Below are 72,089 nucleotides of genomic sequence, written 5' to 3'. Positions count from 1 at the left end.
AAAGTTAAATTTTCCATTTCTGGTAACTTTGATCCTTCATTCATTCGAAATACATTATACCACGATCATAGTATATAACAAAATACTTTGGATAGGTTAATAATTACCTGTACCTTGGGCAGAAAGTGCTCATACATATGCACTATGCCTCATAGAATGTTAATTTAATAATAATAGAAGAAGAATGTTTTTAAGATATGTAAGATATTATTATGGGATAGTTGTTGCTATGTACATGTTTATGGATACCGAGTCAGCAAGTTTGTGTGCTTGACAGTGTTAAGGAAAATATATTATAAAGTATATCAACTAATAAACCATTTTTTTACACTGTTTATCGACGTTATCATTCTGATAGAAAAGGTGAGAATAAATAGTCTATAATTATTAAAGATTATTACCACTTGAGATTTGTATATCTTACTTAGCCGAACCAGGTTGACGACTACTCTTAGTAAGTCGTTATAAAAATTTTGGTGCCTTCACACCGGGAATTATAAAAATTTTGGTTTACCTCACCCGGGATATACTGTAAATTCTCATCCCGAAGCATAGTAGGAGTGAATTTACTTTTGCAATTTAGTTAATGAATACAAATTTGACCGTATTGAGAAGTGGTAGAATAATTGTAAGAAAAATGGACAACGAAACAATGGAAAAGGAATCCCATAATAGTGACAATGGTGAACATAATGTAGCACCAGAAATGACATCATCAGAAGATCGAATCTTGCTAGTCTTATGATGGAGTTTGTTTACGTAACGAAAGCCAGATATAATAATATTGGGATTCGAACCTTGGATCTCTCTTGGAGTCTTCCTTAACATCATTCATTTGTCAAAGACTGATAGATCCAATAAGGAACTGGTAATTAAACAAATATTCTCACTCCTACGGTCCTAGGATTCGAGCGTTAAACATCAGAGGCATAAGCCGTTTACCCACCATCGCTGTTGCGTCAGCTCCAAGATATGCTGCTCGCTGCCTGTAAGAGAATACAAAGTGGGACAGCAATGCATGATCTACGCCAGATGGATAGTGAGAGACGAAAGTAATGTTTGAACTTCTCTGTTGATGGGTACCTTACCTTCTGATAAACACTTTATGCCGCATACACTTTAACTCATACACATTGAAGCGCTAAAAGAAAATATGACTTATTAAACACATTTGGTTAGCACTATCATCATTTTCGAAATGATAACAAGAATTGTAAATAACTTTGTATTATTTTGCACTATGTGGGTTACACTACATATAATTTAGAACAATACTAATATTTTTATATTAGTATAACATTTCACTCAAAAAAAGAAAAAATTTGGCCCAAAGGTTTCGGAACGGCACGGACCTTGTACGACGATTCCGGCAGACGTAACGACGAACATCCATACACGTTCATGAAGAAGATTTCGTTACATTGCCACTTGACGATGATAACTCGATGGTTTCATTTCTGGAATACACGACGAATCAAAGGGGAGTTTCTTCATTGATATTAACTGTGATGGTGTTCATTACAATAATATGATAAAGGACATTATTGATATCACACTATCACCACTATTAAATATACAAACTTGGTGCAGCACTATTAGAAAGGTATTCAATTCAATTTATTAATTCCGCATGAGAGCTAGTTCAATCCGTCCATGTCGTTTTTCAGAAGTCGACGCTCTCTTCTCTTCTTCGCACGGCGCACCGTTGCCAGGTCCCAGCGCAAGAATACACTGACAAAACTAAAATATAGTTCGTAAAGAACATTGAGTTTTTGCTTTGTTATATTGCTAATTATATATAATGAATGGTTCATAGGTTAATAAGAATCACATTACAACACTGATAGTTCCAATAAGTTGTGGAACTGATGATTATTGATAATTTTCACATTGTCACGTAAAGATCTGTCATCGTTATGAGGGCTCACTGCGTGGGCGGACAGCACGAGGGTAACAGAATTTTTGTTCCAAATATGGACTGACGGGAGGAAGTAAGAGTGTCTGGAAAAGTGAGGTACCTTTTGGGAGAGAAATTCCTGAGCATTGTTCTCTTCCAACTGTTCGCTGGCTGCTTTCATTTCTAAGAATTGGAGCTGGGGAAATACGAGGGTTGATTTAAAAATTCATGCCAATCCATAGCGTTACAACTGGCGGCCAACGGACTGTCCACTGAAGGTATTATAGAAGTGGGCAAGAACCCTGGAATCCAAGTCTTCATAATCACACTGCAACACTACAGTAATCACAGTACTCCATTAGTCTGTAGAGGGTTAATGTCATTTGAAGTTCGTTCACACTGAAGAAGAACAGTTCGTAAGTTCACTCGGACGCACATGATCGCGAAATTCGAAGAATAACGAACGCGAGGGCCATTTACGATAACGCGAGGGCCATTTCGTAAATGTCTTTTGAGTCCCTTTTATTTTCATTATTAGTTTATATCTTTTTTTTTTGAAATGTAAACACAAAGATAATTTCAATATTTGAATATAAATCGATAGTTATTTGTAGTTCAAGATACTATTCAACATCGTATTTCATAATGTTTTTCAAAACTCAAATCAAATTACACAAACACATTAATATATTCAGTACACTATAGTCAATAAAACATATTCAATAAAGTTTTATATTTAATAACGTGTTAAGTTTGGTAAGGTATCGTATTCAATGCCATATTTAAGAATACACAATAAAATATAAGTAACACGAACTAACAATATACCAATAAATTTAAAATTGTAAAATTGATTTAATATTTTGCAATAATACTTCTTAATTTCTAAAATAAGACACATAATATCACTCAAAATAGTATATATCACTAAATAATTCAACTTATCATAATATTATTTTCCACGAAAATGAGATATTCCTTCCTACTATATGTGTAGAAAATTTATTACAATGAAAACATCAACATTATTCATAAAATTCAAAAATGTACTTTCATTGACATACTAACACAAAACATTTATCAAGAATATTCGAAATAATTCAACACAACTAAAACATATGATATGGTGCAAACAAATTCATATTTTATTAAAATTACATGGTAAAAGCACATAAGTAAATATAACACTAAAAATATTTCATTTACTATGAAATGAAATAAACTAGGCATATGCGAGCTCGTCACGCTCGAAGTATATAAAATATACTGCCTGCATAACATTAACAAGACCCTAACCCATTTGTTTATTAATATGTTTCCATCCCCGAAGCAAAGTGAAAAGATAGAACGTTTGGTTAAAATTCAAAAATAATACAGAGGGGACTAATAAGAAAATTGCCTACTCCGGGCATTACATAATATGAGTAACCCATAATAGTGGAGGGACCTTTGCTTCAATATCTTCAAGTTAAGACTTGAAATGTTTTCGTATTCAACGAAAAGATTAATACAAAGTAAATGCAACAATAGTTGCTAACAATTAGTAGGTACACAACTTACTTGATACTCATTTATAGTAAGATGTTTCGTTGTATTTTTTTTTCTTTAACTAAACAATGCGTCATGAAGGTGGGTACAGGTGTAAAACACTACTACAATAACTTACCACACCAAACTTCAAGTATCCTCAGCTGATTTGTAATCCCAGAGGCATACTGATTGGTTAAAACAAATAAATTGAGATAACATATCGTAAGTATACATTACTATTAATTGACGCATGGATGTTGTTTAAAAGTTGAAATCTTTACTGCATTAATTTAAAATGTGCTTATTCAGGTTTATTACCGAATGGTTTCTCACCAGAATATTTAAATTTGTGATTCGACAAATTTTTAATTTTGTAAAATTGCAACACTGTGACGGAATATTCTGTAAAGATTTCCAACATCTTCAATTTAAATTTATTTCATTTCACTATATTTTTCATGATTCAAAAATTAAAGTTTCGTTGTGACTGGGTTAACGAAAAAATATGCGATTACAAGTAATTTCGTATCACGTATGTATGAAATATCAAGATTTTAAAAATGGTATCTCTCCTTCAACATTTTCAATATATTATAAAATAATATATGAAACAAAAAAATTAACATTCAAGATTTTCCTAAATGTATTGGCTATAGCCATTCACGTGATACACACAATAAAATCTTATTTATTTTACTTGAGCATTCAAAATTTTGTAAAACACTAACAGTGTTGAAAAATATTTATGGTATGAAAAATAATTACAAACAACAAAAGAAATTTTGTACAAAAGAACTTTTGCAATGGATATGACCAAAATTTATTTTTCATTGCAAGGTCAAAATATGGAAAATGGGCAATCCGGCTATGTATTAATGTCGTTTACCCAATTCCTTTTCGTATTGGATTTAGTACAACATCGTAGAGTAAAATTCTCATGCATTCAAGAATTTTGAGTTTAACTTCCATACTCGGCATGCACCAATTTTTGTTAGTACAAGAACGCAACATTCTGTAAGCAGTAGATTTATGTACTACCTTACTGTGAGAATCAGCTGTTACCTTGTGACTGGTTTGTACACTCGAAACATTTATGCATTGAGTGTCGTTGCGAATATTGACAGCAAAGAATTTACACTTTCTACGTAGGCGTAATACCTTACTTACTTTACACACATCTTTGCAAGTTTTCAGGTTATTTTTCATTTTGGCACGGTGAAAAAATCGTTGCTTACCTTGTTTACTTTCCAAGCAAAAATTTCTGTTTCTAAATTTCTCGGTAGCATTTCGAGTTGAATACAAAGTATTGGTTGGTGGGTAGTCAATCTGAACGTTTTGACTTAGTTCAATACATTTTTCCTTACCTTTTCTAAATCTAAATTTCATAGATTTATAAGTTGCACGATGTATGCCAAGCGAACATGGAATGGTTTCATTTCTGTTAAAACCTACAATTACGAATATGCATACTGTACCTTTCAGCAACACTAAAGATATATTACCACTGGAAAAATAATGCAACTCACCAATCTGAATTGGTTGTCTAATGCAGTTTACTGTGGGAAAACTCGTAACATGCCGTGTGTACACCACAAAAATTACAGGACTTGTAGACAAACATTTTTTTCGAACAAGTAGCCTTGAGCTGGAGGGGGGAAACAGCTGATCCACCCACTTCCTATCACATAAGGGACAAGTGCAGACATTAATCTCGTCTGAAAATACTACAACAGTATCACCTTTTATTTCCCTAGTGGTGGTTACGTTAACCACGCTCGTACTACTATTGGAGGTAGCCTCCATGAAGTCAACCTGTACGGTGTCAACATTTACACTGACATTTTCATTACTTATTTCATTTCCCTGAACGAAGACATTACTACTCTGTAGAACAGACATATTTTCCAATTGGCTTTTGATGCTTTGTAATTGTACGGAATTATTATCCAACAACTGAAACAATTCATTCCACTTAATGTTTTCACTTTCATTAATTTGAACAAAATGTGACTCTTGGACTTCAGATAACCTACCTTTCTTGACAGGGTTTGAATAAAAATCAATATCATCGGCAACATTTTCCAATTTTCTCTTACAACTTTTAGTTCTAACCTCAGAAGGACAACTATGACGAACATGTGCTAACGGGTACACGTTAAATTCATCTGCGAATTTAACTTTTTTCGGAATTCTATTTTCCTTATCGGTTTGACCCACATTACATGACATAGTATGTAAATTGACATCCTTGCTATGCTTTTTGAGGATAGGTTTGATACTGCTAACCACACTTTCAGGAGAATTTTCAACATTGCTTGAAAATAATTCTTTCTCCTTTTCATTGAACGTACTACCATGATCACTAAGAGAACTAACGTCATTGGAATACTTTTTCTGTAGCCGTTGAACTATTATTTCAATAACCTTATTCTTGACATTGACGTCATCACATTGAAATTTCAACTTTTTTGCTACATACTGAAAATATACATTTTTGCCGCGAGCACACTTCTCTTTCAATCTTTCGTATTCCTTACTTCTACGTATACCACGTACACGGAGATTGACCTCCTTTTCTACGTTTTTCCTATATTCGCAATTAAAATTAAATACGTGTTTACAAATTGCTGTTTTCGCTACTCTATTGAGACTATGAGTTTCTACATCAAGGCCTAAAACATTTTGAAACTCTTCTAAGCAAAATGGAACAGTACTATACTTATATTCATTTATTACATTAGCGTACTGTAATTCTATCTGTGCTCTTACATTCATTAAATTCAGCGCTAGCATTTTGTACGTGGATTTATGAATTATATATTCTAAAATGAACACAACAATATAAGAATGTAAGTAACACTACATGTGAAAGAATGCAAGGATATATTTCTTTCGCAGAACATTAATTGCTAGATTCACAATTTGCATTTTCAGTAATTGTTTCGCATTCTTGTATGCATAAACCAGGACCTACCTGCGTTCGTACAGCAGTGTTTGGCTGATTTAACAGCTCATGAGAATTACTTTCAACCTTTTCGCGTAATTCAACCACATCTGCTCTTAAACTTTCAAATAGTTCAGTCAACTCTTTTTGATTTGCATTTAGTATTTGGTTAGTTGCAGCCAAATCTGCGGACAATTGTTTCACCGCTTCAAGCAGTGTTTCCATTTCATTGAGCGTTGACATTGTAAAATATTATACTTAAAAATACAACATGCAAATTAGTGGCATTGAATACGAACAGTGAAGTTCAAAAATCTGCTTTCTTCCCACTAAAACATCTGTCTTAGTTCGGTGCGCCATTTATGATGGAGTTTGTTTACGTAACGAAAGCCAGATATAATATTGGGATTCGAACCTTGGATCTCTCTTGGAGTCTTCCTTAACATCATTCATTTGTCAAAGACTGATAGATCCAATAAGGAACTGGTAAGTAAACAAATATTCTCACTCCTACGGTCCTAGGATTCGAGCGTTAAACATCAGAGGCATAAGCCGTTTACCCACCATCGCTGTTGCGTCAGCTCCAAGATATGCTGCTCGCTGCCTGTAAGAGAATACAAAGTGGGACAGCAATGCATGATCTACGCCAGATGGATAGTGAGAGACGAAAGTAATGTTTGAACTTCTCTGTTGATGGGTACCTTACCTTCTGATAAACACTTTATGCCGCATACACTTTAACTCATACACATTGAAGCGCTAAAAGAAAATATGACTTATTAAACACATTTGGTTAGCACTATCATCATTTTCGAAATGATAACAAGAATTGTAAATAACTTTGTATTATTTTGCACTATGTGGGTTACACTACATATAATTTAGAACAATACTAATATTTTTATATTAGTATAACATTTCACTCAAAAAAAGAAAAAATTTGGCCCAAAGGTTTCGGAACGGCACGGACCGCGTACGACGATTCCGGCAGACGTAACGACGAACATCCATACACGTTCATGAAGAAGATTTCGTTACATTGCCACTTGACGATGATAACTCGATGGTTTCATTTCTGGAATACACGACGAATCAAAGGGGAGTTTCTTCATTGATATTAACTGTGATGGTGTTCATTACAATAATATGATAAAGGACATTATTGATATCACACTATCACCACTATTAAATATACAAACTTGGTGCAGCACTATTAGAAAGGTATTCAATTCAATTTATTAATTCCGCATGAGAGCTAGTTCAATCCGTCCATGTCGTTTTTCAAAAGTCGACGCTCTCTTCTCTTCTTCGCACGGCGCACCGTTGCCAGGTCCCAGCGCAAGAATACACTGACAAAACTAAAATATAGTTCGTAAAGAACATTGAGTTTTTGCTTTGTTATATTGCTAATTATATATAATGAATGGTTCATAGGTTAATAAGAATCACATTACAACACTGATAGTTCCAATAAGTTGTGGAACTGATGATTATTGATAATTTTCACATTGTCACGTAAAGATCTGTCATCGTTATGAGGGCTCACTGCGTGGGCGGACAGCACGAGGGTAACAGAATTTTTGTTCCAAATATGGACTGACGGGAGGAAGTAAGAGTGTCTGGAAAAGTGAGGTACCTTTTGGGAGAGAAATTCCTGAGCATTGTTCTCTTCCAACTGTTCGCTGGCTGCTTTCATTTCTAAGAATTGGAGCTGGGGAAATACGAGGGTTGATGTTTAACGCTCGAATCCTAGGACCGTAGGAGTGAGAATATTTGTTTACTTACCAGTTCCTTATTGGATCTATCAGTCTTTGACAAATGAATGATGTTAAGGAAGACTTCAAGAGAGATCCAAGGTTCGAATCCCAATATTATTATATCTGGCTTTTGTTACGTAAACAAACTCCTTCATAGTCTTACAGCAGCAATTGATGCAGATGTCTACTGAATTAAAGCAGACGATGAAGCATAACTCTGAAGAATCTAACAAGCAATATGAAGAATTAAGTAGACGAATGGAACAGAAGTTCGACGAATCTAACAAGCAATATGAAGAATCAAGTAGACGAATGGAACAGAAGTTCGACGAATCTAACAAGCAATATGAAGAATTAAGTAGACGAATGGAACAGAAGTTCGACGAATCTAACAAGCAATATGAAGAATTAAGTAGACGGATAGAACAGAAATCAGACGAAACGAAACAGACAATTGTCCAGGTGGTGAATGATATCTCCTCACAGTTTGAGGAAAAGTTAAAAAGAATATCCGAGGATTGTCAGGAGAAGCACAATCACCAAAGCCAAGAAATCAGTGCTATAAAAAAGGATTTAGAAGTAACAGAATCTTCCGTGCAACAACAAAAGATCCAGGTCATCAGTAATGCTAACAATATACGTGCGAATACACAATTGTTAGTTACGTTACAGGAAGAAATTAGAATGCTACAGGTTAAGGACAACACTTACCACAATAACCTGTGTGATGATCGCTTGGAGTTTCCACACTCACCAGAGATGAACCCACCTTCGCCGGTATCTGATGAGGATATCATTTTAGAAGAAAAGCATCCGAAGAGTACAGATGGACGAAACATAGGTGGTGCAACGACACATCACGTCATGAATAGGAACTGTCACCTAATGGGTACATGCAATGATAAAAGGAAGGTAAAATTAAGTGTTAAGATGAGTGAAATACGAGCCATGAGTAAATTCAGTGGTAAGTGTAATGAGAATGCTACTTCTTTCTTAGAGAAATTCCAGGACGAGTGCAATATTATGTGTATAGATAGATCACAATATATGAAATTAATCCCTCATGTATTACTCCCACCTTGTTCATTATGGTTTAAAGCAGTACGTGATCACATCACTACATATGAGGAATTTAAAGCGGCATTGATCACGAATTATGAAAATGACTTTTTGCTGGCAAATAGAGATGCCACCATCAGAAATCAACACTTCAATCCTCGATTGCATAAATCTGTTGTAGAGTTTGTTGTAAATACATACAACGAATTAAAGGTTGTTAATCCATTGCAATCGGAATCGAGAATAATAGCATCGATTCGAAATTTGCTTCCATTTAAGTTACAACAGATCTTATTTTCCACACAGTGTATGAGTTTCAACCATTTATTGATGCTTGTCCAATGCTATGAAACTCAATATCATGCTATGAATCAACAAGCAGGAATGGGTAAAAGTAAGAATAATTCAGATCATTTTGTGCCTGTTCGGAATTTAAATATCCGAAGTGTGAATAATACGGAACATAACCTAAGCCGAGTAAATTCTAGCAATCCAAATGAGCAAAATAGGCAAAGTTATGTAGGGAATCCGCCTAACCTAATTAATCGTAGCAATCCATATGTTAGATCCTATAATCAAAATAGGTTTAAAAATAGACGGAATGTATGGAGAAATTCCAGGAATACAGCGAACTACGTGGATAGACGTAATGGGAGATCAAGAGATGGCACTTCGCATCAGGATCCAGGTATTGAAGTAATTTCTGTACAGAACAGTAATAGGGGACATAATAATGATTGTTCTGTACAATGTTCTTTATTGGAACCATACACCAGTATGAATTTAAACTAATTGCGGCTGATGTGGTAGGGGTTAAACCCATATCAGCTGTAGATTCTCATGAACATTTACCTAGAAATTTAAGCGATAATTCTTATGAATATTTATCTTCCAATTTACATGTTCATGTTAATGATGAAAATGATCTTTCACACGACGTCCCTGTAAATAATTATTCGGAAATAGCAATTAATAGATGTCAGTACCAATTTATACCTGTTGTAAATCGTTGTTGGTTGGAAGATGATACTGTCAATGATGGTTTTAATATTGAAGAAAATTTTGTATTTTTAAAATCATATAGTACAGCTAAAATACCTATTAAAGTCAATGGGTTAAGTACTGAAGCTCTACTTGACACAGGAGCAAATGCCTCTCTATTATCGTATTCATTGTGGAAAGCAATTACTAGTAATTATTCGAATCCTAAACTACAAAAGGCTGAGAACCTTATCATAGTTGATTTTACCGGTAAACATAAAAAGAGAGTAGCTGGAATTACTCGTGTGACAATAACTATTCAAGATTTTGAAATATCAGTCCCTATTCTGGTAATAAAAGAACTTAGCGAGAAATTAATTATGGGTTTAGATTTATTATCTCAAATACGTGTCATGCTTAATTTTAAAAACCAAACGTTGACTATACCGGGTATACCTCAGGAAATTGTTCAGAAACTGCTTCCTAAATTAGATAATCTTGCTTGTCAATATAATGATATTTCTCCTGTAGTGAATAATGTTTCTGTTAGTGCAGAAAGTGATAAATTAAATGATCAACGGATGGAAAACACACAAAATTTGGTGGATTTAAAGGACGATGTATTGTTTTCTGAGCGTGTTAAATCACTCGAAAGCAGCCTTGATTTTGCTGATAATACAGTAAAAGCTGACTTTAAGGATATCTTATATAAGCATAGAAATGTCTTTTCAGAACGTCCTGGGCGTTGCAAGGATTTTGTTTATGTAAAAATAGACTTATTTTCTTCCTTTTGGTTATTCAAACGTATGTTATGTTTAATTTTTGATTTTTTGTTCAATTTTATTTTCTTTGATTTTCATTAGCCAACGATAAGTTTTCAGTGATTTGAATTCTTTCTTATTAATGTGAAGTATTATAATTTAATTCATGATTGATTAAACACATAAATTGTTTTCATTATATTAATTTTTGTTGAAACTTTATTGTTAAAAATAAGTATTAACTAAATTAAAGATTTGTCATAAATGTGTATATATATATGAAATGTAATGAAGATATATACGAGATGCGATCAAAATATAATGAACATATGTAATTTAAGAACACTATTGTAAACGAACCAGTGGTTCTTGAACATAAAAGCCAAACTCACTTATGACTTTTATGTTCAGTCCATTTGTCGGGCGACATTTTTATATAACAAAATACTTTGGATAGGTTAATAATTACCTGTACCTTGGGCAGAAAGTGCTCATACATATGCACTATGCCTCATAGAATGTTAATTTAATAATAATAGAAGAAGAATGTTTTTAAGATATGTAAGATATTATTATGGGATAGTTGTTGCTATGTACATGTTTATGGATACCGAGTCAGCAAGTTTGTGTGCTTGACAGTGTTAAGGAAAATATATTATAAAGTATATCAACTAATAAACCATTTTTTTACACTGTTTATCGACGTTATCATTCTGATAGAAAAGGTGAGAATAAATAGTCTATAATTATTAAAGATTATTACCACTTGAGATTTGTATATCTTACGTAGCCGAACCAGGTTGACGACTACTCTTAGTAAGTCGTTATAAGTATTTGACGCTAAGATACAAATGAGGCGCATTGCACCGACTATGCCATTTGAGTTATTAGAGATCTTTAAAATGTTGATGTTGGTGATACTGTATTGTCCTTTGTTACACTGAATAACGTATGTGGCATTGTGGTTTTATTTAATATCTAAATTAGAAATAGGTAATACCTTACATAGTGCAATTTGAAAAAAAAAATACAATTTTATTTTGCGTTGGCAACACTTGTTTGTGTAGTGGTATTGCAGAATATCTGGAAGAATTTTCCCTTCAATATTTCACATAACATGGTACAAATTTTCAGCATTTTTAAATATATATATATAGGCGCGGATCCAAGGGAAGGGCTATAGGGGCTATATCCCCCGTTAACGCTCAGGTATACAGAATAAAATGAGCTTCAATCCTGCTTTACACTGAATAAAGAGGTAAAGTATGATTTAGCCCTTCCCTTGATCATATCCTGGATCCGCGACTGTATATATAAGAGAGAGAGAGAGAAGATTATATACAACAGCAGTGGATTTTGTTTCGGGAGAGGCTTGAGGAACGGGTAAGAAACATTTGTGTTGTACGTGCAATGTGATAAAATGATTAGAAATTTATTTCAGGAGGGACTTGAGCCCGACACCTACTCCCCAATTACTCCACTGTACATCAGTCAACCATTCCCATATCATCTCACACAACAACGAAAAAATTTTGAGTAAAGGCAAAATAGCTGTCAATATTCGAGACGAGACCGAGACTTTCGAGACTGACCAAGGTCTCGTCTCGGTCTCGTCTCAATTTATAGAGGTCTGTCTCGGTCTCGGTATGTAAAAGCCCGTCTCGGTCTCGGTCTCGTCTCGGCATATAAAAGTCCGTCTCGGTCTCGGTACCACCCCTACTCGTTGTGCGTTGAGATATATATAACCTGCACAGCAGTTCTGTCAGGTTGATGAAATAAACATGTGCTTTGTTCAAGCAACATGAAATAACAGACAGACTTCATTTTGCACGTAACTCACGCGAAATACGGTATTCTCTCTGAAGCAGCCTTGCCAAGAGAATTACTCAGAATTCTGCTAAACTAGTGAATAAAACGTTTAGAATTTCAGCAAATTAAAAAGAAAGAAAGAAAATCACTAATAGTATACATACTACTACTCTCTCTCTCTCTCTCTCTCTCTCTCTCTCTCTATATATATATATATATATATGTTTGTAAATAATTGCAATCTGTGAATTTAATAGACGATATAATAATTGGAAGTGCTACATAATTAATATTAAATAATTATCTATAGTCACCTCCTCTGTTCTCTGGTGATTGTAGTGCGCGTATTGGTGCACGCGTATCGAATTCGATTCCCGCGGAAAAGCATTGAACGCACTACAATGGTTGAGATCCCACTTTAAACTGTTATTCTCATTCTACAGAACCCCACTGCTGACAATGACGCAGAAAGAAGTGAATCAAACACTTAAAAATAATTTCTCTATTTAATCGTTATATTGTCAGGGACGCTATTCAACATCATTATTAAACTTTTGTCCCTGATTCTACTTTCAATTCATTACTCTTCATATAACTTTCAGCAAACAGCGAAAGAAAAGTTTCATATATATTACCTCCGTTAGTGATTATGAAACCAAACACTATTCGAAGCTTTCTTGCACCCACTGGACAAACTGAAGTATATTAATATTTATTTGCATATATTGATATTGTAGACTATTCCCATAATGCCCACCGACTTCGATTTTACAAAATTTGAGAAATAAATTTCACTTTTTATTTTGTGGTCAATTTGAAGGCATTTTGTTATACTACCATTAAGAAACCCATATACATCATATTACGATTCAATCATTATGGAACAATTTCATGTGCTACAGGCAGCAGTGTTACCAATCTTTGAAAGTTTCATTTACAACTTTTTTCCTTTTTCTTTTTTAATTGATTTTGTGAGCAATGGTGCATTCAGTATAAAGATACAACAAGATTTTTTTTCTCTCTCTCTCTCTGTCTTTGTGTGTGTGTTTCTAGTTTCCGGCGTAAGCGTGTGGATACTACCAGGTATACTTCCGTGTGTACATATGATAGTGTGTGTGTGGCGAGGGTATATTAAGTATTAATTGGGAGTGGAACTTATCGATATTAGTACTACATTCGTGCGGCCGTTACGTCACACGATAACTTTAGAAGAATGCGAATTTTCTAATTCTGCTTTTTGCAATAAATAAGTAGAGTGATTCCTCTCCAGGGAGTTCGTTAATGAAGGTGATTCGCCAACTGGAAGTGGTACAAATGGGTCATTCCGGATTGTAACGTTGATCACTATAGAGCGGAAATGGTAATAAATAGTAAGAAGCAGTTTTCGGCAATCGATAAAGGGTATCAAGGATAACTTTCAGCTTCATCCTTAAGATATTGGTAAAACGTAAGAGACAGAAATTAACCTAACTATGACTTCTGGCTTCAAATTAATCTACATAGTGAGATAGGAAGAAGCTATTTTAGGAATGAATATAGCGTTGTGGGAATAAATATCGTCTTCTCTCTTAAACTTGTAATCAAGTCGGAAGCAACAAAACTCAACTACTTCCCATTTTAGTGTTGATTACAACAGATTAAAATGATACTAAATAACGAGAAGAGGTTTTCTGACATCAATTAAGTGTCAGAAGAATATGTTCTATCTCGTCTCTAATCTTTCTACTAAAACTTGAAGTGGTAGAAATCAATCCCTCCCGGTTATAACATTGAGCGTTATAGAATGGATAGTGAGAAGGCTTTTCTAGGTAATTCATTAAGTGCTCCAAGAATATATTCCATCTCGGCAGTAATCCCTCTACTCAAATCAGAAGTGAAGTAAATATACTAGAACTCCTGGTTCCCAAGCCCCTTCAGAAAGTATAACATGATCCTCTTTAAAATATTTTTATTATTAGGATCACGTAGTAGTTCTTGTAATATGGTAATGTTAGTACGTACCAAATTTCACAATAGAAAATCCCCACGTTAAGCGGGTTTGCATATAAAGGCTTCTAACTATGAAAATATTTACGATCACTCCAACCACAATCATTTCACAGATTCAACCTGTTGCATATAAGTTATTAGGACGTAAAACTGAATGTAGTTTATACGAAAAAGACCTTTATGCATTGCAAGACATGTAACGCCCAAATATTCACCACAAACCTATAGTGATATCGACATAAAAAAAAAGTGTGGAGCAGGAAACTACTTTACACAAAAGTCTGAAGAAGCTCAGTGAAGACGTACGAACTGGTCGAGCGGTTTTGGTCAATAGTCTTTCAATCATAAGTTTATGTTCAAACCCTGTAGGAAGTATTCGTTTTTCTTTTTTCCCATAAAAGTGTGTTCCTATTTTCATCAGAAGACTGAAAACATTTCTTTGAATAAATCTTTGGCAACTACTTTTCTCTCAAATTCGATTAGAAGGGAACATTATATGAATTGCAAATCTAAAATCCAAAACTGAAAACAAAATATTAAGCATGTTCAATATTTCATTATTATCCTTTGATTTGTAATGAAAAACTAATTATAAGCATTGATGATTTCAGAAGATTCTCCCCGGGTAATGGTCAATATATGAATCAGAGGAAATTGATAGAACATTATTAGTCCACTTTGAGCATGATCGAAGATATTGCCACGAATTTATGTCGACAGGGTCTCAAATTCTCCCACAGGTCATGCCCTGAAATCATCACTGTTTCAAAGGTTTCCTTAACAAATATCTAGGTAGCATAGTAGTAGGGGTCGACGTATATTGAGCCGAGTCAGCAAAAATTTTTGTGACGTCATAGGTCAAAGGTCAATGACCTTGGCCCGGGGTCAATGACCTAGGGGTACCTAGGACCACCCCCTCTAAATTTTGGCAGGGGTACCATGGCCCACCCCCTAAATTTTGGCAGGGGTACATAGGACCACCCCCCTTAAATTTTGGAAATTGCCAAATCTAAAAATTTGGTATGGTAGCCTAGGACCATAGTATGTACCTCTATCAGTATTGGGTGTCTATGTCGTTCCCTTTCATGGGTAAAAAATTGCCAAAAATTCAAATTTCGGGGGTTTTTGACCTAATTTATCCCCTTTGATGAGGTATTATTACCCTATATAGTTATATGGACGTATACAGGGGTCCATTCCCTTTCATAACATATGGGTATATTGCTGCACCCCTTGAAAAATTTGGGAGGGGTACCTTGGCCCACCCCTTCAATTTTGGAAATTGACCAATTTAAACATTGGGTATTATAGTACAGGACCCTAATATGTATTAGGTTAAATTTGGGTGGTCCACCTCGTTCCCTTCTAGGGGTACAAAATTGCCAAAAATATAAACGTAAGCAATACGTTGTACCACGTGTTTGGTTTTTGGCTCAATTTATCCCCTTTGATGAGGTGTTATTACCTTATATGGTTATATGGTCATGTATAGGGGTCCATTACCTTTCATAAGATATGGGTATATTTGTGCACCCCTTTAAAAATTTGGGAGGGGTACCTTGGCCCACCCCTTCATTTTTAGAAATTGCCCAATTTAAACATTTGGTATAATAGTATAGAACCCTAGTATGTATCACTATAAATTTGGGTGGTCCACCTTGTTCCCTTTCATGGGTACAAAATTACCAAATTTTAGTACAACCACGTGTTTGGTCTTTTCACCTAATTTATCGCGTTTGATGAGGTGTTATTATCCTATATGATTATATGGGTGTATACAGGGGTTCATTACCTTTCATAAAACATGTGTATATTGGTGCACCCCTTGAAAAATTTGGGAGGGGTACCTTGCCCCCCCCCTTAAATTTTGGAAATTGCCCAATTTAAACATTTGGTATAATAGTATAGAACCCTATTATGTATCACTATAAATTTGGGTGGTCCACCTCGTTCCCTTTCATGGGTACACAATTGCCAAATTTTTAGTACAACCACGTGTTTGGTCTTTTGACCTAATTTATCACCTTTGATGAGGTGTTATTATCTTATATCGTTATATGGGCGTATACAGGGGTTCATTACCTTTCATAAGACATGGATATATTAATGCACCCCTTGAAAAATTTGGGATGGGTACCTTGGACCACCCTTTAATTTTGGAAATTGCCCAATTTAAACATTTGGTATAATAGTATAGGACCCTAATATATATTACTATAACCTCGTTCCCTTTTAGGGGTACAAAATTGCCAAAATATAAACGTAAGCAATACGTTGTACCACGTGTTTCGTTTTTTACCTAATTTATTCCATTGGATGAGGTCCTATTACCTTATATGTTATATGGTCACGTATGGGGATTCATTTCCTATCATAAGACATAGGTACATTTGTGCACCCGGGAGGGGTACTTTGACCCACCCCTTTAATTTTGGAAATTGTCCCTTTTATATGTTTGGTATTATAGTATAGGACCCTAATATAAATTACTATAAATTTTGATGGTTCACCTCGTTTCCTTTCATGGGTACGAAATTGCCAAATTTTAGTACAACCACGTGTTTGGTTTTGGCTCAATTTAACCCCTTGGATGAGGTCCTATTACCTTATATGGTTATATGGTCATGTATATATTGGTCCATTTCCTATTATAAGACATGGGTACATTGATGCACCCCGGGAGGTGTACCATGGCCAACCCCCCGTAAATTTTGGAAATTTTCCAATTTGAGCATTCTGTATCATAGTACATGCCTCAACATGTATCATGATAAATTTGGGTGGTCCATCTTGTCCCCTTTCATGGGTAAAAATTGCTAAAATATAAACATAAGCAATATGTTGTACCATGTGTTTGGTTTTTGGCCCAATTTCTCCCCCTTTGATGAGGTTCTATTACCTTATATGGTTATACGGTCATGTATATGGGTTCATTTCCTATCATAAGACATGGGTACATTGACGCACCCTTTATAAATTTGGGAGGGGTATCTTGGCTCATCCACTCGGTTTTAGAAATTGTTTAATATAAGCATTTGGTATTATAGTACAGGACTTCAATATGTACCACTATAAATTTGGATGGTCCACATCGTTCCCTTTCATGGGTAAAGAACTACCAAAAATCAAATTTCGGAAGTTATTGACCCCTATTTAATACGTTTATAGGTTTATATTAATGTCATGGTTTATGGTTTATGGTTTATTACCTTTATATATTTATGTTCCCTTTTAAATTTGGGAATTATCAAATAACAAAATTCGGTAAACGTTTTCTAGGACCCATTGGTATTCCTCTTATGACCAAATATTCAAAATTTAAAGGTTATTGACCGGCTTTATTATTGAATAAGTACAGGATTTATTACTTTTTCATAAGACACAGGTGTATTTGTGTACCAATCTTAAATTTTGGGAGGGGGTACATTTCTTATTGTCATATCAATAATTGATAATTGGATAGTATCTCATTCATTGGGTAAATCATTGTCAAATATGAGTATGATCACGTGATCAGTTATTGACCTATGATGGAATTAGGAGTCCAGGACATTGGAACATTGAAACTTTGTAGGATAATTTGAGAATTGCGTCATTGGTTTTGATTATTCCCGCCAAATATAATCGTAAGCAAGACGTTGTACCACGTGATTGACCTTGATGAGGTAGTGTACAGGGATTCATTTCCTTTGTTGTGGTACTTCTTAAGTTTGAGTACACACACACTTCTAGAAAACAGTTGGTTCTACTCAGGTAAACATTTGACGGACATTATTGACATTATTGAGCATATAATGATATGATTAACTCTAAGACTTAGGTATATCAAGAGAAGTATTCTTTAAATTTGGGAATGGTGATAAACAGAATTTTAACATAAGGTGCGAAATTTGAAACAATACATTGAACTTTAGTCACAGCTCATAGTCTAAGATCATTGGTGGTGATTGATTTGAAATCTGATAGCTAACCTTATTGAATCTTATGACTCATAGACGAAAGGCAATACATGCTACAACACTGGCAAAGTTATTGTTAATGCAATTTGATTGGTTGATCACTATCTTTCCTGCAATCTGATTGGTTGATCACTATCTTTCGTGCAATCTGATTGGTTGATGATTTTCAAATCTTTGCTGTATTCAGTTTTAAGTTTTGTTTAACATTTAAAAATCTTGGTTTCGTTCAACATTTTGCACTCACTGATAAATATGATCAAAACCGTTTATTTGTTAATCGAATAGTTAAAAACCGGATAAAGTTTGACGGTTAACCGTGAAACGTAAATTTTTTTAGTTTGAAATTTTTTTGCTTGAAATTTTTTGTTTGAAAATTTTTCGTTTCCAAATTTTTTCGTTTGAAATTTTTGTTTGAAATTTTTTTCGTTTGAAATTTTTTGTTTGAAAATTTTTGTTCGAAAATTTTGTTTAAAATATTTTGTTTAAAATTTTTCGTTTCCAAACTTTTTGTTTGAAATTTTTTGTTTCAAAATTTTGTTTGAAATTTTTTTTCGCTTCAAAATTTTGTTTGAATTTTTTTTTCGTTTGAAATTTTTTGTTTGAATTTTTTTCGTTTCAAAATTTTGTTTCAAAGATTTTTGTTTGAAATTTTTGTTTCAAAGTTTGGTTTGATATTTTTAAAAGTTTGTGCACTTATTAGTAAAGAACTGGAACTGTTTAGAACAAAAAACCTTTGACAACATTGTGGTGCAATAGTACACGTCAGAACCTGGGGTTGTACTTGAAATGAAAAAACACAATTCATTGAAATGGATCATTTTATTACACTCCACATACATCCATACCAGATATATGATCTGGATATTGTCGATACAATGTATTTTGAACTTCTTGCACTAGTTTGTCTTTAGCATATAATTTTAATTCCAGTTGAAGTCTTTTAAGGTCTAATGCAATATCAATTGATGGAAACTCAATGTCCATTTGATCACAAATAAACTGTTTATCAATACAGGTATGCACTAGCCGGAACTGTTTAGAACAAAAACATCTGGCAACGTTGTGGTGCAATAGTACACGTCAGAACATGATAATGCAACGTATGTTTGCCATTCTTCACAGGTCAGTTGTACACCAAATTGTTCTGCTTTGCCCAATCGAATCACTGGGTCAAATGTTCTAGCACTGATACCAATCATCACATGTTTTGTTTGAAATATATTTATTGGATAATAGCTTGCGAAGATGAACTCTTTATCGTTAGAAGTACACATCTTTCCTCCTGAAAAGCACTTGCTCAAATGATTTCGTGGGATGACAGTGTATTGGTTGGTTTATAGTTATTGCTGACGTCATTGGTAAAGAATGTGCTGACGTTTGAATTCATGATTTCATCACAGTTGCTGACGTCATGCCGACCAACCATATTCATACAACTACAGCTGACGTCATTGGAAAGAAATGTGCTGACGTTTGAATTCATGATTTTGCTGACGAATCCGGCTGTGTACTAAATTCAAGTTGATGACTTCGACCCAAAAATCCTTTGTAACATAAAGATACAGATCCAGTATTTAAGAAACGCAGCAGTTCTTCTTGTTTTGATGATTCCATGGGTAAATATCTTGCTGGTAAAATTATATTCTTATCATTTTCAACCTTCACTACGATTCTTAATCCAAACTTTGTAGGGATCATTTGGCTAGCTAAGATTCTATAAGGTACATTCTGTTGTAAATCAGTAATCTTGGTAAATGATTTCATCACATCACGTGTGTTTAGAAACTGCAGACAAGTAGCCATGATGACGTTATCATGAATACTAACTCGAACGATACTTTTACATGATGCAAAACTGATTACGTTGCATTATCATGTTCTGACGTGTACTATTGCACCACAACGTTGCCAGATGTTTTTGTTCTAAACAGTTCCGGCTAGTGCATACCTGTATTGATAAACAGTTTATTTGTGATCAAATGGACATTGAGTTTCCATCAATTGATATTGCATTAGACCTTAAAAGACTTCAACTGGAATTAAAATTATATGCTAAAGACAAACTAGTGCAAGAAGTTCAAAATACATTGTATCGACAATATCCAGATCATATATCTGGTATGGATGTATGTGGAGTGTAATAAAATGATCCATTTCAATGAATTGTGTTTTTTCATTTCAAGTACAACCCCAGGTTCTGACGTGTACTATTGCACCACAATGTTGTCAAAGGTTTTTTGTTCTAAACAGTTCCAGTTCTTTACTAATAAGTGCACAAACTTTTAAAAATATCAAACCAAACTTTGAAACAAAAATTTCAAACAAAAATCTTTGAAACAAAATTTTGAAACGAAAAAAATTCAAACAAAAAATTTCAAACGAAAAAAAAATTCAAACAAAATTTTGAAGCGAAAAAAAATTTCAAACAAAATTTTGAAACAAAAAATTTCAAACAAAAAATTTGGAAACGAAAAATTTTAAACAAAATATTTTAAACAAAATTTTCGAACAAAAATTTTCAAACAAAAAATTTCAAACGAAAAAAATTTCAAACAAAAATTTCAAACGAAAAAATTTGGAAACGAAAAATTTTCAAACAAAAAATTTCAAGCAAAAAAATTTCAAACTAAAAAAAATTTACGTTTCACGGTTAACCGTCAAACTTTATCCGGTTTTTAACTATTCGATTAACAAATAAACGGTTTTGATCATATTTATCAGTGAGTGCAAAATGTTGAACGAAACCAAGATGTTTAAATGTTAAACAAAACTTAAAACTGAATACAGCAAAGATTTGAAAATCATCAACCAATCAGATTGCACGAAAGATAGTGATCAACCAATCAGATTGCAGGAAAGATAGTGATCAACCAATCAAATTGCATTAACAATAACTTTGCCAGTGTTGTAGCATGTATTGCCTTTCGTCTATGAGTCATAAGATTCAATAAGGTTAGCTATCAGATTTCAAATCAATCACCACCAATGATCTTAGACTATGAGCTGTGACTAAAGTTCAATGTATTGTTTCAAATTTCGCACCTTATGTTAAAATTCTGTTTATCACCATTCCCAAATTTAAAGAATACTTCTCTTGATATACCTAAGTCTTAGAGTTAATCATATCATTATATGCTCAATAATGTCAATAATGTCCGTCAAATGTTTACCTGAGTAGAACCAACTGTTTTCTAGAAGTGTGTGTGTACTCAAACTTAAGAAGTACCACAACAAAGGAAATGAATCCCTGTACACTACCTCATCAAGGTCAATCACGTGGTACAACGTCTTGCTTACGATTATATTTGGCGGGAATAATCAAAACCAATGACGCAATTCTCAAATTATCCTACAAAGTTTCAATGTTCCAATGTCCTGGACTCCTAATTCCATCATAGGTCAATAACTGATCACGTGATCATACTCATATTTGACAATGATTTACCCAATGAATGAGATACTATCCAATTATCAATTATTGATATGACAATAAGAAATGTACCCCCTCCCAAAATTTAAGATTGGTACACAAATACACCTGTGTCTTATGAAAAAGTAATAAATCCTGTACTTATTCAATAATAAAGCCGGTCAATAACCTTTAAATTTTGAATATTTGGTCATAAGAGGAATACCAATGGGTCCTAGAAAACGTTTACCGAATTTTGTTATTTGATAATTCCCAAATTTAAAAGGGAACATAAATATATAAAGGTAATAAACCATAAACCATAAACCATGACATTAATATAAACCTATAAACGTATTAAATAGGGGTCAATAACTTCCGAAATTTGATTTTTGGTAGTTCTTTACCCATGAAAGGGAACGATGTGGACCATCCAAATTTATAGTGGTACATATTGAAGTCCTGTACTATAATACCAAATGCTTATATTAAACAATTTCTAAAACCGAGTGGATGAGCCAAGATACCCCTCCCAAATTTTTAAAGGGTGCGTCAATGTACCCATGTCTTATGATAGGAAATGAACCCATATACATGACCATATAACCATATAAGGTAATAGAACCTCATCAAAGGGGGAGAAATTGGGCCAAAAACCAAACACATGGTACAACATATTGCTTATGTTTATATTTTAGCAATTTTTACCCATGAAAGGGGACAAGATGGACCACCCAAATTTATCATGATACATGTTGAGGCATGTACTATGATACCGAATGCTCAAATTGGAAAATTTCCAAAATTTACGGGGGGTTGGCCATGGTACACCTCCCGGGGTGCATCAATGTACCCATGTCTTATAATAGGAAATGGACCAATATATACATGACCATATAACCATATAAGGTAATAGGACCTCATCCAAGGGGTTAAATTGAGCCAAAACCAAACACGTGGTTGTACTAAAATTTGGCAATTTCGTACCCATGAAAGGAAACGAGGTGAACCATCAAAATTTATAGTAATTTATATTAGGGTCCTATACTATAATACCAAACATATAAAAGGGACAATTTCCAAAATTAAAGGGGTGGGTCAAAGTACCCCTCCCGGGTGCACAAATGTACCTATGTCTTATGATAGGAAATGAATCCCCATACGTGACCATATAACATATAAGGTAATAGGACCTCATCCAATGGAATAAATTAGGTAAAAAACGAAACACGTGGTACAACGTATTGCTTACGTTTATATTTTGGCAATTTTGTACCCCTAAAAGGGAACGAGGTTATAGTAATATATATTAGGGTCCTATACTATTATACCAAATGTTTAAATTGGGCAATTTCCAAAATTAAAGGGTGGTCCAAGGTACCCATCCCAAATTTTTCAAGGGGTGCATTAATATATCCATGTCTTATGAAAGGTAATGAACCCCTGTATACGCCCATATAACGATATAAGATAATAACACCTCATCAAAGGTGATAAATTAGGTCAAAAGACCAAACACGTGGTTGTACTAAAAATTTGGCAATTGTGTACCCATGAAAGGGAACGAGGTGGACCACCCAAATTTATAGTGATACATAATAGGGTTCTATACTATTATACCAAATGTTTAAATTGGGCAATTTCCAAAATTTAAGGGGGGGGGCAAGGTACCCCTCCCAAATTTTTCAAGGGGTGCACCAATATACACATGTTTTATGAAAGGTAATGAACCCCTGTATACACCCATATAATCATATAGGATAATAACACCTCATCAAACGCGATAAATTAGGTGAAAAGACCAAACACGTGGTTGTACTAAAATTTGGTAATTTTGTACCCATGAAAGGGAACAAGGTGGACCACCCAAATTTATAGTGATACATACTAGGGTTCTATACTATTATACCAAATGTTTAAATTGGGCAATTTCTAAAAATGAAGGGGTGGGCCAAGGTACCCCTCCCAAATTTTTAAAGGGGTGCACAAATATACCCATATCTTATGAAAGGTAATGGACCCCTATACATGACCATATAACCATATAAGGTAATAACACCTCATCAAAGGGGATAAATTGAGCCAAAAACCAAACACGTGGTACAACGTATTGCTTACGTTTATATTTTTGGCAATTTTGTACCCCTAGAAGGGAACGAGGTGGACCACCCAAATTTAACCTAATACATATTAGGGTCCTGTACTATAATACCCAATGTTTAAATTGGTCAATTTCCAAAATTGAAGGGGTGGGCCAAGGTACCCCTCCCAAATTTTTCAAGGGGTGCAGCAATATACCCATATGTTATGAAAGGGAATGGACCCCTGTATACGTCCATATAACTATATAGGGTAATAATACCTCATCAAAGGGGATAAATTAGGTCAAAAACCCCCGAAATTTGAATTTTTGGCAATTTTTTACCCATGAAAGGGAACGACATAGACACCCAATACTGATAGAGGTACATACTATGGTCCTAGGCTACCATACCAAATTTTTAGATTTGGCAATTTCCAAAATTTAAGGGGGGTGGTCCTATGTACCCCTGCCAAAATTTAGGGGGTGGGCCATGGTACCCCTGCCAAAATTTAGAGGGGGTGGTCCTAGGTACCCCTAGGTCATTGACCCCGGGCCAAGGTCATTGACCTTTGACCTATGACGTCACAAAAATTTTTGCTGACTCGGCTCAATATACGTCGACCCCTACTACTAGCATATTATATTTATTTCTCGTTCTACGTTTTGAAATGACAAAATCATAATTTTAAAGTAATTATAATACGATAAGCATAAAGGTTTATAGAACTAATGAAGTAAATAGTATTGTTTAAGTTATCGGTTTCTAATCGGATTAAAACTAGAATATTCGTTTGCATCGCACTTTAAAGTAAATCCTCTCTCTATATAATTCTTACTGGAAAGCATGTTTAACTCCAATTACTTAATCAATATTTTTAATAATATATTTTTATTGTAATATTTTTACTATTCAATGTCGTATATACTTCATTTCCCAAACCAAACCTCGCAAATGTATAGTGGGCTAGTGAATATTATCAAATAAATTATCATTTAGTTTACATAAATACTGCATCGCCTGATTTGAAACTTCGTACTTTAACTACTACTACTACAACAACAACAACAACAACAACAAAAACAACAACTACTACTACTACTACTACTACTACTACTAATAATAATAATAATAATAATAATAATAAATCATAGCCATATCTTATAAGAATTTCAGGCTTACTCAATAAAAGAATTCAACGTGGTCTCTATTCGAAGTTCTATTTATTCGAATCCGATAGAAATACAAAGAGAAACTTCGAGAACAGGTAAAAGAAAAATGTTACTTTGGTGGGACTGGAACTAACCTTTAAGAGTTCCTTTCAATTTACAAATGCCTTAGACACTTTGTTCCTTGTCTTTAAGTTAACTGATTCACTGAACGTATCTGAGTAAGTTGTCTTTATTTTCTAATCGGTTATACACGTTTTACAATCATTTCCTTTAAGATTGAACGACAGGAACACGAATACAAAAACAGTTGGGTGAATTAAAGTTCCCCCACCGGGAATCGAACCGGGGACCCCGTACACCAAAGGCACACGTGCTAGCCGCTAGACCAGCGGTAAGAACGAATGAAATCTGTTTTGAAGTGTCTGAAATTTATGCCTATTTCGCCTTGATGTATGTTTTTATGTTCACCGTATTCGTTACTTTGAGGAACTATATATGTTATTCATATAGGTTCTATTACGTATTCGTCCATAAATACTATATAAATTATCAGAATTATTCATGATATTTCATGGAAATACGCTGGTGCATGCACAGTAGACGGACAGTGTAAGTGGAAGGTGAGTTCAACAGAGATTATGTATTTCGCCGACGTAGCTATATAGAAGAGATAGCTAAAACGAGTCTACCTAATGAAGATGGAATTTCGGTAGGAGATGAAATGATGAGATGTATACGGTTTGGGGTTTATATAGTTGTTGTTCCAAAATCTAAAAAGAAAATTAATAAGATGTAGAAAACTTGAGAAAGGCTTCTGAAGAATATGGAATGAAAATAAATGTTAGAAAGACAAAATCCATGGTGATTGAATCGAAGCGATCGGTGTCAAGTATAGAAGTAGGAGCGGGAGAAAAGAACAAATGACTAGTTTTCGATATCTGAGTAGTATTATTTGTCATATGATATGCGAACGTGAAATAAAAACAAGGATAGAAATGGCGAAAGAAGCCTTTAGGATGAAGAAAATACTGTATTGTGGGACCTTGAATAGAGTTGAAAAAGACTCATAAAATGCTTGGTGTACTGTATTTTACTGTATTTATAAGGAAGAATCATGGACATTATGCAAAAATGATTACAAACAATTGAAGGCTTTCGAAATATGTGCGTGGAGAAGAATGGAGAGAAATAGCTGTGTCGAGAGGAAAACGAATGAGAGGGTGTTAGAAATGGAAGGAGAAAAATATTATTAAGGAGAAGAAGAAAAACTGGTTGAGATATTGGTTAAGAAGGAACTGTATCATGAGGGATGTGCTAGAGGGTATGGTGGCAGGAAAGAGAGGGAGGGTATAATTTAGACTATATAGAAACAGAATTAGGCTATTGGCGATATCAGAACAGAAAAATCTTAAGTGAAGATGGAAAGATTAATAGACGATCGTGTAGCATGGCAGTTTCTCAGCCGCGGTAAGTGACCCGCTGGTAATGGTGGAATACTTCTGATATAATGATGTTGATGATGCACAGTAGAAACAGAAAAATCCATATCCATCTTCACATACGATTTTTCTGTTTCTAAATATTATGAAAAATTGTTACATTAATAATATTATTGGACAATTCTGACCTTCATATAATATTTAAAAATTGTAACGTATATTAACCATGTTAATAAATTATAAGTTTCAAACTGTATAACTTTTCTGTGCATTTTTAATGTTGAAAAAATATTTGTTATCATTGTTATGACCATTATCACATCTTTATTGTTGCAGACTACTTCGTAACTTGAAATTTTAAAATATAATTCAATCCTTTCGACGAAGCAAACATGCATACAACCACCTACATTTGTGTTTTGAAAGTACAAGAGATTTGTTTGTTCGTTATTTAGTGAAAGGTTGGATGCAGTTTTCCTTCTTAGTGAAAGGTTGGATGCATTATTCTTTCTTAGTGAAAGGTTGGATGCAGTTTTCGAAAAAGGAAATGTATTTTTAAAAATCTGAGTTCTATATTTTTCATTACAATTGTTTCGTATTTTCAAATTAGAATGAAAACTAAGCATAATGATTTACCACGGGGGAAAACCAGTGATCGAGCTTTCTTCTCTGTGAGATCAGTAATCACAGAAAAAAAAAAAACATCACGTTATTTTATACTTACATACAATAATATCTATGAGTGTGCAGCGAGAATTCAAGTTACACCCGTAGTGTACCGCAAATTGAAAAAGGTTGGGAAACGCCGGTCTAAAGTATAAATTTCACTATATTTAGTGGTGCAGCTCAGTCAAGGAAGAGTTGGCTCAGTTTGTATGTGGTACTTTATTTCTCAGTGACTAATTATTTCTGGGTGGTATTTGAACCAAATCGCTAGGAACCAATGACTTCTCGTAAACATTCTGAAGCATCTATTCTTTAAGCTGGAAATTTATTGAAAAACGTATTATACCAATTCCCCTCCCGTAGACAATCATAGCCATTTAGTTCCACTTTTAGGAATTTTTCTAATTTTGGAAATTTGTACTTCATACTGGAATTAATGTTTAAATGGGTGTAAGGGTCAAGAATGGATGAGTTAAACAGTTTTCCATGCTGGAAGCTTCTGAGTTGTGTTCACCGACTGTGTTCTACTTGGTCATTAGTATATTACGATAATATTGATTGCAACAACTTATGTGTTATCTCAAGCTCAGAGGGGCAGTAGCCTTCTTCTGCTCCATAAATTACACTCTCTTTGAAGTGAAGCGAAAAGAAAAATTCATTTCTCGCAGAGTCACCTCTAGTTGATGATCATGCAACTTAGCTGAGGCAATTACGTTATATGCTACCTACGCGTGAAAGCTGAAAACGGGAAGTTAGCGCTGCTAAAAATATTGATGAGCACGAACAGGCGCCGTTGTGTCGCGCGGAAGTTCACCTAATGCGATAATTACCTCCATGAAGCTTGCCCCCTCCCATAAAAACACTAATGGTCTCTTCTAATGCAACCCTTAGCGCTTCTTAGAGCACCAACTCACAACACTATTGTTTCAATAGTTTGAAAACTAGAAGCAAAAATTTCTTTGGAGGGGGAACAAATTCACTTCAGCCCCCCAAGAAAGCACTAACGATGAGACCTTGTGCAACGATAGTGCATCGTTAGTGTTTCTAGAAAAAACTAATAGTTTCGTTAGTGCTTCACTATTAGTGTAGATATGGCTAATTATATGCGACGAAACTCCCATAAGAAATACATGGGGAAATTTTCATTGACAAATTCCCGATAAATTCAAAAACACTAATGATCTCTTCTAGAGCTGTCTATTTCAGGTGTGCCCTCGGAAAATATGCGAAACATACTTCGGCCCACTCCTGCCACCCTCTGATGCAGGAAATCGTCCCTTTGCTTAGGGAAAGAAGCGAATGAACTCAGCTGCGTTGCCAATTTGTCATTCATTCAGTCGTTTGGTCTTGACGAGTGAGATCGTAGTCTACTCAGAATAGCTAACAAGACAGTGCGCAGCGAAGTCTGTAAAATAATTCATTGTGACAACGCTTTCGCATCCAACTATTGATAGATCTTCGTGCAACGTTAGTGCTTCGTTAGTGCACATTAGTGCACTAAAGTTTACGTTAGTGCTATGATAGTTAACAAGTTATTAATGAATAACTCTGGCGGGGCTCACTTTATATTTTTAAAATTGTACGCAATTTTACACTAATTATCAGACAGAAATGATTCAAACACCAGCGGTTAGTGCATTGTTGGAACTTTATACAACACTAAGTACTAACGTTAGTGCTATAATAGTTAATGAGTTGTTAGTGAATGACTCATGTGGGACTAAGTTTAAATTTAACAAGTATTGTCCTGCAAAGGGGGATAAATGTCAAAAGTAAGTGCATCTTTAGTGCTTCCCTAAACACCAGACACTAACGTTAGTGCTACTTTAGTTTAGAAGTTATAAGTGAATGACTCACTCGAGGCTAAATTTAAATCTGTCGAGTTTTACAATAATTGTTCATCAAAAGGTGAGATAAACTTCAAAGGTTAGTGCATCATTAGTGCTCTAAAAATCACTAAGCACTAATATTAGTGCTATCGTACTTCAGGAATTATTAATGAATAATTCGTGTGAGGCTAAGTTTAGATCTTGCAATTGTTATAGAATTTTTCACTTAGTGTCAGATAGAAGAGAGACAAACACCTGTGGTTAGTGAATTTTAGTGCTCCATAGAACAGAAGACACTAACGTTAATGCTATCATAGAAATTAGGAGTTATTGAACAACTCAGACGGTACAGGATTTAAGTTTATCGAATTTTACACTAATTATCCGACAAACGCTGAAGATTAGTGCATCGTTAGTGCTCCATAAAACACAAAACACTAACATTAGTGCTAACACAGTTTAGGAGTTATTTAATGAATAACTCGGACGGAATTGAATTATAACTATCGAATTCTACAGTAATTGTATTACAAAGGTAGGACAAACGCTAAAGGTTAGTACACCCTAAGTGCTTCAAAAATTACTAAGCACTGACGTTAGTGCTATCATAGTTTAGGAGTTATTAATGAAGAACAAACGGGCTTGAATTTAAAAGTATCGAATTTTACATTGATTGTCCTACAAAAGTAGGATAAACGCTAAGGTTAGTGCACTGTTCGTGCTCCGTAAAACACTAAGCACTATCATTATTTCTATCATAATTTAGGAGTTACTCTGAATAACTCGAACGAGCTTGAATTTAAATTTTTCGTATTTTACAATAATTGTCCTCTCAAAAGTGAAACAGACACGTAAGATTAGTGTATCGTTAGTGCTTCCCGAAATAACAAGAACTAACGTTAGTCTAAAAATCAGTAATGAATAACTCGGGCGGAGGTAACTTTAAATCTTTTCAACTTTTAAGGAAATATATGCTAATTGCCAAATAAAAGTCAGACAAACTCCAAAGGTTAATGCATTGTTAGTGTTTTATAAAACCCCAAAAATAAACATTAAAGTTATCATAATTGAGGAGTTATTAGTGAATAACTCGGCCGGTACTAACTTTAGATTTTTAAACTTTTCCCCAATTTTACACTTATTGTTCCACGAAAATGGAATCAGTACCAGCGACTACTGCATTTTTAGTGCTCCACAAACATCTAATGTTAGTACTATCATAACTTAGGTATTATTGCTGAATAACTCGTGCAGGTCGGACCTTATATTTATCAAATGTTGCAGCAATTGTTCTACAAAGGTGGACCATATGTCAATCGTTGACGCAAAGTTAATGCAACATAAAACATTAACCACTAATAATATCATAATAGTTTATAAGTTGTTAATGAATGACGCGGGAGGAGTTGACTTTAAGTTTACGAATTTGCACTAATGTCCTATAAGGTGATATAACCACAAAGATTAGTGCATTGTTAGTGCTTCATGAAACACTAATCACTAATATCAGTTTCATCACTGTTCAGGAGTTATTAATAAGTAACTCGGGCTGAGCTAAATTCATATTTTCCAACAACTATTACACAATTAGTGTAAAATTCGATAAATTTAAATTGGGTTCCGTCCGAGTTATTCATTAATAACTCCTAAAGTATGATAGCACTAACGTTAGTGCTTTATGTTTTATGGAGCACTAAAGATGCACTAACCATAGCGTTTGTCCTACTTGTGTAGGACAATTAGTGCAAAATTCGAGAACCAAACTGAATTCTCTCTCCCCGATTATTCTGCAGAAACGAGGTGTTTACTTGTTGCTGGGGAAAGCAAGTACGTCATTAGTTGCACCAATGAATGCTATAATAACAGCTCGTAGGGTGATGTGGACATAAAAGATCAATATCACATTTTCAAGGTCTTTGTCACATAAAAACTAAACATTCCTAACACAGCTGTGCACTTTTGATCAATAAAACACGCAAACTATGTCTCTCAAACGTACGTTAGAGACATTATTTCAAGCGTAATTTGGTTCCAAATGAAATCACTGACTGTACTTCTGGTCTTCTATAAGTTTGGAAACTAAGAAAAATGATGGGAAGACAGAGGAGATGGAGATTTTATTTCAAGTTTTATTCTTTTGTCGATCCTGAGTCTAACAATTTAAACAGGATCTTATCTTCTACATAGATTATAGTGCTCTACCGAGTGTCCCAAAATTCACGCATGAAATAATTTTGATAAGAAGTACACGTTTATAATTAAAAATTGTAATTCTTTTATTGATTATGAAGGATATGGTTACGTATGGAATAACATCGGGTAAATTGATTCCGTGCCTTTGCTGACGCATACGCACTTTTTGTTGAAATTTTCTCTGAGTGTTTGGCATAAATGTGGCTGAATTTTCTTAATACAACGCTCAATTTCCTCATTCAAGCCGTGGGTGGTCGTAGGTTTGTTAGCATAAACTTTAGACTTAAATAAAGTCCAACGTTGCTAAATCGCATGATCTGGGCTGCCAATTTTGGTCAATAAAACGCTAAAGTGCACAACCAGGAAATGTCTCATGCAGTAATTGACATGCAGTAATTGCAGTGACACCGTCTTGTTGAAAACATATGTCGTGCACATCCATATCTTGCAATTTATGCACAAAAATACTAGTTTATCATGATGCAATAGTAAGCTCTATTACCTGTTATTGCTTGACAAGCTCATCGAAATGTCCAACTCTTGACGACGGTGCCGAATTTATGTTCCTGAACTCTCAGCAACACTCTCACGAACTGCTTTGATGTTTTGTGTTGAATGACTTGTTGAAGGATGACCAGAGTGTTTAAGATATATATATAATGAACAGTCTCCCTAGATTCTTAAATTAATCTCTTCACAGTTGATAAATTTAAATTACTATTCCGACCATATTTTGTACAAAAATTGCGAACTATAGCTGCCGAACCTTAATTATTTTTAAAATATAGCTCAACAATTAAAATGCCTGATCCTTCCGTGCCGCGCTCCATTTTTAATAATCCTGACGTCAGCTATGACGCTGTTCTTTCTTTTTCGTTGGCAATACCTTACTTCACAAATGGCGCCAAACTAAAATATTGGCTGAATTTTGAGACGCCTTGTACAATTATTGAAATTGATACATTTCATATATAGATACATACCTATGTATTTATACACACAATGTTGCTAGTTTGAAACTTGTGTTTGTTTACAATGCTCTTTTTTTTCTATTTTTTTCCATGAGATTATCTTTTTAAATAAATGATTTGTTTTATACATATGCATTCACAAATAAGGTCTACATTGTAGCTTAGGAATAGGTTTGTTCTGTATGGTTTATAGGTCTTTCTTTCCCTTTTTTCAGTTTCTCTTTCAGAAATGTATTTTCCACCATTTTTCTCAACTTTTCTTGTTTACTTTCACAAATATGTTTTTCTCACCATTTACTCTTTCTTTATTTATTTTTCGCAACAGACTAAATTTACTTCAAATATATTTTTTTATTTAAATATTCATTACTGCTAAACAAATAATTATGCTAACAAAATGAAAGCGGTATTTCGGTAGGAGGTAGAATTTGTAGGTGTTTATTGTTTACAGACGATATGGCGCTTTTTACGGCATCTGAAAATAAAATCAATAAGATGTTAGAAAACTTGAGGAAGGGCTGTGAAGAATATGGGATGAAAATAAATGTTAGAAAGGCAAAAGTCATGGTGAAAGAAACGAAGCGATCGGTTGTCAAATATGAAAGTAGGAGCGGAGGAAATAGAACAGGTGAGTAGTTTTCGATACCTGGAAGTATTATGAATGATGATATGAAGTACGAAAATGAAATAGAAACAACCATAGGAAAGGCGGAAAAGTTTTTAGAAGGAAGAAAAGTCTATTTTATGGGACCTTGAATAAAGAGTTTAGAAAAAGACTCATAAAATACTTCGTTTGGAGTATTGTATTGTATAGAGCACAAAAATGAACATCACGCGAAAATGAGAAAACGACTGAAAGCTTTCGAAATGTGGATGTGGAGAAGAATTAAAAAAACTAAATGGGCCGAGCGGGTGTTAGAAATAGTGAGAGAGAAAGATCTTTATATTACTGAGAAGAGAATGAGAAACTGGTCTGATATTAGCTAAGAAGGGAGTGTATCATGAGGCATGTGTTAGAGGGTATGGTGGCAGGAAAAGCAAGGAGAGGCGAAGGAGGTTACAATTGATGGACAATACGTGAAGACGACGAGGTTAGCTGCAGACCTGGAGCATGGAAGTTCTCTCCTGCGGAAATGACTTGCAAATAATGGCAGAGTACCTTTGATGATGATGATGATCATAGCATTCCACACTAAAACCCTACGAAGTGCACTAACATATCCATCTCACCTGTGTTATGATGTTTCTAACCCTGTAGCCTTTTTGTTTTATTTTGCAACACTGAATAATAAATGTAATATTGTAAGTTTTCATTTGACATGTAGATTTAAAACATATAATAATCTGGCGTAATGCCTCTTAAAAATATGTAACTTTTCGTTAGATTGGCAACACTGTTAATTGAGCGGTACCAAGCTCTCACTCTTAGATTAGAGTACACAGTAAATGGAGCGCGCTGTTTCCACATTTCTTCCGCCGGATGTTTTCTTCTGAAGAAAGAACAAGAAAGGCTGAAAGAAAGAATGAATGTGCCTGTAAATAAATCCTTTCTTAAATTCACATACTTTTTTTTTTCGCTTTTGCCATTCCATTCGCACAAATTCACTTGGAACGGCGAATTGGAGGGTACGAAACAGCAGTCTAATAATTGTATTTTAGAGGTTTCCTTTTATGATGCTTTATAAATCGTTGAAATAAAATTTTGATGGAAGCAATACGAAAATATGAAATCGAGAGAACATGTGAAATGAATTGGAAGGCTAAACAGTTCCACAAACTAAAGAATAGCAATGAGTAAGATACTTCTATTGAAGTTGAATAAAAGTGAAAACTAGAGTAGTGTGATGGTGATACGTGAAGAGAAGATATTACGTACGAAGACACTCATTCGTCTGTGCTCTCAAAATATCTGCAAATCCGATTCCGTTTATGAAACAAAAGTTATATTGTAAAGTATATTGTGAAGAGGGCTGCTGCCCACTTCCGGTGGTTTAGATCCGATTTTTCTCACGAAACAACAGTATGATATTTTAACAAATATCAGGAGGCCTAAATGAAACATCGCACTACAATAGAAATTATAAACACATTTGTGAATATTAACTAAAGATTTGTAAATTTAAAATAAAAGAAGAAGTAAAGAAGACATGCTAAATTCCTTTTAATCACTTCAATGCTTCTACTTAAAGGTGAAATCCCTTCCATGTATTCAGTCTGTAGCTGAAAACCCGAAGATTATGGAAACGTAAACGTGAAATGAAAGCAAGAATAGGAATAACGAAAGAAGTGTTTAAGAAGAAGGAAAATCTATTTTATGGGACCTTGAATAAAGAGCTGAGAAAAAGACGCATAAAATGTTTCGTGTAAAGTATTGTACTCTAATTGTCAGAAACATGGTCATTACGCAAAGAAATGATGAAACATTACTAGAAGCTTTCGAAATGTGGGTGTGGAGGAGAATGGAGAGAATTATCTGGGTCGAGCGGAAAACGAATGAGAGAGTATTAGAAATGGTAGAGGACAAAAGAACAATTTTAGATATAATTAAGAAAATAAAGAGAAACTGGTTTGGACTATGGTTAAGAAGGAACTGTACCATGAGGGACGTGCTAGAGAGTATGGTGGCAGAAAAAAGAGGGGGACGAAGGAGGCTACAATTACTGGACGATAGAAGAATCAAAATAGAAAAATCATAGTGAAGACGTTAACGAAAGATCGTGGATCATGGAAGCTTCTCAGTTGCAGCAAAGTAACCTGCCAATAATGGCAGAACACCTATGATGATGATGATGATAATGACAAATGTAATGGTGAATAGAAACTGAACCTCTATACTCACTTCTGATACCTCAGACACATGCTTCCTAAACATTAGGGACCACGTGCGAACTGTAAATGAATCAATTACCAAAAAAAAAAAAAAAAAAAAACTAAATTTTTATCATCAGTAAGTGAGCAGTTTTATTATTAACAGATATTTGTGTGCTTCTTCCTCTTCCATAGATATTGATCTGAAGAAAGGGTTTGGTTTGTTTAAGTACCAACTGCATTTTTGTGATTTATGTTATAGCTAACTGAATTACTATCCTGATTTAAGTGTTCACTGTACTTACTATTCACCCACGATTGAAATTTCTCTTTCTTGGGAGAGAGAAAATACGATTTATACGCTCCCGATGCTCTGAATGTTAGTCTTACACACACAAAGCCATATATATATGTGTGTGTGTGTGTGTGTGTGTGTGTGTTTGTGTGTGTGTGTGTGTGTGTGTAACTCAAGGAAAACGAGCGAAGTAAGTGGAACAAGATTGAGTGGAGTTTACGCAATGTTTCTCGTAGGTGTGGTCCAGAATGCGGTATAGTACAACATTCTACATCACTAACTTTAAAACAAATATTATAAGGAAAATAGCAAATTTGTCACTGCGTTTCATCTGGTCAGATGTAGGCGTTTTGGAAAGTTGATTATTAACACTAAAAGTCATAAAACCTAAATAAAGCAAGATATCGACCTGCGAATTGTTTAAAATAACTTCATTTTTTCTCAATATTTTTCTCACTTTGCACCCCCAAATAAGGTGAAAAATAAAAACGTTTCTCACTAGTCAACTTTTTAGATATTGCATTGCAACAGTATATGCGCTTGCTCTTACATTTTATTTTTTATTTAAAATTCTTTTTTTTTTTTTTTTTTTTTTTTTTTGATGCAAACTTTTCCAACATTGGCACCAAATATGTAGTTAATAGCTGCATAAGTTTTAACGTTGTAGTATCTCTTATAGTTTCGAACTTATGACGTGATATATTTAACTCGATGTTAGAATTTGCCATTAGGGCGATTTCACTATTTCAATTTATTTCAATACTTGAAAATTCTTCTTGATATGAGAAAAACAGATTATTTGATACAGAATGCAATGTTCTACATTAATTATCCTTATCTAGTAAAAAAAAAACTATTTAAAAAATTCAGGCTAAGTTTGGCAACAATCGGCATAAGGAAAAGCATTGTCATTTACTCGTGTACTGCAATCTAAGCGTGAGACGCTCTTACAGACAATGTCCCCATGTCGGTATTTCATGTTCAATTTCTTTGATGTTCATTAAATACTGCTAACATTGCAAGATCGTGTCAAGATAAATTGTAAACCCCGTATATCTTAATATAATAAATGTTTATTTTTCCTAATACTTGCTCACTCAAGTTGGTATATATATATATATATATATATATATATATATATATATATATATATATATATATATATATATATATATATATATATATAGGATTTTTCAGAAAACACGTCCAGTATTTATAAATCCGAAACGGCTGAGAATAAAAGGATGAAACAAAAACTGAGATAGGAAAATGTCATAGGGCACATCATATGGTATTGTTGTGGTGACTCCCAGGGCCCTCCTTCAAGGGAGCCCAGGGGCCAACTTCAAATTTTCAAAGGGGCCGCGGTGGATCAGTGGTTGAGCGTTCACCTACGGTGCTTGGGGTCCCGGGTTCTATCCCAGCCCCCGCCAAGTGAACTTTGTGGTGGACAAACACCGTGGGTTTCCTCGGAGTTCTCCCGTTTCCTCCCACTTTCTTTATTCCACCATTTCAATCATTACTCATCACCACCGTCTCTTTTAGCCTAACCGGCATAATCGTGGGACGTAAAACTCAAAGATTTCATTTTTTTCCATTTCATTTCAAAGTTTCAAAAGAGAACATGTGTTGTACCTTATCTCATTCGCAATCCTTCCATTACGCTGATGAGTACCACCATCCACAGTTTCTCGAATTCTAAATAGATCCTCTTGAAATTTGGTATTTTCGCCATTTTGGACAGCCCTAGATCTAAAACTACGCACTTTTCGACATAGGTCCATATGAACTTTTTCTCTTATTTTGATGTGAGGAATCACCTCTTAAAGTTTGTCGGTATAGTTCACTAACACCCTATATATGAGCGAGAAATGGTATGTCATATTTTCTAACTTACGAGTAAAGTGGAAAAGAAAATCCAACATTCCGATGCAATGTAATGTAATATCAAACAAGCTTCCTCTGCCATCTGCAGGAATATTTAAGAAATTAAACTACCTACATGTTGTTCTCTGGTCCGATCCCAATCAATTGCACTTAATAACTCAATTTCACTGGAAATAGCATTTATTATTTTCTTCCCCAGAGCCGATCATATACTGCATAATGTCTCTTTGAGAACTGCATAACTAACAAACAGATACAAGAAAAGATTATTTAAAAAATACATAATTTTGGTAATTTGTTTAATTGGTAATTTGTTTTTCAGTTCTATAACATAACATTACGTTTAGCATCAATTTTGTATGAAAACAGTAAGTTTCCGTAATAATTCCCAATACCTTTGATTTTGTCCATTAACTTTTAGAAATCAACGCAAATCATAATAATGAAAGATATAATAATAGTAATGCATTGCCACTGTTAATTTTAATTTTGAACTTAATAATTTTAAGTTATTTTTTTCTAATATGAATTTTTAATTTAATCAATCTAATGGCTTTAATTTTTAATTTTAGTCAGTTTTTTTACTTTACTTTTTGTCAGCAATCATAAAATGTTAAATCACGAATGATCTCATTAATAAATAATCTCTTAGATTTAATTTTTCTGTCCCGAGATAACATTCATCTACTTACTTGAAAAAAACAATATATAAATTTTACATCGTTTGCACGCTCTAAATATAAAATCATGATTTCATGATAGGGAGTATGTTTAAAAGAGTTTTCTAACTAACGGTTACTTCCAAAAATATTTCATCATTATCAGATATATAGTCTCCGTTCTTCAACAATTCATGTGAAATTAAATAAACACCACAACCCTCATTGTCTTCACCATTCAATGGTCTTTGATCGGTCGAATCATTTAATCCCAGATATGTTATAGATACCACAACATCTTTCTCTCTATCTTTCAAGTTAATTAGCTTGATTGTTACTGTTTTCTTGAAAGGCCATTCCAAAAGAGAATCATATTCCCCAGAACATATTGAAACAAAAACCCTTAAAGTTTTATTATATTTTGTACCAACCATGAACTGACTACCATATACTGATAAAAGAAGTTTTAACTTATACCCATACGGAGACTCATAAAACTTATCACTGTAAACATGGTAAACAATTTTACATTGCGTAAGCTTCTCACAGATATTTGAAATTCTCCACAAAAATTTTCCATCTTTGAGAATCATTGTTTTGTTTATTTCCTTTAACCTTTCTTCCAACTTTACTATTGCAACATCTTTTGCATGAAGTTCTTCTGAAAGTTGATGAATACTTTCCTTTAATTCATCTTCCATTCTTTTCAATTTTGTTTCTAACTCTTTTATAGAAGTTTCTTTCCTTTGAAGTTGTTCTGAAAGTTGCTCATTAGAAGCTTTCATGAGTTCTAGATGATGAATGCTCTCTTCTTGTAAGTGGCTACGTAGCTCAAAAGGAAACCCTTCGTAGTTGCAACCAACACTTTCAAAACTACACTTTGCAAAGAGTTTCACACAAGCTTCATCCAGATGTTTGTCTATATTCTCTCTCTCGATAGTTACGCCACAATCCTTTGGACAATCAATCGGAAATTTTAAACACTTTACGTGATGATCTTCCAACTCCTTGGCCTCCATTTCTTCACTACAGTATTCACAAATAACAATTCTTTTATTACATTCCTCCAACAAGTGTTGCTTCAAATCCTTCCGCTCCATTTCTCTTCCACATTTATTGTCACAGTACATGGGAAATAAATCACATATATGAAAATGATCCTGAAGTATGTCAGCCACTACATCACACGCACAGTATTCACACTTCACAATTCTCTTCACGCAATATTTTTCCAAATGATAGGCCAAAGCAAACTTTTGAACCATCGCATCACAATTCTCACAAGGAATTGAAGAAAGATCACAACTTTGGATGTGTGAATATAAATTATCTTCTGATATATTCTGTTTACAATACTCGCATTTTGATGACACTTTAATGTTTGTTTTTAGGTTCATATTCAAGTTTTGTTCTACAATGTAGTGTATGACTAGTTAATGTTTCTTTAGTAAGAAACGTTTCGGAACATATTTCACATCTTAGTGGCTCTGTCGTTGGCTGAACATCTTCCTGTTGTGGATCAATCGATTCTTGGAAATTAGGAACGCTAGATGCACAAGGCAACTGGTGATTTGATAATTCCTCTTCCATTACTTTTGGCAAGTTTCGAAATATTTATATGTCTCCATTCTGAGTATGTAAGGTTTTAAAACTAGTTTGAAAAAAAAATCTTTACGTTACTATTTGTGTAACTAATGGTAAGAATATATAAAGGATAATCTTTGTGTTCTAAATGCAAAGAAGCGTAAGGAATAACGGAACTGGTGGGAAATAGAATCCATTTACTTCGCACTGCAGTATAGAGTTGTATCTTGTAATCACTAAAGTATAATAATAGTAACATGTAGTAATACGTATATGTAACAACATTCAGTTCCTTTTCAAACAATGAATATCGAAATTTGCGTAGAATGAGTTTGTAACTAATGAATTCGATTATCACTAAAGTGTTAGAAGTATCACACAAAGAAGTTTCAAACTCACACCTTTTTAAGGATCCGTACACTAAATATATAAATATTTATTCAAATTGAAGTATTCATCACAAGTATAAACTGTTTTATCGTTTATAGCAATGTCCGAAGCTGAACGCGTCTGGCGTACAAGTTCAAGAACTCACTGAATATCACTAACTATTATCCCAAGATTATTAACACACGATCATATGTTTTGAATTAGATTTATAAAGACTTCAACCATCGTTAGTTTAGAATGAAATATCCACAGTTCACTTAATGAAAATTGCTCCCAACAACGCATTAAAAAAAGAAGCTTCAGTTCTTACTGAATTGAGCTGTCTCCCGAGTATTGTAACACCAGCGGAGAAACAAGAGTTTCGTTGGTGCTGTGCTGAAGCAAATGCGCCATTAAATTGAACTAGGAATGCCTGACAATGCGCAGAACGATGTGAATACAAAAGATCAATAATAAACCTTCAGCTTTATAGCATGAGCAACATAAACAGCCTTGACAGTTTATTTTAATCAATAAAACAGCTAAGTTACTACGTTTAAAAAACGGAAAAGAAAATACTTGTTTGATGTCTAACTTTAATCTGAATGAAGACACCAATTTTTCAACTGGTCTTATACAAGACTGAAAAGAGAGAATTGGAATGATACAATGTAAAAAATTTCATGGGTAAATTAACAAAAAAAGTAGCAATCTGTTTACCAAACCTCTATGTAAATCGGTTTACATTTCTTAAGTTGTAAAACAGAACACACATTTCGTTGTAAAGTATTTTACACTTGAAAGTGTGTTTTTACACTAAATGATGTAAAAGTACAAGCGCAATTTTACTCTGAAACGTGTATTTTCTTTTACAACTTCGAAACTGTAAATTGATTTACATAGAGTTTTGGCAAACAGATTACCACCATCTCCATTAATTACTTATATAGTGCATTTTTTTGCGTTCAAACATTTAGTTAGTGGCCGAGAAAATTTGGACATTTCCGTCCTTGTTAGTATCGACGCTGTCTTTATTCGCTAAACGCACGTCCATTCACCATATAATTATAAACCTTACTCAGTGACCGGAAAGGCAATTAAAATTTAAAATGATTCTCTTTTTTAACTTGTTTAGCATTTTTGCTCATAACAAACTTGGTCTATGACCCTAGAGTTTTCACACACTAAATATCACAACAAAGTGTTGCTTATTTAAACGAAATATCTTTTTATTGTTGGTACAAAAAATTCGAATTTAAATATAATTTAATTAACCGCCCGAACTCTTCTTTTATTCTTGGAATGGTACATATATTTTTGGTGTTACAAAATAATGCAAAATTGAAGTTTAAAAATGTCGCCCCATAAATAAATGGCCTTTCTTCGTTTATTTAAATGATATATTTTTTCATTAGTAATACAAAATGCACCTAGTAACATAGCTCTGTTTGTACAAAAATACTATAAATTTCTGAATTTCAAATTTGCATCACAAAAATTAGTTTGTAAAACTTTAAAATGGTCCTTTTTCTGGTGACACAAAAATATACAAAATAGTCCACAACTAAATAGTCCACCCAAATTTACTCCTTCGTTTATTTGAGAAGCACAAAAACATACAAATTCTGAGTTAGTTAAAACGGTTTTTCTTCACATTTTTTTGGTTGGTATAAAATGAAATACTTCAACCAAATTTATTATTTCGTATATTCGTGTAGCACAAAAAGGTATAAAATACTGAGGTAGTTAAAATTGTCCCTTTACTGGTTGACTTAAAAAATAGTCCACCCAAATTTATTCCTTTTTTAATTTGAATAGTACAATATGATATATAATTTTCAGCTAGTTAAAACGGTTCGTTCTTCTTCGCTTCTTTTTGGTTGGTAAAAAAATAAAATAGTCCACCAAATTTTATTTCTTCGTTTATTTGAGTAGTACAAAATGACACCGATATACTGAGGTAGTTGAAATGAAATTTCTTCGCTTTCTTTGGTTGGTACAAAATTAAATAAGGCACTCAAATTTATTCCTTCGTTTATTTGTGTAACACAAAAGGTATAAAATTCAGAGCTAGTTAAAATAGACCTTTCTGGTTGGCACAAAAATAAATAGCACACCCAAATTTATTCCTTAGCTTATTTGCGGTAGTTAAGATGTTCCTTTTTCGCTTTTTCTGCTTGGTACAAACAAAATAAGGCACCCAAAATTATTACTTTGTTTATTTGATAAGTACAAAACTGTATAAAATTCTCAGCAAGTTAAAATCGAGCTTCTTCGATTTTTCTGGTTGGTACAAAAGTAAACAGACCACTCAGATTTATTCGTTCGTTTACTTGAATAGTACCAAATGGTATAAAATGCTGAGGTATATAAAATTAAAAAGAATCGCTGAATTGGTAATTAACCTGGCTTAATTTTAAAATGGTTTCCTTCGTTTATCAAATAGTATATTTTTTTGGAAGTACAAAACATTACAAAATTTCAAGCTAGTTAAATTCGCACGAAAAATTTAATTTTTCTGGTTGGTAGAAACATGTATAAAATAGAACAAAGTTCTAAGCTAGTTAAACTTTAAATTTTGAAAAATTACACTATAACTTAATATATTAAAACAACTTCCAATTACGTGACGTTTGGAGACATAAGTCACGTTGGTTTCGTGGTCTACTATGTGGGACCTTTACCTCTGACCTGTACAAAGCTTATCCAAAAGAGACTCTATAGAAGATGTTTCGTAGGAATTAAAAAAGAAGCCATGTCTTTTATAATGGTTACATAGGAGTCGTTAGAAGTGCCAGTATTTCTTTTGTAATATCTGCTATAATAGAACAGTGAGTTACAGAAACTCCATTAATGTGTCCTTACTCTACGGTTCTGTTATATTAGAAAAAATAGACAAAGTGCTATTCTCTTCTTGTCACATAAACTATTTGCTGTCTTTATACTAACAACTGCAAACAGAATTTTAATATGTTGTACCATTTACGGATTATATATGGTTAAATATTTGAACGTTGTTCGTGAGGTTACAACTATCGTGGTATATGGTGGTCAGTGTTCCATTGCTAAATGTAACAACAGAATTTAAATATGTTGTACTGTTTAAAAATATATATATAAATAAAATATAATATTTTTAAAAGCGCGTATCTCACATAATCTAAAAGTCTCGGTAAAAACAAATAATATATTCGTGACTAACGTGTTTGGAAACCTCTATATACCAAGTCATTCAAATCGGTTAAAATTGTTATTAAAGGGCGTAACCCACATAAAATATAGGACGCAGGTAAAAAAGCATGTATAATATTCGTAATCAGTATGTTCGAAAACCTCTATATACCGAGTTTCATCCAAATTGTCTAAAATTGTTATAAAAGGGCGTATGCCACATAAATTAAAAGACCTAGGTAAGAAAACAAGTATAATATTCGTAATCAGCATGTTCAAGAATCCTATATACCAAGTTTCATCCAAATGGGCTAAAAGTGTTATAGAAGTGCGTAATCCTTATAAACTAAAAGACCTAGGTAAAAAAAAACATATATAATATTCGTAATCAGCATGTTCGAAAACCTCCATATACCAAATTTCATACAAAGTGTTTAACAGGGCGTATCGCACTTAAGCTAATATAATATTCGTAATTAGCACGTTCAAAATAAGGGTTGTAAAAATGGTCTGTGCTTCTGTGTTAAAAAAACTGCTCATAGCCTTTGGTAATAGCAATTTTAAAAAAGCTATAGTTTTTATAATCTCTGCTATGTTTATTAGGGTTTGGGAAAGGTACCATAGAACAGAACGAATACGCACCTGCTATGTGTTCGTAATCTCTGTTATGTTAAAAAGGGCTTGCGAAAAAGGTATCAGGTGTTTAAGGTTATTGTGTTTGAATATGTGCTCGTACTCTTTAGTCTCTGCTATGCTAAATAGGGGTTGGAATTTCTATTATATGCCATAACGCTATGCAATCACTGGTATGTCAAAGAGAACGAGTACACCTCATTATCTCTGTTATGTTAGTGTCCTTTCTTGTGTGGTTTTTGGTATGTTACATAAGGGTTAAAAAAGTGGCATACTCTTTTACCATCTGTATTATGTTACATAGAGGTTGCGAAAATAGGCGTTCATAGTCTCTGTGTTATCTCTGATTGGAATATCTGTACATAGTCTTATGTAATTTTAGCTATGTTAAAATAGGGGTCGTGAAAGAGAACGAGTACATTCCCATTATTCTCTACTATGTGTTCATAGTCTTATGTATACTATACTATGTTAAATACAATGCTTGTAGCCTTTCTTGTGTAATCTCTTCTATGTTATATAGAGTTGAAAACGTCCGCCTAAAAGAGAACGAATACACCGCCGTATAAGGGGTCATAAAAGAGAAGGAATACAACCAAAAAAGGAAGTTGTAAAAGAGAATGAGTTTCCCGGGTGTTCAATTTTCCATAGCTGGATGATACAGGTGGCATCACGTGCTGTGTGATACTGAGAATTTGAGTCCACGCTATCGAGGATTACTAGAAAAACATGCAAAAATGAGATTCCACATCTAGACCTTGCGCCAGATCGGTCATTTTTATTCTACTAACCAATACACTGATATTCTCTTATATTCAAATCCTTAAATGCATTAGGATTTTACCTCAATTTTAGGGCCAGGTCTCATCATATTCTCTCAGTGCTGGAAAGGGGCGTTAATTTCAATAAATAAATAAATAAATAAATAAATAAATAAATAAATAAATAAATAAATAAATAAATAAATAAATAATAATAATAATAATAATAATAATAATAATAATAATAATAATAATGATAATAATAATAATAAATGAAAACGAGAGAAGTACAGAATTCAACCCTACAGTAGAAAAATGGAAAACTCAAATACCAGTTCATTCATACTCATTTGTTCTATGAACACATTGTACATTTTACTGAAGGTGCAAAACGCTATTTCGTGGGGACTGAAACTTCAAATGAATGAATACAGGTAACATACGTACATATCCTTTTTCAAAATTTATTCGTGCACATGGAATAGTACAAGATGAAATATTGAGAAGTGAAATGAGTTAGTTATATGTTAGTTGCCCAAATCTACTGAGAAAAGTGTCAAGATACGTTGAAATACTAAATTAGGTGTCAGAAAGTAAGTGTGTAATAACAGTGTAAGTTTATGAAGGCATGAAGACAAATTAACACAGCAGTCATGAGAAAAGAAGAGACTACTAATACTAACTCACACATTATATAAGAGTTTTGACTGTTCCAAAGCCATTTGGATAAAGGTGATCGTAGTTATTTCACTAATTTAAAAATATTTGCTTCTGGGAAAGATTCAAGCGAGTATTTTGGCTCGGCGGTAGAAAGATGATCTCTGAAAAAGGGGCCAGTAGTTTGATCCCAGGCCAGGTGAGTTTCTGGATGCAACATCATGCCTAGTGATTCTCTCGATTATCGCCATACTTTCATTCCATCCATTATTTTATTATAACCCATCTTACGTTAATATGTATTTCTTCTGAAAGTATATTTATTATTATTATTATTATTATTATTATTATTATTATTATTATTATTATTATTATTATTATTATTATTATTATTATTATTATTGCACATATCGAATGTTACTTAGCGCGTGATTCCTACAGAAGCATCGTGAGCTAGCCCATCAGACCTGAAATAGATGTAATCCTCGTGGAACTTTACAATTTTACGGCATCTAACTAACTAACTAATTCTATGGCCTATGGAACCCGGAGGTTCAATGCCGCGTTCACAAAAGCTCTCCATTGACTTCTATCCTTAGCTAACTGTATCCAGTTTCTACTTTGTATTCCAATCTCTGCGAGATCCATCTTAATATTGTCCTCCCATCTGCGTCTAGGTCTTCCGATTGGTCGTTTTCCGATTGGTCTTCCAGTCAAGACTTTGAAAGCGTTTCTACTTTCTTCCATTCTAGCTACATGACCCGCCCACTTAAGCCTCCTAGACTTAACGACTCTAACAATGTTGGGTGAACCATATAAATTATTTAGTTCCTCGTTATGAAGTTTCCGCCATTCCCCCTTCCCGTTCCCCTTGGGTCCGAATATTCGTCTCAGGATCTTGTTTTCAAATGCTTTCAGTCTATGTTCTTCCCTCAGAGTAAGTGACCATGTTTCGCAGCCATACAGAACAACAGGCATGATTATCGTTTTATATATTTTAAGCTTCAAATTCCTCGACAGAATTCGCGACGACAAGAGATTTTGAACTGAATAGTAACACGAATTTCCTGCTTTCAGTCGACATTTAATTTCTCCGTGAATATGATTTTCGTCTGTTAATATTGATCCTAGATTATTGAAACTATCCACTTTATGAAAAGTAGTATTATTTAATATTTTAACGCGTCCATAATTTGCTGTATTCCGGTCCCGACGCACTTCCATGTATTTAGTTTTCTCTGCATTTACTTCTAAACCCATGTCTCTACAAGCGTTTAATAAGATCTCTGCATTTCTTTCTATTGGTCTCATATCATCCCCTATTAAATTTACATCATCAGCATATGCCATAAACTGGTGAATACCGTTCAACTGTAGGCCCTGGTTGCTATCTTTGATTTTCCTTATAGCGTATTCCAGAACGAAGTTAAATAATAATGGCGACAACGCATCTCCTTGCTTCAGGCCATTTTCGACGTGAAAGCTCGTGGACAAAAATTTTCCTACCCGGACTTTACTTTGGGATTCACTTAAACATATCTTAATTAATCTAATTAGCTTTCTCGGTATTCCAAGTTCCGTAAGAACGTTGTATAATGTTTCTCTCCTAACCGAGTCGTACGCCTTTCTAAAATCAATAAATAATTGATGTACCGGGGTATTGTATTCCCACTTTTTTTTCGAGTATTTGGCGAATGGTAAATATTTGGTCGATAGGTGATCGATTTCGTCTGAATCCGCACTGATAATCTCCAATAATTTCATCTGCGTATGGGGTCAGTCTTGCTAATAAAATATTTGAAAGGATTTTACAGGATGTTAACAGAAGAGAAATGCCTCGATAATTATTACAGTCAGTTTTGTCGCCTTTCTTGTGAATTGGAACAATGATTGATTCTTTCCACTCTTGTGGCAATTCTTCCGTGTTCCAGATAAGGAGAATGAGTTTGTGTATCTTGTTCCACAATTTTTCGCCTCCAGCTAAAATTAACACAGCCGGAATTTCACCCGGAGATTTATGTTTCTTTAATTTCTTTATAGCGGTTTCTACTTCTATTTGGTTGGGTTCTGGAATATACGCCTCTGTGGTATGTATCTCCTTTTCTCCACGCACACTAGTTTTTGTTTGCGTGTTAAGCAAATCGTCAAAGAAATCTTTCCATCTATTTAAGATGCTATCTGTGTCAGTGAGAACTGTACCGTCAGATTTCTTTAATATATAAGGACGAGGTTGATAGCCTTTCTTAAATTCGTTGAATCCCTTATACATGTCCCGGATGTTTTTATTTTTACTGTTATCTTCAAGTTCCTTAATTTTAGCTTTAAAAAATATCGCGTTTCTTTGTTCTAAAAGTTTTGGAAGTTTCCCGCCTGATATATGCGAAATTTTGTGTAGTTATTTCATTCGGGTTTTGTAGCCACCGTAATTTTGTCAGTTTTCTCTTCTCTGTTAGTTTAATGCATTCCTGGTCGAACCATGGTTTGTTCCTACGTATTTTCGCGTGTTCCAATTTTTCTTTTGCTGAAATTTTAATGCTATCTCTAATTTCAATCCAGGTATCCTCAACACTAGTGCACTCCGATTCTTCTAAAGCCGAGAATCTATTCGAAATTTAATCTGGTATTTCTCTCTTACCTGGCTCTCTTCTAATTTCTTTAAATTGAATCTCTCCGTTTTCGGACAATGAATATTACCTTTATTCAACGATAATCTCTCCCGTATTATCGCTGCTACCAGGTAGTGGTCAGTGTCACAATCAGCCCCTCTAAACGACCGAACATCAATCATGCTAGATTGTCTTCTTCTATCTACTAAAACGTGATCAATTTGATTATGTGTTTTCCCGTCTGGTGATGTCCAAGTGTATCATGAGGCATGTGTTAGAGGGTATGGTGGCAGGAAAAGCAAGGAGAGGCGAAGGAGGTTACAATTGATGGACAATACGTGAAGACGACGAGCTTAACTGCAGACCATGGAGCATGGAAGTTTTCTGCTGCGGCAAGTGACTTGCAAATAATGGCAGAGTACCTTTGATGATGATGATGATCATAGCATTCGACAGTAAGACACTTCGAAGTGCAAGCTCATGGTGTTCGGATTCCACGTTAATTAGTAGGTCCACGTCTCACATAGCCTCGCTGCTGAAAGGGACGTTAAACTCAAAATCAACTCAACTTCGAAGTGCACTAACATATCCATTTCACTTGTGTTATGACTGTTGTAGAGGCCTCCAAAATTGGAATGTTTACAGATGTTTCTAACACTGTAGCCTTTTTGTTTTATTTTGCAACACTGAATAATAAATGTAATATTGTAAGTTTTCATTTGACATGTAGATTTAAAATATATAATAATCTGATGTAATGCTTCTTAAAAATATGTAACTTTACGTTAGATTGGCAACACTGTTAATTGAGCGGTACCAAGCGTCTCACTCTTAGATTGCAGTACACAGTAAATGGAGCGCGCTGTTGCCACATTTCTTCCGCTGTATGTTTTCTTCTGAAGAAAGAACAAGAAAGACAGAAAGAATGAAGTTGCCTGTAAATAAATCCTTTCTTAAATTCACATATTTTCATCGCTTTTGCCATTCCATTCGCACAAATTCACTTGGAACGGCGAATTGGAGGGTACGAAACAACAGTCTAATAATTGTATGTTAGAGGTTTCCTTTTATGATGCTTAATAAATCGTTGCAGTAAAATTTTGAAGGAAGCAATACGAAAATACGAAATCGAGAGGACATGTGAAACGAATTGGAAGGCTAAACAGTTCCACACAAAGATTACCTGTACCGATTGTGTGGCAAACTAAAGAATAGCAATGAGTAAGATACTTCTACTGAAGTTAAATAAAAGTGAAAACTAGAGTAGTGTGATGGTGATACCTGAAGAAAAAATATTACTTACGAAAACGCTCATTCGTCTATGTATTATCTGTCAGGAAAGTAAATGTACACCTATTTTTCGAGTCTGGCATTCCTGCTCTCCATCCGTGGAGAGTATGAGAATTAAATCAATCAAATGTTTACTGAGGGGCAAAAAGAAAAGTTTAATCTGAATAAGACATTGCAGAGGGACACAAGATGTGAATACGAATAGTGCATAGTGTAAATAAAGGATTACACCAAAAGAGAAAGCCAGAAACAGCTGTTAAATTTAGAAAAAAGAGTAAAAATTGTTGAAGTGGGAACATAAAACACAAATACAACAAATACGCCGACAACTAAACGATCTCCATGCCATGATCTTGGTGCAGTGGTTAAGGAGCTGGCTTACAAATGCAAAGGTCGCCAGTTCGAATCTTCGGTGAGGACATTTTTAAAATTTTTTGTTAATAATACATGCAGCTCATGAGAGATGGTAAAAGAGGTCGTATTTAGTCTTTTGTAGGAATTATTATTGGTAATGTTTAGTACTGATAATACTTTTTGTCTTTGCGTATTGCTTTTATTCTTTTCTTCATTTCAAAAGAGAAGAATATCCGAACAAATACCACCAAAATTCCTCATATTTTGAATGTAAACGCCATTTGCAATTAGTAGAGAATAAAAATTGAACGTTCCGATGTAGCTGCAAAAAGTAAAAAGACAAACATGGAAGTAGACCATACTCATGGTTATTAAAAATACAATTTCTAATATGCCTTACACCTCCCGACCACGTTTCTACGTTAGCAAGTAAGAGGTTTGTGTTTAGGTTAGGCTGATCAATACGTTTTGCAAAGGGGCCCGGTTTAGCTCTGACGCACCACAGGTGCGAGAAGGGAGCAAAACACTTTTTCTCTCTCCCTGTGTCTCTTTATCTATCTATCTGTATATATATAACGCTATTTGTGAATGCCATAACCACCCTAATTTTCAGCAAATTGAGATTAAACTTGGCACAAACATTAATTGTTGAAATATCTTTAGTTTGTTAACCAGAATAATCAGACGAAAATATTCAAAATGGCGGCCCTTCAAACTCTCAAAAGCTTCCAAGGGAACCAAATTTCGCCCATAAATGGGTATTCAGAAAGTTTGAATAACTTTTCTTCTTTTACTGAAATATATGTGTGCAGAGACTTATTGAAATATTGGGCGCGATTAATCGCATAAAGAATGTTCACGCCCTTTCGCTACGGTCAGGCTTTTTTTTTTTTTTTTTTTTTTTTGCAAGAGGGGGTTATTTTCGTATCGGAACAAGATGATTGTTAGTGATGATATGAAATTACAACATTGAAAGTGAAGTAACTTGTGAAACGTGCTATTTTAAAGAATAATATAATAAATGTGCTTTCCCCTAACACAGAGAACTGTAAATCATGTATTTCCAGATCGGGAGCCTGAATGGCAAGGAGTGTTATTTGATTTGCTTTTTAGTAACACATTGCATTGCAAATAAAGGTAGACAACATTAGTAGTAAGTGAAACAACAACAACAACAACAACAACAACAACAATAATAATAATAATAATAATAATAATAATAATAATAATAATAATAATAATAATAATAATAATAATAATTGGTGTTGTTTGTGGCAAGGCAATATCTTCCTCAATTCTTCTTCAAACGTAATGATTGTAACGCCATATCTCCCTTACAACCAAATATTAGCAATTTATATCGATAGAACGGGAAACTGTTGAGTGATGGGAGCAACGTTGGACAGTATGCACTCATAGTACTCAGAAAAATAAGCGATTTCAATGCAAAATGAACGAAGAGTCATTGCCATGGGTAGTCATGGAGCCAAGCAGAGCCCTCTTTAGGCAAAATGTCGATAACTTATATCGAGAGAACAGGAGGTGATAGTGAGATGGGACCAACGTTGGACACCGTGGACCCATAAGGCGGATCGAAAAAATTAGGGGGGCGGGCGCCAGCCAGTCTTACTTATTTCCACATAATAATATAAAATTATATTGTCGAAATACACACACGAGTTAGCTAGTAATATTTCATATTATTATTATTATTATTATTATTATTATTATTATTATTATTATTATTATTATTATTATTATTATTATTATTATTATTATTATTATTATTATCGACAGCGTTTTTCATTACGTGTGCATGTTTGACATGAAGCCAAAGAGAAGATCCATCATTCGTAGAAAGAATAAGAATAGCCAGTTACTTTAATTGTGAACGACGGCGGAAAATACGAAAAGAGTGACAACCTTAGCGAAAAGAAACAATACTTTCTCTCTAATGGATAAAAAATCAAGCCGAGATAGATTCGAACTCGCATGGACGGCGCGAACAGCCAGTTCATTGTCCACTTTTTTTTTTAACTGACTCACCGAACGTGTTTTAATAACCTACTTATTGCAAATTTTACTTGCTTCACTCGTTTAACTTGCTTTTTCTAATAACTTATAACGACAGGGACACGAACACAGAAACATCGAGGACAGTTAAAAATCATAGATGCTCTCCCGCCGGGAATCGAACCCGGAACACCATACACCAAAGGCACACGTGCTAGCCACTAGACCAGCGGGCGGGGCACTGTTCACTTTCTGTGTCGTTAGGGATTACGACCACTGTATTGCCAGCTATTACTTCTGTGGGTTGTATACTATGATCACATGTTTCTTCTTTGCTGGAAGAGTTAAACCTACATTCTATGTAATACATGAGGTATTTAGACCTACATGCTCTTCATATAATGTAATAAAAGGGTCATGCTTGGAATAAGAAAAAGAACATTCCTTGGACAAAACGGAAACTATTGTCATCAGAAATATTTATCTACGAGGCATGCGCAGTAGTCTATTTCAGAATAGTTACTGTTTAGTTCAGTAAACGAAGAAAGGGGTATAAAAAAGCAAATATGTTCCGTCAACGAGATGGACCAGAGTTGATAGAGGCGGAAGCAGATGTGTAGTAATACAACAACTTGGTTAAATTGATAATTGGTTCTTTATTCTGTAATAGATCGTATCACAACTTTACGGGAGAGCAGAGAAAGACTTACTAACGCTGTCATATAGTAAGCTTTAGTAACACGATCATACAGACACAAATGGATAAAACTGTGAGTACTACGACTTGGATATAACGAAAGTCGTTTAGATATTCAGTGGTTTGCAGGGTTGTATAAGACACAATACAATTCTTCATACCTCAGCTTCCAGTAACTAGATACATGCAATTTCTGGATAGATACTGAAACTGCTGTCGGATTTTAATATATGACGTATTGCAGGATACAAAATGCTTTGCATTACTTGTTTGTTTTGTAGACAGCTACTAGCTTAGTGTTCTGAAAGGTTGTGTATAAACTAGAGATAGCCAATTCCGGAATTATTACTTTAAGGACTGCCGAAGGTAAAACCGGACAAATTCCGGAATTCGGAAAAATCCGGAATTTAGAAATTTCTGATTTCGTTTACATTCCGGAATTCGGAACAATCCGGATTTTTTTCGAAATCCGGAGTTTTTCTCAATTCCGGAATTTTCTAAATTCCTGATTCTTCCCGAGTTCCGGAATTCTTCTGAATTATGGAGTTTAACTGAATTCCATAATTTTGCGAAATCCGAAAAGTGAAAGTTCCGCTTCCAAAAAATGAATTTATTTTGGTTAATATGAATCGTGGTGGAAATAAGTCTTCGACCAGGTAATGGTGACTGCTTTGAAAGAAATAGAGAGTATGAGAATTCAATCTGTCATATTTGTAGTTTCGTGTGGAGAAAAACAAACTTGTGAACCAACGGTTTAAGAAAAACTCCAGTTATTAATGTAAACTTTTCCGACATCATAAAAGAAATACGAAAGACATTTTGAATCGAAGAAATATAACATACAAGTTTGCAAGCGGAGACAAAGAAACCTAACGTAACCAGACTAAAGACGAATCGTTTACCGCGTAGCGATCAAGGTCAAGTTGTTTTCCTGGGCGATTTTCGAGTTGAGTCGAGTTTGATAATGGCTCGCTCGCTCGTTCAGCTCGTTTTAACTCTTTTTTAAACAACGGCCTGATTAGACAGGAAAGCGAAAGCCATGAGAAATGTAAGCACTAATGTGGAATACTTTCTACTGTTGCTCACGACAAGGGTGCGTCTCGTTTCGTAATTTTAGTGCATCTCGTGGGGCAATTTTTGTGTATCTCGTCTCGTCTAGATAACGAGAAGACAAGGTTTTTTATTATTATTACGAGACAGCCTCAAATGTAATCACCAATATAAGTATATACTGTTGTTCTTAAAATCAAGGCTGAGACCTTCACTGTCGAATTTTTGAGCCCAAGCAGAAGACCAACTCGGGTAGCGATATCAACCGGCTCGGCTAGTATCAACTGAGCGAACAGCTCGAGTCGGCTCGGTTGGGATGAGCCGATGACCCGAGCCGGCTCAGTTGGAACGAGCCATCGACTCAGCTTAATTGAGCCGATGCCTCGAGCTTTCTCGGTTGGGATGGGTGCCCTACTCGGCTCATGTGAACCGGTTCAAGCCAGCTAAGTTGAAATTAGTCCATCGGCACGTTTCGACTCAGCTCAACTAAGCCGATGGCTCAAATCGGCTCGGTTGGTTGAGCTGTTGGCTCGGCTCACTTCTTGGTTCGGTTCGATAGTGAATGAGCTGTAAGCCGAGCCGCTCGAGCCGTTGATACACCTAAACCCGGTCCCAGCTGTTTTGAATATGTTTGGCTGAAGCCTATAACTTTTAACAATTTTTGGCTCGAGCCCGAAAACTTGCCCCTTCGGAACTCAAACCCAGAACGTGACCGATGTCCTTCCCTCCTGAAGACTTCTCGACAACCGAGATCGACAGTCAATTAGCTTTTACTACTCAGATACAAACCTTATATCTTTTAAAGATTATACACGGTGTTGATATAATAATATTAATAATAATAATAATAATAATAATAATAATAATAATAATAATAATAATAATAATAAAAGTTTTAAGCTTGCCGTTGAAATTTGGCAAAACTTACTTAAAAGTAGATATTTCGGGGAAAGGGTTCCGTACCTTCAAGACAGTGGCGTAGGGAAAGGGGGACCCGGAGGGGCCGGCCCCTCCAAAGAGGTTCGAAAATGTACTTTGGTACTTTGATGTTTGTAATTTTTTATATATTTTTATGTTTATATATTTTTTGTTTGTAATTTTTCTATATGTGCCTATAACAGCACTTGGGACCCCCCAAACACACATCCTGGCTACGCTACTGCTTCAAGACACACCTCTGCAACTACCAACATTTTAAACTACAACGTTCCATTGAAGTTTCATGTAGAAAGTATTCTACTGTATGTTTTAACGAAAATAACTTTAATAAATATAACTGAATATCACGCAACAGTAAGGCATATAATAAACTAATTTTTAGGATATGCAGAGGTAAATATAAAAGCTTTGCTACAAAATACCTACACAGAGCATAATTCAATGAGCTCTGAAATATAATGTAACGAAATACCCTATGAGATTCAGCCTACAGAGCAATTGTTACTTAAAGAATGGACATACACTATTTCGAGAATCGAGGCAAGACGGGAAATGTTTACCATACTTTTCGTCTCGTCTCGGTACCCATCTCCAAAGAGAGACGAAAATTTTGAGTTAGCCTTGACCCGTCTCGAATGTAAAATGTTAATTCTCATTTTATTTTATTTGTTTTAGAAACGAGATGAGAAATTCCTCTTGTCGTGAGGAACATTAAACCAAACCGAAATATTCTTTCCAAATGTCACGTTTCTGCTTCTAATGGTATGACCTGAGCGATAATTAGCTCCTAGCTTTTAATCTTCTACGAGATAATAATAATTATTATTAGTTTATTATTATTAGTTTATTATTATTATTATTCCTGAAAATATGCTAGTTCAAATATTGAAACATCCGAGTATCCAAATATCTGAATATAATAAAACATATGTTATCGCTGATCAATCGCCATCAAAAATCCTAAAGTAAAAAAAATTTCAATGTGCATTCGCACAGGCACCTTGACCACTGAACCGCGATCGCTACGCGGTAAAAGATTTGTTTTTAGTATGGTTACGTTAGGTTTCTATCTCCGCTTGCAAACTTGTATGTTATATTTCTTCGATTCAAAATGCCTTTCGTATTTCTTTTATGAAGTCGGAAAAGTTTACATTAATAACTTGAGTTGTTCTTAAACCGCTGGTTCACAAGTTTGTTTTTTCTCCACACGAAACTACAAATATGACAGATTGAATTCTCATACACCCCATTTCTTTCAAAGAAGTCGCAATTACCACCACGATTCATATTAACCAAAATAAATTCATTTTTCGGAAGCGGAACTTTCACTTTCCGGATTTCGGAAAATTATGAAATTCAGTTAAACTCCGGAATTTAGAATAATTTCGGAACTCGGAAACAATCCGGAATTTAGAAAATTCCGGAATCGAGAAAAACTCCGGATTTCGAAAAAAATCGGATTTTTCCGAATTCCGGAATTATTCCAAAATCGGAATTTTCCGAATTCCGGAATTTGTCCGGTTTTACTTTCGGGAGTCCGAAAAGTAATAATTCCGGAATTGGCTATCTCTAGTTTATACACAACCTTTCAGAACACTAAGCTAGTAGCTGTCTACAAACAAACAAGTAATGCAAAGCATTTTGCATCCTGCAATACGTCATGTATTAAAATCCGACAGCAGTTTCAGTATCTATCTAGAAATTGCATGTATCTAGTTACTGGAAGCTGAGGTATGAAGAATTGTATTGTGTCTTATACAACCCTGCAAACCACTGAATATCTAAACGACTTTCGTTAAATCCAAGTTGTAGTACTCACAGTTTTATCCATTTGTGTCTGTATGATCGTGTTACTAAAGCTTACTATATGACAGCGTTAGTAAGTCTTTCTCTGCTCTCCCGTAAAGTTGTGATACGATCTACTACAGAATAAAGAACCAATTATCAATTTAACCAAGTTGTTGTATTACTACACATCTGCTTCCGCCTCTATCAACTCTGGTCCATCTCGTTGACGCGACATATTTGCTTTTTTATACCCCTTTCTTCGTTTACTGAACTAAACAGTAACTATTCTGAAATAGACTACTGCGCATGCCTCGTAGATAAATATTTCTGATGCCAATAGTTTCCGTTTTGTCCAAGGAATGTTCTTTTTCTTATTCCCAGCATGACCCTTTTATTACATTATATGAAGAGCATGTAGGTCTAAATACCTCATGTATTACATAGAATGTAGGTTTAACTCTTCCAGCAAAGAAGAAACATGTGATCATAGTATACAACCCACAGAAGTGATAGCTGGCAATACAGTGGTCGTAATCCCTAACGACACAGAAAGTGAACAGTGCCCTGCCCGCTGATCTAGTGGCTAGCACGTGTGCCTTTGGTGTATGGTGTCCCGGGTTCGATTCCTGGCGGGAGAGCATCTATGATTTTTAACTGTTCCTTATGGTTCTGTGTTCGTGTCCCTGTCGTTATAAGTTATTAGAAAAAGCAAGTTAAACGAGTGAAGCAAGTAAAATTAGCAATAAATAGGTTACTGAAACACGTTCGGTGAGTCAGTTAAAGAAAAAAAGTGGACAAAGCACTGACTTTTCGCACCATCCATGCGAGTTCTAATCTATCTCGGCTTGATTTTTTATCCATTTGAGAGAAAGTATTGTTTCTTTTCGCTACAGGCAAAGACGGATCCAGGACCGACTTCTGGGGCGGGGGGGTGGGAACGGTGGGTTGTCATAGTGTTACTTTTAAGAGCTCCAAACTTTGAGATGGGTTTTATTTATATATATAAAATTAAAAAAGTTCCCTCTTCTGGGGGGGCGATCGCCCCGATCGCCCCCCCTGGATCGGCCCCTTGCTACAGGTAATCACTCTTTTCGTATTTTTCGCTGTCGTTCACAGTTAAAGTAACTGACAACTCTTATTCTTTCTACGAATGATGGATCTTCTCTTTGGCTTCATGTCAAACATGGACACGTAATGAAAAGACGCTGTCGATAATAATAATAATAATAATAATAATAATAATATGAAATATTACTAGCTAACTCGTGTGTGTATTTCGACAATATAATTTTATATTATTATGTGTAAATAAGTAAGGCTGGCTGGCGCCCCCCCCCATTTTTTTTCGATGCGCCTTATGGGTCCACGGTGTCCAACGTTGGTCCCATCTCACTATCACCTCCTGTTCTCTCGATATAAGCTATCGACATTTTGCCTAAAGAGGGCTCTGCCGTGGCTCCATGACTACCCATGACAATGACTCTTCGTTCATTTTGCATTGAAATCGCTTATTTTTCTGATTACTATGAGTGCATACTGTCCAACGTTGCTCCCATCACTCTACAATTTCCCGTTCTCTCGATATAAATTGCTAATATGTTGTTTGTAAGGGAGATATGGCGTTACAATCATTACGTTTGAAGAAGAATTGAGGAAGATATTGCCTTGCCACAAACAACACCTATTATTATTATTATTATTATTATTATTATTATTATTATTATTATTATTATTATTATTATTATTATTATTATTATTATTATTATTATTATTATTATTATTGTTGTTGTTGTTGTTTTACTTACTACTAATGTTGTCTACCTTTATTTGCAATGCAATGTGTTACTAAAAAGCAAATCAAATAACACTCCTTGCCATTCAGGCTCCCGATCTGGAAATACATGATTTACAGTTCTCTGTGTTAGGGGAAAGCACATTTATTATATTATTCTTTAAAATAGCACGTTTCACAAGTTACTTCACTTTCAATGTTGTAATTTCATATCATCACTAACAATCATCTTGTTCCGGGCTAAACCGGGCCCATTTGCAAAACGTATTGATCAGCCTAACCTAAACACAAACCTCTTACTTGCTAACGTAGAAACGTGGTCGGGAGGTGTAAGGCATATTAGAAATTGTATTTTTAATAACCATGAGTATGGTCTACTTCCATGTTTGTCTTTTTACTTTTTGCAGCTAGATCGGAACGTTCAATTTTTATTCTTTACTAATTGCAAATGGCGTTTACATTCAAAATATGAGGAATTTTGGTGGTATTTGTTCGGATATTCTTCTCTTTTGAAATGAAGAAAAGAATAAAAGCAATACGCAAAGACAAAAAGTATTATCAGTACTAAACATTACCAATAATAATTCCTACAAAAGACTAAATACGACATCTTTTACCATCTCTCATGAGCTGCATGTATTATTAACAAAAAAATTTTAAAAATGTCCTTACCGAAGATTCAAACTGGCGACCCTTGCATTTGTAAGCCAGCACCTTAACCACTACACTAAGATCATGGCATGGTGATCGTTTAGTTGTCGGTGTATTTGTTGTATTTGTGTTTTATGTTCCCACTTCAACAATTTTTACTCTTTTTTCTAAATTTAACAGCTGTTTCTGGCTTTCTCTTTTGGTGTCATCCTTTATTTACACTATGCACTATTCGTATTCACATCTTGTGTCCCTCTGCAATGTCTTATTCAGATTAAACTTTTCTTTTTGCCCCTCAGTAAACATTTGATTGATTTAATTCTCATACCCTCCACGGATGGAGAGCAGGAATGCCAGACTCGAAAAATAGGTGTACATTTACTTTCCTGACAGATAATACTCAAAATATCTGCAAATCCGATTCCGTTTGTGAAACAAAAGTTATATTGTAAAGTATATTGTGAAGAGGGCTGCTGCCCACTTCCGGTGGTTTAGATCCGATTTTTCTCACGAAACAACAGTATGATATTTTAACAAATATCAGGAGGCCTAAATGAAACATCGCACTACAATAGAAATTATAAACACATTTGTGAATATTAACTAAAGATTTGTAAATTGAAAATAAAAGAAGAAGTAAAGAAGACATGCTAAATTCCTTTTAATCACTTCAATGCTTCTACTTAAAGGTGAAATCCCTTCCATGTATTCAGTCTGTAGCTGAAAACCCGAAGATTATGGAAACGTAAACGTGAAACGAAAGCAAGAATAGGAATAACGAAAGAAGTGTTTAAGAAGAAGGAAAATCTATTTTATGGGACCTTGAATAAAGAGCTGAGAAAAAGACGCATAAAATGTTTCGTGTAAAGTATTGTACTCTAATTGTCAGAAACATGCTCATTACGCAAAGAAATGATGAAACATTACTAGAAGCTTTCGAAATGTGGGTGTGGAGGAGAATGGAGAGAATTATCTGGGTCGAGCGGAAAACGAATGAGAGAGTATTAGAAATGGTAGAAGACAAAATAACTATTTTAGATATAATTAAGAAAAGAAAGAGAAACTGGTTGGGCCTATGGTAAAGAAGGAACTGTATCATGGGGGACGTGCTAGAGAGTATGGTTGAAGCAAAAAAGATGGAGAACGAAGGAGGCTACAATTACTGGACGATAGAAAAATCATAGTGAAGACGCACAGCTTAACGATAGATCGTGGATGATGAAAGCTTCTCAGTTGCAGCAAGTAACCTGACAATAATGGCAGAACACCTATGATGATGATGATGATGATGATGACAAATGTAATGCTGAATAGGAACTGAACCTCTATACTCACTTGTGATACCTCAGACACATAATGTCAGTCTGGAAACAGAAGACGAATGAAAAGAAACCCTATTATATCTGTTCTAAAGAAACGCACAAAGTGACAACTAACAAGGTACAGATCGTTGGGCGAGGAAACAAACCAAACAGAATTATCAAACCCTCCGAAAATACATTTTGTTTCTTTCATGCTTCCTAAAAAAACATGGGATGAAAGAACAAAGAGTCTTTTCATTCTGCCTTGTGAGCAAACGAAACCAAATTTTATTGTCAAATTATCAGCATTCCAAACACATTAGGGACCACGTGCGAACTGTAAATGAATCAATTAAAAAAAGAAAAAAAAACTAAATTTTTATCATCAGTAAGTGAGGAGTTTTATTATTAACAGATATTCGTCTGCTTCTTCCTTTTCCATGGATATTGATCTTCTGAAGAAAGGGTTTGGTTTGTTTAAGTACCAACTGCATTTTTGTGATTTATGTTATTGCTAACTGAATTACTATCCTGATTTAAGTGTTCGCTGTACTTACTATTCACCCACGGTTGAAATTTATCTTTCTTGGAAGAGAGAAAATACGATTTATACGCTTCCGATGCTCTGAATATTACTCTTACACACACAAAGCCACACACACACACACACACATATATATATATATATATATATATATATATATATATATATATATATATATATATATATATATATATATATATATATATATATGTGTGTGTGTGTGTGTGTGTGTGTGTGTAACTCAAGGAAAACGAGCGAAGTAAGTGGAACATAACATTGAGTGGAGTTTGGTCCGGTATAGTACAAGATTCTACATCAGTAACTTAAATATATATATATATAAAAGGAAAATAGCAAATTTGTCACTGCGTTTCATCTGGTCAGATGTAGGCGTTTTGGAAAGTTGATTCTTAACACTAAAAGTCATAAAACCTAAATAAAGGAAGATATCGACCTGCGAATTGTTTTAAAAATAACTTAATTTTTTTCTCAATATTTTTCTCGCTTTGCACTCCCACCTAAGGTGAAAAGTAAAAAAGTTTCTCACTAGTCAACTTTATAGATATTGCATTGCAATAGTATATGCAATTGCTCTTACATTTTATTTTTTTATTTTAAAATTCAAAAAGTTTTTTGGAAGCAAACTTTTCCAACATTGGCACCAAATATGTAGTTAATAGCTGTATAAGTTTTAACGTTGTAGTATCTCTTATAGTTTCGAACTTATGACGTGATATATTTAACTCGATGTTAGAATTTGCCATTAGGGCGATTTCACTATTTCAATTTATTTCAATACTTGAAAATTTTTCTTGATATGAGAAAAACAGATTATTTGATAGAGAATGCAATGTTCTACAATAATTATCCATATCTAGTAAAAAAAAAAAACTATTTAAAAAAATTCAGGCTAAGTTTGGCAACAATGGGCATAAGGAAAAGCATTGCCATTTACTCGTGCACTGCAATCTAAGCGTGAGACGCTCTTATAGACAATGTCCCAATGTCGGTATTTCATGTTCAGTTTCTTTGATGTTCATTAAATACTGTTAACATTGCAAGAACGTGTCAAGATAAATTGTCCACCCCGTATATCTTAATATAATAAATGTTTATTTGGTCTAGGAATTAATTCGTGCGGGTGGACAAGAGATGGCGCAACGAACGGAGCGTCCCACAGTTCCGTGTATCCACACATGTGTTGCAAACCCCTGTCATCGCGTATCGTTCGTAGTATAGGGCAGTGGATTAAAGCGTCAACAACACCAGTTTGTAGCTAAGTGAACATGGCGCAATTTGTGCCTGATAAAGTGTTTTTGCGGGGTGTCCTGCTGCATTACTTTAACATGCAGAAAAGTGCGACTGAAAGTCATCGTATTTTGGTGGAAGTGTATGGTGACCATGCTCTAGCTGAGCGAACGTGTCAGAAGTGGTTTGCACGGTTTAGAAGTGGTGATTTCGGCTTGGCAGACCAAGAGCGAGCTGGACAGCCAAAAAAATTTCAAGACGAAGAATTGACAGCATTGCTCGAGCAGGATTCGTGTCAAACGCAGGAACAACTTGCAGCAGCATTAGGCGTTGATCAAACAACAGTCTCCAAACGCTTGAAAGCCATGGGAATGATTCAAAAGATGTCACATTGGGTTCCACATGAATTGAAAGACAGAGACGTTGAAAGACGAAAAACCATTTGCGAATTGCTGCTTCAACGACAGAGCAGAAAGGGGTTTCTGCATCGAATTATTACGGGTGATGAGAAGTGGATCCATTACGAGAACCTTAAACGAAAAAAGGCCTGGGTGAAACCAGGTGAACCAGGTCCATCACAACCAAAACGAGATATTCACTGTGCAAAGGTTATGCTGTGCATATGGTGGGATATGAAAGGTGTGGTGTACTATGAGCTGCTGCAACCGGGTGAAACTATGAATGGAGAACGTTATCGACGACAATTAATGCGTTTGAAGCAAGCTCTGGCCAGAACACGACCAGAATGGGAGAACAAACATGATAAACTTATTGTTCAACATGATAACGCTCGCCCACATGTCGCAAAACCGGTCAAAACCTATTTAGAAAATGTCGGATGGGAAGTTTTACCCCACCCGCCGTATTCACCAGACGTTGCTCCTTCGGACTACTACTTGTTCGATTGCATGAACAACGATTTGATTGGACAGCGGTTTACTTCTTCAGAAGATATCGAAACATGGGTCTCTGACTGGATCGCTTCCAAGGATGAGGACTTCTTTCGCCACGGAATCCGTACATTGCCTGACAGATGGGCGAAAGTGGTGGCTAGCGATGGACAATATTTTTCTTAAGGTATTTATGTATTTTGTGTTTGTACTACAGCTTCAATGTGTGCGTACCAACCGCACGAATTAATTCCTAGACCAAATATTTTTCGTAATACTTGCTCACTCAAGTTGGTATATATATCGGGTTTTTCAGAAAACACGTCCAGTATTTATAAATCCGAAACGGCTGGGAATAAAAGGATGAAACAAAAACTGAGATAGAAAAATGTCATAGGGGACATCATATGGTATTGTTGTGGTGACTCCCAGGGCACTCGTTCAAGGGAGCATAGGGGCCAATTTAAAATTTTCAAAGGGGCCGCGGTGGCTCAGTGGTTGAGCGTTCGCCTCTGGTGCTTGGAGTCCCGGGTTCGATCCCAGCCAAGTGACCTTAGTGGTGGACAAACACCGTCTGCGTGGATTTCCTCGAGTTCTCCCGTTTCCCCCCACTTTCTTCATTCCACCATTTCATTTATTACTCATCACCACCGTCTCCTTTAGCCTAACCGGCATAATCGTGGGACGTAAAACTCAAAGATTTCATTTTTTTCCATTTCATTTCAAAGTTTCAAAAGAGAACATGTGTTGTACCTTATCTCATTCGCAATCCTTCCATTACGCTGATAAGTACCACCATCCACAGTTTCTCGAATTCTTAGTAGATCCTCTTGAAATTTGGTATTATCGCTATTTTGGACAGCCCTAGCTCTAAAACTACGCACTTTTCGACATAGGTCCATATAAACTTTTTCTCTTATTTTGATGTGAGGAATGACCTCTTAAAGTTTGTCGGTATAGTTCACTAACACCCTATATATGAGCGAGCAATGCTATGTCATATTTTCTAACTTACGAGTAAAGTGGAAAAGAAAATCCAACATTCCGATGCAATCTAATGTAATATCAAACAAGCTTCCTCTGCCATCTGCAGAAATATTTACGAAATTAAACTACCTACATGTTGTTCTCTGGTCCGATCCCTATCAATTGCACTCAATAACTCAATTTCACTGAAAATAGCATTTACTATTTTCTTCCCCCGAGCCGATCATATACTGTATAATGTCTTTTTCAGAGCTATATAACTAACAAACAGGTACAAGAAAAGATTATTAAAAATAAATAATTTTGGTAATTTGTTTAATTGGTAATTTGTTTTTCAGTTCTATAACATAACATTACGTTTAGCATCAATTTTGTATGAAAACAGTAAGTTTCCGTAATAATTCCCAATACCTTTGATTTTGTCCATTAACATTTAGAAATCAACGCAAATCATAATAATGAAAGATATAATAATAGTAATGCATTGCCATTGTTAATTTTAATTTTGAACTTAATAATTTTAAGTTATTTTTTTCTAATATGAATTTTTAATTTAATCAATCTAATGGCTTTAATTTTTAATTTTAGTCAGTTTTTTTTTACTTTACTTTTTGTCAGCAATCATAAAATGTTAAATCACGAATGATCTAATTAATAAATAATCTCTTAGATTTAATTTTTCTGTCCCGAGATAACATTCAACTACTTACTTGAAAAAACAATATATAAATTTTACATCGTTTGCACGCTCTAAATGTAAAATCATGATCTCATGATAGGGAGTATATTTAAAAGAGTTTTCTAACTAACGATTACTTCCAAAAATACCTCATCATTATCAGATATATAGCCTCCATTCTTCAGCAATTCATGTGAAATTAAATAACCACCACAACCGAAGTTGTCTTCACCATTGAATGGTTTTCGAAAGCTCGGTAAAAAATTTTCCCGATATATTACATGCTTCACAGCATCTTTCCCTCTATCTTTCAAGTTAATCAGTTTGATTGTTACTCTTTTCTTGAAAGGCCATTCCAAAAGAGAATCATACTCCCCAGAACATATTGAAACAAAAGCAGATAAAATTTTCTCATATTTTCCACCATCCACGAACCGAAAATTATTTGCAATTAATTCAAGTTTTAACTTATACCCATACGGAGAGTTATAAAACTTATCACTGTAAAGAAGTTCAAATTTACATTGCGTAAGCTTCTCGGAGATATTTGAAATTCTCCACAAAAATTTTCCATCTTTGAGAATCATTGTTTCGTTTATTTCCTTTAACCTTTCTTCCAACTTTACTATTGCAACGTCTTTTGCATGAAGTTGTTCTGAAAGTTGACGAACTTTTTCTTTTAATTCATCTTCCATTCTTCTGAATTTTATCTCTAACTCTTCTATAGCACTTTCTTTCCTCCGAAGTTGTTCTGAAAGTTGATCACTAGAAGCTTTTATGAGTTCTAGATGATGAATGCTCTCTTCTTGTAAGTGGCTACGTAGATTAAAAGGAAACCCTTCGTATTTACAACCAACACTTTCAAAGCTACACTTAGCATACAGCTCCACACATGCTTCATCCAGATGTTTGTCTATATCTTTCCTTTCCATACTTACGCCACAATTCTTTGGACAATCAATCGGATATTTTAAACACTTTACGTGATGATCTTTCAACTCCTTGGCCTCCATTTCTTCACTACAGTATTCACAAATAACAATTCTTTTAGGACATTCCTCCAACAAGTGTTGCTTCAAATCCTTCCGCTCCATTTCTCTTCCACATTTATTGTCACAGTACATGGGAAATAAATCACATATATGAAAATGATCCTGAAGTATGTCAGCCACTACATCACACGCACAGTATTCACACTTCACAATTCTCTTCACGCAATAGTTTTCCAAATGATAGGCCAAAGCAAACTTTTGAACCATCACATCACAATTCTCACAAGGAATTGAAGAAAACTCGCAATTTTGGATGTGTAATTGTAAATGATCTTGTAACACATTCTGTCTACAATACTCACATTTTGAGAAAACTTTAATATGTTTCTTTTTAGGTTCATATTCAGGTTTTGTCCTACAATGCCGTTTATGACCAGTTAATGGTTCTTTAGTGAGAAACGTTTTGGAAGACATTTTACAACTTAGTATCTCTGCCGTCTGTTCAACATTTTCCTGTGGTGGTTCAAACGATTGTTTGAAATTAGGAACATTAGATGAACAATGCAACTGGTGATTTTGTAATTCCTCTTCCACGTACTTTTGGCAAGTTTAACAATATTTATATGTTGGCGTTATGGGTAGATAATGTACTAGAACTAATTAAAGGTAAAAAAAAACTTTACGCGATTAGTTGTTTAACTAATGGGAAGAAAATACAAACGATGTTCCTTTGTTATGTTCTGAATGCAAAGAAACGTAGGTAATAACAGGACTGATGGGGAAAATAGTGACTTTTATTGTACTCCAGCATTAGAGTTGTATCTCGTAATCACTGAAGTATAATAACGTGAACTGGTCGTAAAGAAGAAAAGTACTTATATGTGACAATAGTCAGTTTCTTTTTCAAACAATCAATATCGAAATTTACATATAATGAGTTTCTAACTAATAGAATCTATTATCACTGAAGATTTAGAAGTTCACAATGGAGGTAACTTTCAAACTATTTTATGGGTTTGTACACTAATTATATAAATCTTTCTTCAAAGTATTTATCAAATATAAGCTCTTTTATACTTTAGAGCAATGTAGGAAGCTAACCACATCTGGCTGAGTTCAAGAATTCACTTAATATCACAAACAATAGTCCAGAGATGAACAAACACATGATCTTATGCTGTGAATAGGGTTCCTGACGAATCCACCCATTGTTACTTTTGAAGGAAATTGCCACCGCGCACTTAATGAAAACTGCTTTCAAGAACACACTAAAAAGGAATGAGCTTGAACTATCTCCCGAGCTGTTCTGACAGCAGCGCAGACGAGTTCCCTTGTTGCTGGGGGAAGCAACTACGTCATTAGCTGCAACAGCGAATACCTGAAACGCGTGGGACGATATGAATATAAAAGATCAATACTCAAACCTTCACCTTTGTGTCATGAACACTAAACATTGATTCACAGTGTCTTGTAATCAATAAAGTAGAGCAGTTATTACCTTTTTTTTTTCAAAAATGTTTCTTTTATGTCGAACTATAATCCGAATGAAGACACCAAATGTTCCTGTGGTCTTACATAAGACTGGGTAGAGAGAAAAGAAATGATAATGTGATTCAGGATTATGGTGGATAAGTTTTAACGTCTAGCAAATATACATTTCTCACTTCTCAGACAGGTTAACATAGTAACTAACATCTAGAGCTTTATCAGAAAGGAAGCCGAACAAGAAAATATGAAATAAATAAAAATGAAGAAATAAAAGATAGAAAGAACTGCTGTTGCTCTCTGTATTTCAGAACAAACTGTTTAAAAGCTGTTGAAAGAACGAAATAATATTACTCTTCTCTGTCAGTCGGCAACGCGTTTTCGCTGATCATTCGGGCTTCATTCCCGACAGGGCCCGAATACGTTCAGCTAGCTGTAGGTCTCACATAGCCTCAGTGTTGAAGGGAACTTCTTAAGCTCCAAGATATGAATAGTATAAATACAGAATTTTCATTTATCAAATTAAGAAAAGTAAAATCTAAAATTGCTAGGTTTCGAAAAAATCTGAAATTTATAGAAACAATCCAGAATTTATTTTAAAAAATCCAGATTTCGGAAAAATTACGGAATTTAAAAAAATCTGGTAAATTGTGGAACTCAGATACATTTCCCATTTCGGAAAATTCCGAATCATACTTTAAAATAGCGAGCAAATAGTAAAAGATTGTATTAAATAATACCAAATAGTAATAGTTTTCATAGGAAAAACAACCTGAGTAACAATTTACTTATGACACTGTAGTAGTCAGACTGGTCTATAATTTACGTATTATAATTTCTATTATAAAAACCTGAGCTGTGGTTTCAACAACCCATTCTCTCTTGTATTTAGCTGGGAATCAAACACACCATTCCTCTTTCCTTAAAAAAAAAGAGTTTGAGAGAGAGAGAGAGGAAAATTCCGAATCATAGTTTAAAATAGCGACCAAATAGTAAAAGATGGTATTAAATAATACCAAATAGTAATAGTTTTCATAGTGTCCACTCTTTGGAAAAACAACCCGAGTAACAATTTACTTATGACACTGTAGTAGTCAGACTGGCCTATAATTTACGTATTATAATTTCTATTATAAAAACCTGAGCTGTGGTTTCAACAACCCGTTCTCTCTTGTATTTAGCTGGAAATCAAACACACCATTCTTCTGCCCTTAAAAAAAAAAAAAAAGAGTTTGACAAAGAGAGAGAGAGAGGGAAAAATCTCTTCTTCACACACCTGTGATGTTAAACAGTTCAAAATTAAATATTCGAAATGATTACTTTAGCTTTTTCTCAAGTTCGAGCAAGGCTAGAAAATTGTCGAGTTGGTCCTCTAAATTGGATAGAAATAGTTTTTCGTTACTTTTCTATAACAAGACTATGCAGCAAAGAACAAATATCCTTAAGTTTAGTAGTAGGATGCGACCACCCCAAAAGTAACATTCTTTTTTTTTAAAAAAAAATAATAAAATTATATAGAAATTAATAAGTGTTTGAAGTTCGATTCTAGTGTGATGTGATATATGCGTTAAATCGCTGATAATGTTCATAGGACAAGAATAAGTCAATTCCAAGCACTTTCCACATTGTATGACGTTTACTAAGAGTATACCATCTCCAGGTTAGTTGGATATCAACACAATTAAATGTATAAAACGAACTTTCGCTCATCACCTTTTGAATGCGTCAGTTTCCGTAAATCACCTGTGAAAAACTCTACTTACATTGTACACTCCGCATTAAAAAAATTGCGACAGCTAACGCCGTGCAGCTAGGCCAACCAATATACACCTTCTTATCCCATAATCATGTTAGGAAAAGAGAATCCCTCTCCCTCTTCCTTTCTTCTCTCCCATACTGAAATTAGCTAACAACATGAGCGCAATTCTAATTTCAAACTACACAATTTTCTAATTTCTAATTTCTAATTTCTATTAGTTTCGATAAAATGAAATAACAAAACTGGGACGAAACGAGATTCATAAGTTGATGTAGGGAGAAACAGAAACATACACAATGAAAATTTGAAACCAATGGATATCTATTATACACAGGTTCAGAAATAATGCAGAGAGATAGAGATAGAGAGAGACACAGGAGAAAGAGAGAGAGAGAGAGAGAGAGACGAGGAGAGAAGGAGGAAAAGAAAAGGGTGAACAGATAAAAATGTGGAATTTAAACCTAGTAAGAAAAAAGCCTTACATTATAAAGTTCCGTTTCCAGAAATAGAACAGTAATATGGAAATACCATTTGTTTTTACATATGTTTTTAGAACTACTCTAATATATAGAGGATTATTTAAACATTCATTATGTCACTTTCATAAAGGATAGAATACTCAATTTCCAGTAGAACTGTAGATCTCCGTAAAACATCTAGGATAATGTGAAAAGTTTAACACACATGGTTTGTTTACGCGTGGTTCGACACCAAATTCAGTAGTGTTCATTCGACGTACTGATCCAAAATACAATCTAGTAAACCCAGTAAATAGCGTTGGTCATATCTTCCATTTCAGACTACTAATGGAAAATGGACAAAAAGAAAAAGAAAAAAGCGAATGGATATGAAAACTAAAGAAAGAAAGAAAGAGAAAATTGAATGAGTGATATTTTATTGCTAAATTTCTAACAGAAATATCCTATATTAAGAGTCCGAACTGTATCATAATGAAAACTTACACATGTTGAATAGAAAAGGTTTATATTCCTCATAGAAGTAGCATGTTTCAAATTTCAACGTAAATAAAACACATTGAATTATACGGTGGAAACAAATTTTGTGTCGAAATAGTGTAAATAAAATTTTGTTTTCAAATAACCAAAGAGTTTACCACTTTCTACTCTCTTCAGATCTGTCTGTTCCGAACACCCAGCATTGATGCCATCTCTTGCAGAAATAACGTAATTTGCACAGATATAATGAACAGACAAGAGCTCAAACGGATCATCGCGTCAGTGGGATGATGTTGGTTAGGTTATATACCACCACTGGGTCGACGTTTCAAACCCGTATTGACCCGGCAATTCAACTGATACTCGTTAACTCAGAGGATAAAAAAGAAATTTTGCTTATTCCCTTGCGCTTAAACAGTATTTCTGTCAGAGATGACCAGGCTGGGGATGTTATCCCCAAAGCACAAAAGCACGACGCCGATGTTCCGTTAATTAGATTTTCTTGCTCCGTTTTAATTTTGGAACACGCACATGCACATGAAGTGCGTGTGTGTGTGTGGGTGAGAGAGAGAGAGAGAGAGAGAGACGGAGAAGTGAAAGATCAGGGTTGAAAAAAAAAGTTTTTTTAAAAAAAACAAAAACAAGGTTTTTTATGTTTGAAACATGTTTTTTATGTTTAAAACATGTTTTTTATGTTTAAAACATGTTTTGTATGTTTAAAACATGTTTTTTTTGTTTAAAACGTTTTTAATGTTTAAAACAAAATACTTTGTTTTAAACAAAAAAAAACATGTTTAAAACGTTTACTTTGTTTAAAACAATAATCTAAATAAGCATATATATTACATTTTTACACTCTTAGGTATTGCTTGCCATCTATATTCAACAGCTAGATCAAATTTCTGGAACTTCCCTAATCTCGATCCGCCCAAATATTCAATTCCGGAGAAAGAAATCGGGATTTTCCCGATCTCCGTTCACAGAATATGTAGTTTAGTTTCTTTGTGTTATGTTCTACTGGTCATCTGCATTCTTAATGTTTAAACGCCCATTGACGCAACTGCTGTGTCAGGACTTTAAACCTCTATGGCTCAGTCTTAAATCTCATATTAAGCCTGGAAGATGGTTTTGGTACCAATTTATTCCTGAAAGATGCAGCTTTGCTGGTGTGCATTTTAGGTATGTGGGAGGAGGGTAAATATTGTGTTTTTTTTTTCAACAGTTATTTTGGGGGCCATTCCCCCTCTTGGGGGATAGATTCATAAAAATTGTTACGTGAAGCAATGGAATAGGCCACTACATGGTAATATCGTGTATTTGTACTTCTTGCTTATATGGGGTAGCAGAGAGGGGCCAAGTTAGCCAAATTTTGGAGTTTAAGTTTTTTGAAGTAAATTACATTTATTTTTACAACAAACATCAATATCTCAGTCCTTAATTAAGCTAGAAAGATGATTTGGTACCAAAGTATTTTTGAGGGATAAAGCTTTCCGTCAGTTGCATTTTATGTATATAGGAGGTATGTATGGACGGCCGAGAGAGGAGGAGGATGAATTTTTTAAAAAATTTTTCATCAAATTTTTTTCATCAGGTTTTGGCGGGTATTTCTCCCCCCTTTGTGGTACATCCATAAATATTGATATGTGAAGCAATGAAGTAGTCCCCTACATGGTAGTAACCTGTATGTGTACTTGTTATTTATAGAGGAAGAGGGAGTCAAATTTGGTTAATTTACATTTATTTTCGGGACGTTCCCATATAACACAAGATATATTTCACTGAAGTGATCTAGAAGCATAATTCTTGTTCGTATACATGATGTGTGCAGCAAAAATGATTTGCATATGGACGTGGTACCATACTGGGGGAGGGGAGAGAATGTCTAATTCAATGAATGTTTTTCTTCGCATATATATATATATATATATATATATATATATATATATATATATATATATATATATATTAATATTTCCTACATAAAACGAATTCATTACGCAATGGCTACCATTTCTTATATTATTGTCACAAGTATGTGGCCTACACATTAGCATCATTTTGTCAGCGTAGGGTGACTGCAAGGGTTGTCAGGACCCCGCAAAGTCAATAGTTTCATATTTTTAATGTTATGTCTGTTCTTTTTCTATTAATACAGCGGGAATTTCGCGAATGTTACCTCGTTGGAATTTGTGGTTTATAAGCTTTCCAATGGTGTATAACACATGACTGTGTAATAATTAGGGGTGTCACCAGAGCCCCGAACGTGAGAGTCTACCATTTTGTTAAAATCCCTGGCGGGTATCTAGAGTTAATTGTGTTGTTATGCCGTCCGTAGACACTAATCATTATTAGCTACCCATGTTGCAGATAGAGATGTATCTTGAAAACTATTTAGTTAAAATATGTCATTTTGCTCCTTGTAGGCTAGTGACTGTTCTTTTCTACGAGTTGAGTTGTCAGAGCATTTTTTTCTAGCTTATGATGTGAGAACTGTTCATTATTATGGAAATGATAGTAATCCAAAAATACCCAAGTTTTGAATTTGTGAATTTGGATCTTAGTATATTGTATAGTGTGTTTAACCTCCGTTATTCTTGGAAATTAAGAAATGTTCAAATACTTCGCTTCAATTTCTGTTGGTTTAGTTATACGCATAGGCGCCGACTTTGGGGGGGGGGCAGGACACTTTTGGGCCCCCAATATTTAGAGGTGGAGTCCTCGCCCCTCCAATATAATCCGGCCGAGGAAGAATTAGCAAAGAGATGTAAGAGTTTATGTTGTAAACTTCCTCATTCCTT

General features: G+C 34.5%; 2 protein-coding genes across 2 annotated transcripts; both read right to left on the bottom strand.

Moving 5' to 3' along the window:
• Positions 1-38,220: 38,220 nt before the first annotated feature.
• Positions 38,221-39,492, bottom strand: LOC145684982 (TNF receptor-associated factor 4-like). Its single transcript, XM_081757331.1, has one exon. It carries the CDS (start codon positions 39,490-39,492, stop codon positions 38,221-38,223), a length of 1,272 nt encoding a protein of 423 aa, XP_081613457.1.
• Positions 39,493-63,735: 24,243 nt separating this feature from the next.
• LOC145684609 (TNF receptor-associated factor 4-like) lies at positions 63,736-66,373 on the bottom strand. Its single transcript, XM_081756997.1, has one exon. The coding sequence runs from the start codon at positions 65,563-65,565 to the stop codon at positions 64,222-64,224; it is 1,344 nt and encodes a 447-aa protein (XP_081613123.1). The 5' UTR covers positions 65,566-66,373; the 3' UTR covers positions 63,736-64,221.
• Positions 66,374-72,089: the final 5,716 nt, after the last annotated feature.

Source organism: Thermobia domestica, chromosome 5, assembly GCF_964235325.1.
Source record: "Thermobia domestica chromosome 5, izTheDome1.hap1.1, whole genome shotgun sequence".
Taxonomy (NCBI): Eukaryota; Metazoa; Arthropoda; class Insecta; order Zygentoma; family Lepismatidae; genus Thermobia; species Thermobia domestica.
This window is presented reverse-complemented; position numbering and strand designations above follow the sequence as displayed.

What these genes read in the sequence shown, in the direction of transcription:
- LOC145684982 (XM_081757331.1), bottom strand. Translation starts at nt 39,492, where the DNA reads ATGAACCTAAAAACAAACATTAAAGTGTCATCAAAATGCGAGTATTGT.
- LOC145684609 (XM_081756997.1), bottom strand. Translation starts at nt 65,565, where the DNA reads ATGTCTTCCAAAACGTTTCTCACTAAAGAACCATTAACTGGTCATAAA.